Below are 72,089 nucleotides of genomic sequence, written 5' to 3'. Positions count from 1 at the left end.
TGATACAAGAACTCAACCTTATAAAAAACACAGACATAACATTTACAGCTACAGCCCTTAATGTAATAGTCTTACTTTATGAGGCAAGGATTGCACAATTGATACATCGGGCGCCAGTGTTGATCAAAAGGTTTCCTTTGGGTCTTTCGGTCAATCAGGTACTGTATGAAGTTGTGAAACGATGGGAAGACACCAGATGCGAGCTCAGCTGTTGTATTTGCTGAATGAGACTGGTTGCCATACTTCTCCAGGATGAGCTTATTTAACTTTTCATAGTACGGCTCCTTATTGTTCCGCATCTTGTCCCGATAGGCAGAGATGAGACGAACAAATGGATTACGGACAAACAAGAACTTTCTGTAGTGCTTCAATTTTGCCTGTAAAAAACAGATGTACATCAATCTTCTGTACCACAGTCATTCTTGTCTCACTGATTTTTTTTAAGTTGAGTGAATTTTAAACATCATGGAAAGAACTGACCTTGGCCTCCATTCTTGAGTTTCTGTCTAGGTATTTTAACATTGGGTTCCTATGGACTATTCGAAAAAACATGGCGTCTTGATATGGCTCACCCTGCATCAGGACAAGCATAAACCTCTTCCAGGTTGTACAAGCCACCTATAGAACAAATAATCCACAGTTTGAGATTGTAAATTCCAAAATTCTTGAGCATAATATAATAATAGATGGACAATAGTACTTTATTGATCCCAAACTGAGAAATTACAGCAATAGTAATTCAGTTCAAATCTAATCATCTGCACTGATCTACAGAAAATACCCTCACTGTGTAAATATTTGCAGTGAAAAATGTCACATAACATTTGATTTACTAATTTATTTTAAAGAATAAAATTATAATAATGAATCTAAAAAAATAATATATATTTTTTAGATTTTTAAAATCACATTTAATCATAGAATCCAAATTACAAGATAATTACATTGACACAAAATCCAAGAGAGTTTAACGCAAAAAGAAATTCACATCTCAAAAACAGGTGTTTCATTTCATTTCAGCATGGAGGAGGTAGCACTAGCGGTGGGTGATGTTATCGGGTACACTGGGCTAGCCATTCGCCACTTTGCCATAGGCGAAGTAAATTCCAGATTGGCTACAAGGTTTTTAGACTGTGTAGCCACAGTGGCGTTCTTATTTTTACGGAAAAAAAGCTGAAACTTACAACTTTTCGCTCGCTAGCACCGCTATTTCGGCTAGCACCGCTCTCTAGCGCCGCTATTTCTGCTAGCGCCATTTGCTAGCGCAGCTATTTCCGCTAGCACCGCTCTCTAGCGCCGCTATTTCTGCTAGCGCCATTTGCTAGCGCCGCTATTTCCGCTAGCTAGCGCCGCTATTTCCTCTAGCGCTGCTCGCTAGCGCCCCTATTTCCGCTGGCGCCGCTCGCTAGCGCCGCTATTTCTGCTGGCGCCGCTATTTCCGCATGCCGACGGAAATAGCCGAAGTGAACCGAACGCTCCCGATCGTTAAATATGCACTCGGGTCATGACCTCCTCTCGTCCAATGAAAAACAAATATTCTTTTTTACAAGCTAAACCCATGAATTGGTGTACGACAAGGCGTGGACGATCGATCTAAATAAATTAAGAATCCAGTGTCATACAGTAGAATTTGTTTAAAAATAGTAATCAGCAAATGGTGAATGCTGAGGGGGGCTAGGAGTGGAGACAGACCGATCAGAAGGTAAATGAAAGATATTATCAATACTTTTTTTTAGTCTTAGAGTTTTGATCCCTATGACTGGCAGGAATAACCAGCGATGCATGTAAATGTGTATCAAATCAAATCCACTTTTATTCGTCCACACAATGGGGAAATTATGTTTTCCACTCCAGTTTTTTTTGTACATGCATATACATTATATATATATATATATATATATATGTGTGTGTGTGTGTGTTAGTCAGAATACACACACACAAACATTGTATACAGGCCCCTGAACACAACACACACTAGGGGCCTGTAGGCATGCAGTTAATGACAACCAGTACAAGAGAGGTGGAGGGACGGGTCGCGACTTCGGGGGTGCGCCCAATGAGCAGCTTGTGGGGGGACGGCACCCTGCTCAAGGGCGCCTCGGCAGTGGCTGGGAGGTGAGCTGACACCTCCCACTGTCAGCTCACTCTCCGAAGATGTCTGGCTTGAGCGGGAATCGAAACACCGATGGCTGGGCGCTGTCTGGTCCCAAGACGTCCGCTCTACCGCTGAGCCACTGCCGCTTGCATCTCGCTTGCTATAATAGCAAGTAAAACTTACAAATAAACATTGAGTAATATTTTGTATGTCTGTATCTTCACATAGTGAAAGCAAGTTTTCAATTGTTGAATCTCACATTTATACCTGCATAAAGTAGGATAGAAATAAAGATAGTTCAGCTTGAACTGTTGACTTTAGTGTATTTTTGTAGGTAAACTGAACAGAAGATTTTGCCCTCAGAATGCACCAGAATGCAAGAAAACAATCACACTTTCTAAAAAATTTCCCGGGGGAGGCCCCCTGGACCCCCCCTGTGGCGGACTTTCCCCCCCCACACACTCCACGACGGGTGTGGTTTTACACCACCAAACAATTGAAAACTTGCATTCACTATGCAAAGACAGTCATACGAGATATTACTCAATGTTTACTTTTAAGTTTCACTTACTATTATAACAAGCTGCTGTCTTGGACACAGAATGTGGCTTTTTGTGGTTTTCTCAATTCTTTTACACTGAGCCCAATGGCTTAGTCATACTAGCTCCTGGTGCAAGCCCAGGTATAGTGCACTGAAGTCTGCCGGCCGAATGAACAGGGTAATCGTCATGTTCGTGGAGAAGATAGAACAGGTAAAGTTACTGGTGGAACAGGGGATAAACGTTAATGGACTGTTTGTTATGCCGCTGTCACAGCTGGTGTCTAAGATCACGCTGTCGAACGTCCTCTGTTTCATCAGTGATGACTTCCTGGTTAGAGAACTCTACCGACAGGTATCCATGATCTTGAAAAGCAAGGCAGACGAATTTAACTACCGTTTTGTTGTTAGAATGGACAACTATGACTACCCGTGGTACGCCACCTCCTCTCGGATGAAATGTTTTGGCTGTGGAGAGGAAGGACACATTGTTACCGCCTGTCCGAGGCGCATCAGTGATGCTCCGGGTCCTGGTGACATAGCGGTTCCCACCGCCGCTCCGAGGCGTCGCATTCTGGCTCCGCAGCGCCGGAGCATCGGGGAAGCGGAGCAGAGAGACGCTCCGAGGGGCGAGACTGAGAGTCACATGCAGGTAGCAGAGATAACCAGTAATATCGCGAGGGGGCGAAGTGAAGGTGGGACAAGTGAGGATGGTGACAGGGTGGCTGAGAGAGCAGGTGGAGTGATGGGTGAGAGTGAGGCGGCTCCCAGCGAGTTGGGTGACGTGACGGCTATGGTGGGTGAGAATGGTGGGCTGACAGGTGAACAGGGAGAGATTGGAGAGGTAGTGAGTGAAATGGGTGAGATTATGGAGGTGGTAGGTGAACTGGGTGAGAAAGGTACACTGGGTGAGACTAAGGTGGTGACAAGGGCAGTAGGTGAAAATAGGAAGGGGACTGGTGATAAAAACGAGAATGTTGAGACAGGAAACCAGACAGGTACTGAAGATATCACAGATGAGCGTGAGTCTGAATGGATTCCTGCTTCTACTAGGCGGCGCGGTAAGCGGAAGAATGTTTTAACTGTTTCTGCCAGACATAAAGCTGGTCGACTTGAGAGCACACCGAGAGTTCAAGACAGTAGTGACTGTGATGAATGTATGTCTGATTGCAGTGACCTATCTCATACTCCAGTCACTGCCAGTCAACAGCACGATTTGTACCCTGAAAAATGTTTAAATTGTTTTTACAACAAACTAAAGGCATGAAAGGTCTGAATCTGGAACAGTTTTTTCCTGATAAATTATTTTTTTATAATTCAGCAAAACCACTTATTAAAAACAGAGCCACATCAGAACTCAGTGACCAAGAGATATACCGACTCAAAAAGAAACTGTATAAAGTCCGTAAACAGTTTGATGGGGCTGTCTTTATTTAGTTACTTTAAGGTTCTTTTAACTTTTTTACTGTTTTAAACACCATTTCCCTGTTTTTAAAGACTGTAATATAATGCCAGCTGCTTTTACTGATCATTCTCCGGTTTTATGTCACGTTGTGATGAGAAATATTTTACCTAGGAGTGCATACTGACATTTTAATTCAACTTTAGCTCTAGACAGAGGCTTTAGAGAGATCTTAAGTTATTTTTGGAATACTTTTAGACTTAGAAAAGCTGATTTTACCTCTCTTAGGCAGTGTTGGGACTATGGCAAAACAGAGATAAAACTCCTGTGCCAGCAGTATACTCTGAACGTCACACGTGACACCTGCCAGTCTATGAAAGACCTGGAGGCTGAGATCGTGGAGTTAGAGACAAGCGCTTCCACAGGAAATCAGAGGTGTACTGAAATCCTCAAGTCCAAAAGAATGGCTTTAGCTGACCTGTTGGATACTAAAGTACAGGGTGCACTGGTCCGTTCCAGGGTACAAAACATCACCGAGATGGATGCTCCCTCTAGCTTGTTCTTCGGCCTGGAAAAGAAGCATGGACAGACCAACGTGATCCACTCCCTGCTGTCTGACACAGGACAGGAGCTGACAGAGCCCGGACAGATCAGAAGGCGAGCTGTGAGTTTTTATTCATCTTTGTATGACAGTGAATACCAAGAAAACCAGCCACTGTTGGAGGAGTTCTGTGCAGAGCTACCTCAGGGTTTCTAGCCCAAATCCAGACCAAACTTGTTAAATTTTTTCTGGGATGGGCTGCATTGGTTGCCTCAAGGAGTGTTGTTTTTATCAAGAGAGGAGGGGGGACAGGGCCTCATCCACCTGGCTAGTAGAACAGCTACGTTCAGATTACAGTTCATCCAGCGGTTTCTGACCGGACCAGCAGATCTGACGTGGAGAGGTGGCCAGCTGCATATTCAAACGTGTGAGTAACTTGGACCTGGATGCTGCACTGTTTTTAATGGATTCTAAGTTTCTAAAGTTAAATGGTTTGCCTCCGTTTTATCATTGTGTTTTTAAGTCATGGGCCCTATTTAAAAGCAGCCCAGGAAAAAGCTCTGACTCTCTGTTCTGGTTACTGAAGGAACCACTAGTGCATGGAGCCAGGCTGAATGTCTGCAGTGGAGCCACACTTGGGCTGTCTGCAGCGCTTTGCTGAACCAGGACCATGACCCTCAAGCAGCTGGTGGACAACGACGGGCCAGTGGATGCCCAGGCTGTGAGCTCCCTGCTGAACATCAAATCCACCAGGGTGGCTCAGAGGGTGCCACAACTGTGGAGGCAAAGACTCTCCGGGAAGGAGAGAAGCCTCCTCCTGGACTATACAGGGACTGTGCCAGACAGCAAAGATCCTTTCCCTGAGGTCCACATCAGTCCCCTGTTTGGAGTACTGGAGGGTCCTCACCCCGGAGATGAACGATAAATCAGCCTGCACACGACCAACAAAAAAATATTGTACAGACAATGTGTAAAAGTGATCAACAAGAAAAGCCTGTGTGACAGAGCACCCACTACCTGGACCAACAGGATGACGGGAAATGGACCTGACCCACAGTGGAGACTTCAGCACAAACCTCCCCTCAAGAAAAAAAACAGCCGACCTCCAGTGGAGAATTTCACATGGTGCCATCGGTTCCAATGCTTTTATCTCTGTTTCTAACCCTGCTGTGTCCAGCCAGTGTCCCTTCTGTCCCCTTCGTGAGGCAGTCTTTCATACTTTCAGTGAGTGTGGGAGACTTGCAGTGCTCTTCACTCTTCTAATGAATGTTTTTAATCTGTTCAGTGAAAATTTTAGTATCAGGAAATTCATCTACGGTGCTGGGTACAATAAATCAAATCAGAGAAAGTGGCAGCTTTTAAACTTTATCTCTGGAGAAGCAAAACTCGCAATTTATGTGACCAGGAAGAGGAGAATTGAAAACAATACTGTTCAAGAGGCAGCTACTGTTTTTTGCTGTAACATCAGATGTCGCTTAAAACTAGAATTTGGTTTCTATAGCATGACAAAAGACCTGAATAACTTTAGGAACATCTGGTGTTACAAAAATGTCCTATGCACTTTAGTTGATGACCACCTCACTTTTGCAAACTTCCTATTATAATGCACAAAGTTTTATATTGTATTTCCTTTTGTTTATTGGTGTTTAGTGTTTTTGAGTGTTTACTGTTTTTGAAGTTTCATCTAATGAAGAATTGTAAAATGTTCTAAATGTTCTGAATGTGATTGTTTTTTTGCAAAAAATCTTCTTCTGAAGCACTTTAGTGCTTTCATCTAATGTAAAATTGTAAAATGTTTGAATGTGATTAAAGTGTTTTTGCAAAAAACAAAACTTTTCTTTCTTTCTCATGTTTGCTTCTTTCTTTTACATTTCTTTGATATGTTTCATTACTATACAAGTTGATATATAAATGACATTATGAAATAACATATGTCAAAAAATGGGTAGTTTTCTGGAGTCTTGGAAAGGATTAAGAACATTTAGATTATTTGTAACGGGAAAAATGTATTTGGAATTTGAACAAATCTGTATTCGAACAGCCTTCCGGAATGAATTGTGGTTGGGAACTGAGGTTTTCCTATACCGTGTATTTCCTGAACAAAGAAAACATCTAACATTTTAATATTTATCAAACAAAAAAAAAGGTTTTTTAAAAAAGGCAGACAAAATAAAAAACAACAACTAACTGTTCTCCACAGTCATCCTTTTTACTTTTGCCATTAATTACTTCAATCTAAAAACCTCTTGGATCGTAAAAACTGGTTGGTCACGTCCATGCAACCTCTGCAACCACAGCAGCCTGCTGCATAGCGGCCTTGGCGGCTGACCCCCGTGCAGTCACAGCTACTTGCCCCATGGCAGCCGATGGCCAGCGCTCATCCTCTCCCTTCGGACAGTGACACATGAGGCCCTCCCATCCGCACCGGAAACATTTCATGCCCTCACTGGTGACATAAACCGTGTAATCACAGTAATCAATTTTCAATGTGAACGTGATATTCAGTTCTTCATTGATCCGATTAGGGATCATCATAACCTGTCTCTGGAAAGCGTATCATGCCTGAGTGGTATTGCCGACGGGGAACATATAGTATTTCTAGGACTCAGAAGCCGACCATTTTGCGACAACTCCCTGTCCAGGCCTCATCGCTGAGGTATGGCAATGCGTTCGATATGATCATCGTTTTAAGTGGGTTAGCCAGGGGGAGGACGGGGTTGAAGGTATTCTTAATCACCACCCTACACACAACTACCTGGTACACCTTTTTCACTTAATTGAGAAAAATTACTACCGCTTTGTTCAATTGGGAGGCTGATTTAACTCTGTCGTATCCGACCTGCTCTCCCGCCGCTAAACACACTTTCCCCACCGAGCAGCTGGGAGCTGGGGTCAGCTTGATACCATACTGGCAAGTGAGCTTTACCAGTGTGTCTTTTTTCTGCTGCGGTTGCCCATCTCGGGGCTACCATATTGCCTCCTAATCTCCGCAAAAACCCCACAAACTACTGAACGCAACTGCGATGTAACTGTCGCTGACAGAAAGGGATGTAGCATACAAAAAAGCAAAAAAACAGTGCATACGCACACAAAGACGTCACACTCTCGTCTATTCCTCTCACAAACTCCCAATGACTGCTGGTTGAGCCAATTTGAGCTCATTTTTCAACAGATAATTTTTCATTTCATACCAAGTAAACTCACATTTGGAACAAAAAAAATGTATTGAACAATATTGATATCGTAATATTAATATTTGAGAAGGTCTCCAGGAACAAGTGCAGAAAGAAAAAAAAAAGTGTGTGTGGATGTTAATTATCTGCTTCATCCACTTGTGGTACTTTGCATGCTTTCTAACTCTGTAATGTGTTTCCCGTCTCTTCTTTGTTTGTCCTACCCAAACAGTAAAAGAAGCCCAAAAATATAAGACAAGTAAGTAATGTACTGTATATCTAAAGTTTTATGAAAAAATATTACAAATGTTTTTTAGTTTTGTTTTATGTCAGGGGATAAAAATATGGAGGCATACCTGGAATGCAATGTAAAAGACTTCATAAATTAAAGACAGATGTTCAGCAACACCGGTGAATGACATTCTTTTGTGTGTTATTGTGTTGTGCATGTGTGGTGTCTCTGGATGTCTTCATCACCTTGGGAATGAAACAGTAGAGGACACCATGATTGTCATCCACAAGGAGCTGCTGCAGCTGCCCTTCACTAACAGCCTCCACACTGCGGTTTTTAGAGAAGTCCTCGACACTATCACATACTTCTCTTAGATGTTGCTTTCTTTGTTCCTGCAGCTGATGGATTTCTGTTTTCAAGAAATAAGTAGAATATGTTTAGTACCTATTTAGAATTACTTCTCTTATTCAGGCAGTTCTTCTTCAATTCAGCTGAAGAACACACCCAAGAAATGAACCCCCCCCCAAAAACAAAACAAAAACAAAAACAAACAAACATTAAATCCCAAACACTGAATGAATCCCATCAGTGGTGTGGTCACAGGTCCACTCTCAAATAATTCACTGTCCAATTTCTGAAATATGTCACAAAATACATTTTTTTTCAACAAAAGGAACTGCTAGGATTTGAGTTCACATACAAATGCACACATGCGCAAGGAGAGAAACATTTAAATTACCTGTATTCACTTGCAGCATGTTTAGGTGGTAGTGGGCCAGCATGATGAGAGATAAAAATCCCATAAATCCAAGGAAACAATGCTGAAATCTTGCACATACTGCCATGAATGCTGGAGTTAGACAATATCATCCATTGTCAGTGAATCAGAAACAGTAAAAGTGCTGTCAAACGAATATATGAAGATTTAAACAGACTGGAGTATTTGTGGTATTAGTAAAAAACTAAATACAGCATGCCAGAATGTGGATTCATGGAGTTCAAAATCCATGAAAACATCTTTTTAATCCTCTCCAAAAATTTTAAGCAGTCATAAATAAATAGTTTCTTCTTGGAGAATTAGTATGTATTATTAGACTTGATCTATTACTTTGCTTTTAATTATAAATCACCTCAACACTTACCTTCCTTAAATTTCTTTACTAGATGACCTTCGTGCAGAAAAGAATCAAACATATAGAACATTTGTGTTGTGAGGTTGTTGCACGTTAACAAAGAGGCGTTAACAGTGAGAATCCAATACAACCTGTTTGACATGTAAAACTGGAATTTGCTGCACATACAAATTGAAATGCAGATTGAATTCAAACTGGTTGGTTACATGTTAAAATAAAGTGTCTCAAGTTAAGCTAATTAGATTTGGGAAGATTCACATAAAGATTCAAACAATGCACCAAGGAGTTCACACACACACACGGGCAATTTGGAACAGATGAATTCACCTAAAGTTCATGTTTTTGCTGGTGCGTGGAAGTCAGAGAAGGTGGAGTGAACCCAAGCTCACACAGACAGAACACGCAAACTTTGTACAGGAAGAACTCAAACCTGAAAACTAATGTCTGTTAGGTGACATTCATACCCACGGCGCCACCATGATACTGTGCCATGCCATCCTACTCTACTTGACTCTATTATATTTATAGTTATTATCATTGCATAGTCAAAATAATAATCCTTTTTGTTAATTTTGGAGAAACTTTAAGAATTGTCATGTATGTGAATGGTTTTGTTGTTTCTTGACGTTATATGTGGACAGGCAAATGTCTCTCACATGACGTGTTTTGATTGGTCTCCCATCATAAACAGAAACAAAAAAGTGCAGTCCATATTTTACAGTGGTACCTGAGCATTCTTCCAAGAAATAAAGTCTGACTATTTACTATTTATCTACTATTATACTAAGCGGTATAATTCTTTGTCAACCACCTCCATGAAAGTTTCTTATATTTCTGTGAACATGACACTTAAGAGAGAAAATCCCATACAACCTGTTTGGCATGTACACAGCTTGTCATGATCTCATAAAAGCCACATGGCCATGTACAAGTGAGACAGGTTTGCTCTTATATCAGGTCTGTTCATGAGCAAAACAACACAAACTGACCTATAGTCTTGCTGTCACCTGTGACCATCTTCAATGTCCAGACTCCAATTGTGATGTACAGTATTTCACTGCTGTTCAGGACAGACCTCCACTGCCAAATCTCCCTTTAAATGCAGATAGAAAAATCCAATGTGGAAATCCAAAATCTGAGCTGCTGAAAGAAGAGGAAGATGAAAAAGAAGACATTTCCCTTGAGGAAAGAATGTAGACATGTTAAGTGATACTATATATTTCTACGGAAAAGTGGAATTTGGTCTGCATTGAAATAAAAAAGCAGATTTTTTAAATTGTCACTATCAAATTTCAATTAAAAATGTCTCACTTTAATCTGAAGGGAAATGTTGCAATTTGTTTGTAAGTAAGTGAAACTAGGTGATAGAGCAAATAGTAGTGTTTTGGTTCAAAATACTTGAAATGTTTGGCCAAACATTTTTGTTTTCTGCCTTTCGATGCTCATCAATAAAATTGATTAATTGGTTAGTTGCTTTGCTTAGGTGGTTGGTTGGTTGGTTGAGTGGACCTAAACAGCTGATAACTATCATCTGTTTAAGTGCTCATTTTTTTAATTGAGCAGCTAACCGCTGCTCCAACTGTTCTGAAGTATGAACTAACAATAACAATTTATCTTTTAAATGTCATTTCTCTGTACCATGGAATTTTCCTGACTGAAATCATGTGCAGCAATGAGTCATGCACATGATGTTTATGATATGTTACATATGTTTTAGTTTTAACAGAGGAGTAATAGTAAAGTTTGAAGTTCCCTTCCTGACTTTGGCAGAATTTAAGGCAAGATTTGGCATTTACCCAAATTAAAGAGTTCAGGGGTTCCTTGTGTTGTGGGAAAATTTGAATGATAGAGAATCAGATATAATTTTGAAAGATATTTTTACATTAAAATTAAGTCTCAAACCTTTGTCTCCACCTCTGTGTTGTGTCCCATAAAGCTTTTCAAAGCATGATAGACAAGTTCAACAGAGAGCAGTCAAAGACAATACAGGACATTTTCAGATTTTCAGTGATACCTCTACTTACGAATGTCTCTACTTACGAAATTTTCTACTTACGAAATTTCTCAGCAGGAAAGTATTACCTCTACTTATGAAAGAAATTTCGACTTACGTAATGTAAAAACACAGTATTTGCTGATACTTGAATCTCCCACAGGTTCCTGAACGCAACATTCTCATAGCTGCTCTGCCATTGGCTATTACCTATTACGTATCTTCCTGGCATCGCATTGGTTAAGAGGGATGCCACTCCACCTCTGTGTGGAGCTAACGGTGCTTATGGAGTGTCTCGGCATTCGGCACTCGATCCGTGAGGTAGTCTGATAGTTTTGCGCAAATATAATAACTTTTTGAGTACGTATTCGCTATGGACCCCAAGAAAGTGACGGAGAAAAGAGGAAAAAAAAGACGAAGAAAAGAGTTTTTTTGTCCGTACAAAGCAAGAGATAATAGAAAAGCATGAGAAAGGGATGCGTTTGGTTGATCTCGCCAAAGAATATGGCCGTAATGCATCGACAATCGCCACGTTATTTAAAAAAAAGGAAGTTTAAGGAGTTTAAGGCATCGTGTGGGTGGTTGGAGAAGTTCAAAAGGAGGACTGGAATCCACTCTGTTGTTCGGCATCGTGAGATAGGAGCGTATGAACCAAAGAGGGCAAAAAACAATGAGGACAGCAGTTAAAAGGTAAATGACCATCATAATTCTTTACTCTATTCTTTGTTTTTTACATTATGCACAACTCTCATTTATTGTGTGATAATCTAATTGTAACATGTATTTGTTACATGTTTTGATGCATTTTTATGCTTTATAAAACATTTATATTGGAATTTTTGTGGGCTTGGAACGGATTAGGGCATTCACATGGAAAACGTGTCTCTACTTACGTAATTTCTTCCGGAACCAATTAATTTCATAAGTAGAGGTACCACTGTATTGCCCATAGAAATCCATCAGGAAAATTATTTATTTATATGTATTATAAACTATATACTATGCTATACTACACTTATAGCTTGCACCACTACTTTTGACCTACACTGTAATAAGTAGTGTGTTGGTATTAGTATAAGGTTTCTTAAATATGCCCCACTGATGCCAGTAAAATTAGGGATTGTTTAAAATTGTCTGACCACAAACTGGTCATTACAAAACATGAAACAACATTTTGCTGTTAATAGTAGTCATTCTGTCATTAGTACTTGCTGTCAACTATACTTTATAGCTCTTTCCTCATCATCTGCTGTGAAAACAAGCTGCAACAAGTGCAGTGATGTTATATCAACTCGAAATTGTATGCTATTCCTGTTATGTGACAGTGAACACAAAGAATGTTGTTATAGCTACATGCCAATCATTTCTTCCTGTTCTCTGTGCGCTATCTCTGTTTTTATCTGCATCCCTCCCATTCTTAGGTGACAGCTCCTTATGCTTGTTGCGAGCTTTTTCTTTGTTTTCTGAATGTTAGCTTCTTCCTCTTTTCCTTTAGGGTTTTCCCTTTAGGGGTTGCCACAGCGAATTAATTGCCTCCAACTAACCCTGTCTTCTGCATCCTCTTCTCTCACACCAACTACCTTCATGTCCTCTCTCACTACATCCATAAACCTCCTCTTTGGTCTTCCTCCAGGCCTCCTGCCTGGTAGTTCAAAACTCAGCATCCTTCTACCAATATACTTGGCCCATTTCATGAAGGCAGGGTTAACCTGCCCTGAGGTAAACCTGTGGTTCTGGGTTACTTTACCCTGAAACGGGGGACCATCCAAGCTGTATACGGCAAGGATGGGTCACTGTTGACCTCAGCTGAGGAGGTTGTCGGTCAGTGGAAGGAACATTTTGAGGAACTCCTGAATCCAACTACCCCAACTGACCCATCCTCTGTTGCAGGGGCAGAGCTGGAGGATGATGGGGGATACAAGTCAATCTCTCGGGGCGGAGTCACCACAGTAGTTAAACAAGTTCACAGTGGCAAAGCCCCAAGTGTTGCTGAGATTCGCCTGGAAAATGCTGAAGGCTCTGGGTGTTGAGGGGTTGTCATGGATGACACGCCTCTTTAACTCATAGAGTGCCAAAGACGAAATATTTCGTCTTATAGAATCCAAACGTTGAGTGCCAAAGACGAAATATTTCGTCTTATAGAATCCAAACGTTGAGTGCCAAAGACGAGATATTTTGTCTTAGGCTTTTTTTATAGGGAACGTTAGATCAAAGCGTTTCGCACATTCTGTGTGATTTTCAGCCTTGTATTCTATTTATTCCGGTCGAGGGCAGTGTTTCACACCCTAGATCACCAGATAAAACGACGAAGAAGCGTCGGTGTTGGGGCAGTAGTGGAGAGCAAAATGGCGAAGCGCAAGGCGAAAGCATGTGGAGGAGGCAGATTCAAGCAGCTAACACTGGCACAGAGCTTGTCTGGCAGTGTAGCTGCTGTGAAAATGAGCGAGAGCGGTAAGGATCGGGGGGGGTGCAGGAGATGCACCCAAGGAGGCGAGGAAAACGTGGCAGGTTGTAGCGGGGGCCCCCCGCAGTTCGGCGGCGTCCCACGTGGGAGCGCCGCTGCGGAAAGTTCTCCGCTGCGTCTGTCCGGCGACAGTTCTGACTCAGAACCGGACCCGGATTCGTCATCTGAATGGATACCGTCAGAAAGCAGCAGGGAGTCCTCCCCAGATCCGTGGGAGCTCACGGAGGATCTGAGGAGCAAAGGTAACTATTTTGCTACTTTGTTGCATGATGTAAAAAACACGTGTCGGCCCTCCATCTCGCATAAGTTGTTCCCCATCCATGAATGTATTACTCTTTTGTGTAAAATGGTACTTATTTCATGCATGTGTGTGTATATATGTATAATATGTGTGTGTGTATGTTTTGTAGAATGGTACATATTTCAGGCATGTGTGTATATTATATATATATATATATATATATATATATATATATATATATATATATATATATATATATATATGTATATATATATGTTGTGTAAAATGATATCCTACTTATTTCAAGCATGCATATATATATAGTGTAAAATTGTGTATTTCTATATTTTAAAGTCCCTAAAACGAGTAGAGGACGTGCACCTGCAAGAGGGAGAGGTGCGAGGAGACGCCAATCACTGGAGGTGGATGCAGGTGTTTGGGGTCATGATGGCTGGAAACCAACTAAATTCCCATTCGTGGCAACCCCTGGTCCCCAGAATGCGGCTGCAGACCTGGATTCAGACCAGCCGGTTGACTTCATGGAGCTGTTTCTCACTGACGAGCTGCTGGGTCACATTGCGTCTCAGACCAACCTATATGCACGGCAGTTTATACAGGCACATCCTGAAGCTCTGCCACACTCCAGAGAGAGGGTGTGGAAACCGGTGACAGTTCCAGAGCTCAAAAAATACTTGGGTCTTACGTTCCTCACCGGCTACATAAAGAAGCCCAGCGTCAGCATGTACTGGAGTGAGGATCCAATGGAAGCCATTCCATACTTCAACAACACCATGCCACGCAACAGGTTCCAGCTAATTGGGAAGTTTCTCCACTTCAATGACAATGCCTCACAGGATGCTGGAGATAAACTTTATAAAGTGCGTCCTGTCCTTGATTCTATTATTTCTAAATTCAAAGAGCTGTATCAGCCCCATGAAAACATTTGCATAGATGAGGGGATGATGCAGTGGCGTGGCCGCCTGAACTTCAGGGTTTACAACGCTCAGAAGCCAGTCAAATATGGCATAAAATCTTATATTTTGTGTGACTCGCGGACTGGCTATTGTTATAATATGTTGCCTTATGTTGGCCAGCCGAGCACACTCCCAGACATTGTGTTCTCCCTCCTTGACCGCCTGACCGAGCAGGGGTACACAATATTCATGGACAATTTTTATAATTCCGTAAAACTGTGAGCAGTTGTGTAAAAAAAAGACTAATGTTTGTGGAACCCTCAGGAAAAACCGTGGCGAACCACAGATCATCAGAGAGCCGTCAAAGACAGACTTGGGTGAGGAGGGGAAGGTGGTGCGGCACAACGGCCGGGTACTGGTCTTGGCCTGGCAGGACAAGTGCCTGGTGAGGATGATAACAACCTGCCACAACGACAGGATGCAGAGGGTAGAGGTGTGGCAGAAGGGTCAGCGGGACAAAGTGGCACAGCTCAAACCGGAGTGTGTGGTACAGTACAATTCCTGCATGAATGGGGTGGACGAACTTGACCAGAACATTGCGTACTACCCCTTCATTAGGAAAACTCAAAACTGGACAAAAAAGTTTGTCGCCTATTTGTTCCAGATTTGTGTGTACAACGTCTATGTGTTGTTCAGGTCCAGGAACCCAGGGATCAAGAAATCACACCTTGATTTCATGAAGGGTATTGCAAGGTCCTGGACTGAAAAGGGGTACGTGTCACATGAGGAGGGCGAGGAGATGGAGGTCGAAGACGTGCTGCAAACTAGGTCACGCAGAAATAGAGACCCAGAAGGCAGACTCGATGGCCTGATGTCCAGGCACAAGCTGGAACGTTTGAGGGCCACCACCAGGAAAGCACATCCCTCAAGGAAATGTCGGGTGTGTGTTAGAAGGGGTGGGAGGAGTGAGACCAGGATGTGGTGCAAGGCATGTCGTATTCCCCTGCATGCAGGAGAATGCTTTACTGTGTATCACACGCAAAAAAAATATTATTGATTACACTCACACTCACCCACACATACACTCACCTGTAAATGGTTCTGACAGTTGAGAGTGAAATGAATGTACTTTGTTATGTTTTGTCTAATTTTCAAAATTGTTATAAAATCATTTGTTCATCAAAAATGTTTTTTCTAATGTTGTTTGCATTGTTTCAATAAGTAAAAGTATTTTCAGAAGTTTGACTTTGGAGTTTTGCTTGAATTTGCTTCTCTGCAGTAAAACGTCATTATCTCCGTTTTCTGGTCAAAATCAGCCGTTTTTGCTCACCCTGGACAGGATGATCAAAAACCTTTCTCAGCTCCTGTTCAAAAGTCATGTAATCATTGTGAATCTCAGGTTGGTTTTGCCATTTTGCAGCTTCCCACTCTAACGCCCTCCCATGGAGAAGTCCCATAATAAATGCAATTTTGGAATTGTCCCAGGTGTAAGTGTTTGGCTTTTGACTAAACACCAGTGAGCACTGCAGTAAAAAACCTTTTTTATTTATCTGCTATTTAATCGTTACCATTTCTTGTTCTAGTTGCTCTGCTGTGCTACAGAGGATGTCTCTGCTGTCTCTCTCTGTCCCGCAGCTCTTAGAAGGTAATATTGCCATAGATAGCACGGACACTGTAGCTAGCGTAAGAGACCTGGCTGTTATCATGCCCGTTAAGCCCAGTGATAGCTTATCCCCGTCGGCAGCGGCTCGGCAGCTTGTCACCATGGATCAGTGGCGGTCTGCGGTCCTGGCTGGCCCTGTTTGCTCGGCCCCGGCCTCCCCCTCTTCTGCGCACGTAGTTAATGATGTTATGCTCCGGCAGTCAAAAATCACAAAGAATAGCTTGGTTAGGGCTCTGGACAGCGCTAGGAAGATTTGTCGGCATTGAGTAATAATCTCTGGACTCTTGCCTGTGCGGGGGAATGATGAGACCTATAGTAGATTAACAGCTATGAAATGCTGTTACTGTAGGGAACAGGGTTTAGGCTTTGTCGATAACTGGCCTCCTTCTGGGGCCGCCCCGAGCTGCTGAGAGCTGGTGGCCTGCATCCTACTGGGTTAGGTGCAGCTCTTTTTTTCAGAAACAGACAAGCCTTACAGCGTGTTGAACACTAGCCATGCAGCACTCAGGCTGCAGGTTAGACAACCTGCTAGGGTAGTTGTTAGGGTGGGTGTGGAGTCTAGACTAGAAAACCATCAATATATTCACTATCTCTCCTCTGGACATGTCCAAACCATCTCAGTCTGGCCTCTCTGACTTTATCTCCAAAACCTCTAACATGTGCTGTCCCTCTGATGTACTCATTCCTGATCCTATCCTTCCGGAGGTCTGTACCATAAAACTTGATTAACCTAGCCAAGCTTCCTCCTACTTATCTGGCTTCACTTAACGAGACATCCGCCCTCCGGATTTTCGGTACCATAAAGTCGGCTATCAACTCACTAATTCAGTTCAGGCTTGTCCACTCTAGATCTGTGCGCGCTCACATAAAAAGGGCAGAGTTTGCTGCATGCGACCAATTGCTAGGGGTGGGCGGATCGATCCAAATATCGATATTATTGATACTATTGACCTGTGATTGATACTTTGCTCCTCCACCAATTTCCTCAAAGCGCCGGTTCTCTGTGCAAATAGCGCACCCCCCCCCTCTCACCCAGCGCCCCCTGCTACTCTCTGAGTCTCTGCCTGAGTGAGTGACTCAGGCACATCTTTAGCCCCTCCTCCTACCTGGCCACTGGCCTGCTGCATCCTCCGGACAGAGACAATGTACTCTGGCAGAGGCTTTTCAGCCAAAAAAATCAACTACTAACTTCTACATTTGGGAGCACTAGTGCTAACCAAGAAAAAAAGTTAATTTCGAGCCCTGCATAGAAATAACTGCTGTTCATTACTCATCTGTAGTCGGCTCGCTCGGCGACCATTTTGACTTAAAATATTAGTATTGTCATTTTTATATTGTTACCATTATTCTCCCCACCGTTTCTAAAGTGAGAGCCAATTCTCAAAAAACCTAACCTGGACCCTACTGTTCTAAATAATTATCGACCCATCGCAAATCTTCCGTTTTTATCTAAGATCTTGGAGAAAATAGTCGCTAATCAGTTATGTGATTTCCTTAAATCCAACAGTTTATTCGAGAATTTCCAGTCAGGTTTCAGGGAACATCATAGTACGGAAAAAGCACTTGTCAAGGTTAGCAACGACCTTCTAACCGCTTCAGACAGATGACTTGTTTCTATACTGGTTCTCTTGGACCTTAGTGCGGCGTTTGACACAATTGACCACAATATTCTTCTGGCACGACTGGACCAAACAATTGGTATTAAGGGATCAGCACTGATGTGGTTTAAGTCCTATTTAACTGACCGTTCCCAGTTTGTTCACGTTAATAACAACTCCTCTCAGTCAACTACAGTTAGTTATGGAGTTCCTCAAGGCTCGGTTCTTGGTCCAATACTGTTTATCTTGTACATGCTTCCTCTGGGTAATTTGATAAGGAAACACTCCATCAACTTCCATTGTTATGCCGATGATACGCAATTATATCTCTCGATTAAACCTGACGAAAACTGAGGTTGTGCTCGGCCAAAAAACTTTTAGGGATGTAGTGCCAAGTGATGTAATAACCTTGGATGGCATCACGTTTGAGGCCAAAGCCACTGCGAGGAACCTAAGTGTCATCTTTGATCAGGATCTCTCCTTTAACACACACATTAAGCAGGTTTCTAGAACGACCTTTTTCCATCTCCGAAACATTGCTAAAATCAGGCATATTTTAAAACGGAGTGATGCAGAGAAATTAATCCACGCTTTCATCACTTCCAGACCAGATTACTGTAACGCACTTTTTTCAGGCTTCCCCAAAAAGTCGCTGAAGACTCTTCAACTAATTCAGAATGCTGCTGCCCGTGTTCTGACCAGGACCAGTGCCAGAGATCATATTTCTCCTGTGCTGGATTCTCTGCACTGGCTTCCTGTGAAAGCAAGGATAGATTTTAAAATACTCCTCCTCACTTACAAAGCCCTTCGTGGCCAAGCACCGACCTATCTGAAGGAACGTTTAGTTCCTTATAATCCATCTGGAGCATTTCGCTCTCTGGCCTACTGGTGGTTCCTAGAATTTATAAAAGTAGGACGGGGGCTAGAGCCTTTTGCTATCAAGCCCCTCTATTGTGGACCCACCTCCCTACCTCAGTTCGGGGGGCAGACACCCTCTCACTATTTAAGACTGGACTTAAAACTTTTCTTTTTCATAAGTTTTACAATTAATGGCAACTTAGGTTACTACATTTATTTTCATATAGACCTACACTGCTGGAGACTCAACATCCAGACTCACTGAGTTCCTCTCTCCTCCCCCTTCTCTCCAACCATCTCTGTTACTCCTCCTCTTCGCTGATCTCACTCTCCAAGTCTCCAATCACACCCTACTAACTAAACTTCTTCCCTGGAGTCTCTGTGCTCTATGTTCTCACAGGTTTTTCTCAGGTTCTCACAGGTTTTCCTGCTCTTCCCATCCCACCAGTACCACCCCTAACCTAATTATCGGCTGGGGTCCGGCTTCCTTTTTCCTTCACGCCACCATACTGTTCCACCCCTCATCCACCCATCTGCTGCGGACCATCTGCTGTGGACCTACACCTCCCAAACAACAGTATCACCCCTCACCTAACCATCGACTGGGGTCCTGCTGCCTCTCTTCCTTCGTGTCATCTTACTGTTCCACCCCTCATCCGCCCGGCCGCCGTGGACCTTCCTCTGTGGACCTGTACCTCCGAGCCCACCAGTATCACCCCCATCTCTCCATGTGCTGTGGACCTTCTCCTCCAAGCCCATCAGTACCACCCCTCAACTATGCATCAGCTGGGGTCCTGCTTCCTTTCTTCCTCCGTGCCGCCAAACAGTCATCCACGCAGCTGTAATTGTGCCTTGACTTTAGCAACCTTAACCATATTGATACTGTCTCTATCTGGCCTATCTGTCACTCTCTCTCTGTCTCTCTCTCTCTGATGCTGTTCTTATCTTCCTTTGATTTCTTTTCCACCCAACCGGTCGAGGCGGATGGCCGCCCAAAAGAGTCTGGGTCCTGCCTGGAGTTTCTTCCTCATCGAGGGAGTTTTTCCCCGCCACTGTTGCTTCTGCTTACTCTGGAGGGTTCAGTTGGGTTTCTCTGTCTGTTAAAGCGCTTTGAAATGTCTGCTGCCATGATTAAGCGCTATATAAATAAAACTTGATTGATTGATTGATAGATCATTAGGCCCATTATTGCACAATCTATTCTGTGTTAACAGGAGCCTATATTATTAAACTTGATACCTATATGGCTATAAAGACTACGCCTTTCTTTTCTTTTTTTTTCATGTTTTGGGCATTGGGGTGCGTCAGCTAAGTCGGGAGGTAGAAGCGGGTGCGCAGACTGAAAAGTTTGGGAACTGCTGCTCTAGCTAGTGGACGGATAGCACAACTACAGCCACTACTTTTTAAAATCTATTTTCATTTTTTTAATTATATGCCTTATAGTCCGGTGCACCTTATATATGGAATAAATTCTAAAATAAACAATTCATTAAAGGTGCGCCTTATAATCCAGTGTGCCTTATAGTGCAGAAAATACTGTAGTTATTACTCGCCATATCGGCTCGTCAGCATTATCTAAACTGTTGGCTGCTTTCACTGTACCGACAAGATCAGTCGATAACTACACCAGTGAAGTAAACTCAGCTCTTTCTAGTCTGTGGACTCAGTTGCACCTCTAAAAACAAAAACCAGAGGGGTGTGTAGGTCTACACCAGTGGTTCTTAACCTGGGTTTGATTGAACCCTAGGGGTTCGGTGAGTTGGTCTCAGGGGTTCGGTGGAGTTGGAGGTCAAGACAAAACACCCGACACATTGTGTTGAGTGTTTTTGCTGAACATATAAGGATCACTGTGTTCAATTCGTGATGACACGCCTCCCTTAGCCATCATTGGCTGCAGGTGATCACGCTACATCGATTAGCTTACCTGTGCTAAGTGGGATTTTGCACTCAGTAGTTGATTTATACCTGTCATGATGGTTCGTCATCTGATTGCTTTCTTAATATTTTAATTCATAGTAACTATGTTGAGCAAAAAAAGAAGGTGGTTGGACGAATATGTGCAATGTGAATTTACATGTACTGTATAACAGAACGTGATGGGAGTCAACATTTGCATGATTTGCAATGTCAAGTTGAGCAACTCTGGTCTCGCACTGGCAAAAATAAAGGTGGAAAACAACAGAAAAAGACTTTGCTGTGAAAATGATATAAGAGTAGCACTTGCCAAGGTGAAGCCACGCATATCTGAACTGGTCTCTTAATAACAACGGCAGAAGTCACACTGATTTGCAGGTACAGTAGGTCATTTCATGTGAATTCATGCACTGTCTTGGTTTTGTTCTTTGAAAAAGGTGACATTAATGCAGTTTGTTAAATACACTGGTAAAACATATACTTGTGTCTTAAATAAAAAAATAAAAAATATATATAATTATGTTTTTACTAAAGAAAGGTTCGGTGAGTGAGGATATGAAAGCGGCAGGGTTCGGCACCTCCAACAAGGTTAATGACGAGACACACACTCTCAGACGGGCCTGCAGGAGTTTAGAACGCAGATGGCGAAAATCAAAATCTGAACTGAATTATATGTCTTGGCATGAGTGTGTCTTAAACTACAAGCGTACTGCCTATTTCTCCTGACCAATAAGTAAAAATAAGCACAATCCTAGATTTCCGTTTGACACCATTGCCAGACTGACCCAAAAACAGCCAACGGCAAGCAGCGTGCTATTTACAGCTCATGATTTCCTAGATTTCTTCTGCAGTAAAATTGATGACATCAGACATAACATTATGATCTACTGAATATGGACTCTAATTCCACTTCTGTTCTCTTACTATTGGATCTTATTGCCGTATTTGATACTATAGATCGCTGTATACTACAGTTTGGTGTCTCTGAGTTAGCTCTTATATGGTTAAAATCTTATCTTTCTGACAGGTCACAATATGTCTCTTAACATAATTAAACGTCCGCCTTCTCCGATGTTAAATATGGTTTACTTCGGGGCTCTGTACTTGGTCCTCCCTATATGTTGCTCCTCTTGGTCATATTATACACAGTTTTGGAATAAGTTTATACTATTATGCTGACGACACACAACTGTGCATGCCCAAAAAAGAAGATGATTGATCAGAATTAATTATCAACTTATCAACTTATAACTTATCAACCCCCCTCCTCCCTTTATTTATTACCCGTTCTGCACCATGAAATACTAATTATCATTTAATAATAGTTTAATTAATTAATTCTGAGCTTAAACAAAATAGTCCTTTTTATTCTCATGTACTATTGAGGGCTATTTGCATTTGTTTCACTACTCAGGTATGACTTCATTGGCCATTGAGAGACTCTTCAAAAAGAGGCTGAACAACTGCTGAAGATGTTGAAGCTGGAGAAGTTAAAGCTGGAATTCCCGCCTGCGTATCAAAATATGACTACTCAAGATTCTGTGTTTACCTGGTTCAAACCAGTACTCATAGAGCAAAAGACAAAGCTGTACCAATTGTATGAGATGGACTTCAAGCTTTTGGCTATCCAAAGCCTGTTGGATTGCTTGATGGTTGAGATAAAGTTGAGATTTTGATAATTTCACTCATGTATATGCAGCCAGTGAGTGGAAAGTCCATAACAACTGTCAGAATTACAGAATTGGTAACAGCAATAGCAAAGTCCAATTCTACTGATTTTTGCTAAATCACTCACTACTCTTTGCCTTTGAAAAATACAGTATATTGTACTATCAATGTACTATTTGTTTTGTAAAGATAAACCTAAAAGAATTGTTGTCATTCTATGACAGAGTTTGACTTCCTATAAAAATAGCAACCAATAGCCCGCTTAGGCTTCAACTGTGACATATTTGTAGATTCTTTACACATTGGCAGTGCAGAAAGTATCACAATGTGTAAAAGGAGAGACAGGACCCAGATGCAGATAATAAGGAAGATTGGTGTAATTTAAACAAAGTTAAACACAAAAACACTCTTCTGGAAAAATATAATATACGAGTAAGAACAGAAAACCCACAAGGGGAAAAGTAACAATTACACACAAAACCACCATGAAGGGAATACTTACAAAGTAGCAACTGAAATGCCAGGAAAAACTGATGAAGTTAACCACTAATGGTTCTAAGTTTTCATTCCTGTTTTATTCTTTATGCAGGACTGTTTTTTCATACATCAAAAATAAATAAATATGAGTTTTCAAAAGCAAGTTAGCAAAAACTCTTGTATGGTCATCTGATCCATTAACACAAATGTGTCAAACAACAAAGCCCGGGGGCCAAATGTGGCCCGCCACACCATTTTATGTGGCCCACGACAGCATAAAAGGTCAGAGTGTCTGAAAACAAATAAGTCAAAAGTGTGCTTTGTACAAAACTACATTTCCCACAATGCAGTAGTTTAAGCCAATTAAGCAACTGTGATGTTTGTAATTTGAACAAGTAATGAATTATTTGACATTAAGGAGTAGTGACATCTAATTAATATTTCATTGAGTTATTTGGTTACATTTATTAGTTTCATTTGGCCCTTTGAATACAGCCATTATGCTGATGTGGCCCTTGGTAAAAGTGAGTTTGACACCGCTGCATTAACACATTTTTCTATATAGAAACATTCTTATGTAGAATTTATGTAGTCACAGAAAGTCAAAATTGCTATTACAATGAATACATGAAGCACAGCTGAAAATTCCTGCATCCTTTAATTGTCTGTTACTTTGAAATTGCATAAACATAAAATCATTTTTATATTGACTGCTTGCTGTTGCTCTTGAAAGTTAGTCTACCTCACCCAACAGCCAGTCTTGCTCTCTTTCTTGCTCTCTATAAATTCACTTTAAACAAATCTTCTGAGCTAGGGTAGGGAAAAGTGCGGCCACTGTTTTTATTTGTAATAAATTTAAACTCTCACAAGCAAACTATAAGATCAGTGCATTGAAAACGTTTTACAATAATATTGCACACAATATCAATCATAAACTGTCAACCTATCATGTTTTTTGTGAGAAAAAGAATGTCGTCAGACTACTGTCATTGTTCATGCTGTCTGATGACATTAGTCTCACCCACCATACCTGTTAGAGAATTTTTTTTGCCTCCGGCAAGAGGAAACGTATGATTAAATGGTCTCTTTCTGTGCTTTATTAACTCTAACATCTACAGATTTGACTTTAAAGAGGGCAAAATAGAAGAGGGAGGGAATAGTGAATTGGATTCAACTACATTGAATTGAATTGAATCAAATTGAATTGAATTGAGTTATAAAAGTCAAATTGCCAAATTACATCAATAGTGGCTCTGGCTGGACACTCAAATATCCTTAAATAATCAAGGCTTTATGATCATGTGCTCAACAATTAATGCATTTCATTGGCATTTCATTGCATTTCATTTCATTGGCTGCCAAAGAAATGCTTGTGTGTCAAGCTCCCTCATGCAAAGCTTAAAATAACGAAACCGGTAATTAAACAATCTGCAAGTTGCGTTGTTCAGCCCAATGGGTTGAAATGTTCCCGAGGCTGCTGGGGTTGACCTGGATACTGCGATACCTTTGTGTCAGGGTGAAATGCTTGAGTAATGTGAGTCTTTAAGGATTACAACCACATATAACCCTAACCACTGCCTGATGGTATTTGATTAATAGAAGCTTACATTGGTCCAAATGATTTGGGCATCCCAATCCTAATGAGGTCACTCTCATTGTAAGAGATTAGATCCTTGTACAGGGTGTCTATAAATTTTGCTGCATGCACCTATAATACAAATATGTGTGAGCATATCTAATGATTAATGTTTGGATAGTGGTTCTCACAATATTTGGTTGCCGCTCCATTTGGCCAATAATTTAGAACATGGTCAACAATTGTGGACCAAATTCATCATTAACCAGCCTATGTGCTTGGGCTCTTCTTCTGATTTCTCATCCTATTCTTCCACCTTACATTCGTATGCCTGCTGGATTGTTGGCTGACTGTTGACTGTTGCTGATTATTCTCTAGATGTACTTCCATTTCTGTCAGAAACTAATCTGACAGAAATTGCTTTGTGAAAGCTTTATATTTTTCACCAATCAAAGCAATAATAACAATTTGCAGAACTAAGTTAGGCTCACTTCACATAGACTTTGTGTGATGAAGGGTTGCTTTATATTTGTTTTATATACAAAAAACTGGAGCAATACACCAGATCCTTGTTTGTCCCAGACCCCATCTCATCTCATTCCAATGTGTTTGGATTACCACTGGAGGTCACCCCTGCACCATGCAAGAGGTCCAATGCAGTCCTTGCTGTAAATATCATGTCTGTGTTATGTTATAATATTAGAACATTTTGTGACTCACTTCCCACAGTAAACCCGCTAGAATTCATCTTATAGACAGGCACGGAAAGGGGAGAAGAAAGTTTCCAAATTCGAGGCCTAATCACACACACATACACAAGCAACATTCATTCATTTATTTTCTTATCCGCTTCTTCCGCTTTTGCAGGTCATGGGGGTTGTTGGAGAATGTACCAGTTGATTAGGGCACAGTCAGTTATTTTGTAAAACAAAGAGAAGACAATAATAATTCAAATTTTATTGATCCCCAGAGGGAAATTCTCTTTACACTCTCAGTACATGCGTTTATGTTAGTTTTTTTAGTTGTGGAAAAGGCCCCTGAAACACAGCACACTAGGGGCCTGTAATCATCCAGTTAGTCCAGAGGAGGAAGAGTGACGGGTTGCGCTCGGAGGTTGCGCCCCAAATGAGCAGCTTGTGGTGGGGATGGCGCCTTGCTCAGGGGCGCCTCGGCAGTGGCTGGGAGGTGAGCTGACACCTCCCACTGTCAGCTCACACTCCAAGGGATGTCATGGTGGGAGCGGGAATCGATCCACCGATGGCCGGGCGATCCGTCTTCAAGACATCTGCTCTACCGCTGAGCCACTGCCACCCCCAAGTTTGTTTAGTTGGCTTTCACGGTCCTATATGAAAGTTAACTTTGCTGAACCAAAAACCTTTTAAACTTGTAGTTAAAATTTGAAGACACAAGATTTCGAGGCTTTCATATTGTACAGACTATAGGACTGTCTTTGGGTGAATTCATACACTGCTGTACATTGTAAAGTTGTTAGACTGCACCCTGAACATGATCATTGAGCACAGTCTTAAAATAAAACCATTCTTTTGCTGATTTTGGTTTATTTTACTACTCAGATATGATTTTACTAGCTATCATGAGACTCTCCAAGTGGGTGGTGAACATCAGAAAACCTAGAGAATGATATCAAGTTCCCTTCTGCCTATCAAGATGGGGCATTCAAACTTTTTTTGTGAAATTATTTCAAAACAGTGTTAGAGGAAAACATTGTACGATCTCTCTAAGATGGATATCAAGCTTTTTAGCTACCCAAAGCGTATTTGAAATGACTGCTCCACAGATACTCCTTGTTACATCAGCTGTTTGAGTGTGTGTGGGTGTGGTGAACAGAGTGATTTCTGGTGTCCGGGTGACTGAACAGAGCCCCACCAGAGTTAATCAGCCTACAGAAACTCAGCACTGCTGATCAGATTGTCAGATTATAACCACTGCATAGTAGTCAGTATCCAGTGCAACTGTAGCCTGATTACTAAGACCAAAAGTTCAAACATTTTAGTAATCAAGTTATTTCCTCGTGTTCTCAATTTTTCGACTATCTGCTCTGTTTTCCATCTCTGCCCTGCTCCTCCTGTCAGTACTTCAGCTTGCTCCCAACTCTATTTGCAGACTGATACCCAAGTCTAAATAAACTTTTTGGACTCCACAAACTGTCTCCTTCCTATTTGAATTTGAGTCCTAATATTATTGCACTTTAACAGGCCCATTGTCTCCTCTTCCCTATGTCAACTGTTTGTCTATATCTTGTTTAACTGCTCTTCATTGACAGCGTGAATTTATTTTTAATTTGTTTTTTTGTTCAAATGAAAGTCACTGCTGTTTTTTTTGTTTTTTTTAAATTCATTGACTGTCTCCTGTTTGTCTATATGTGGGTCCTGAATTCTGAACTGTAAAACATTTTAATCTCTATTTAATCTCTAATCTTAAACTTAATTTCTGTTTACAGGCTGACAGAACTTCACAGGTCTAGATCCTTTTTTCAACTGTCATTGGTAGAGATTGTATGTGCTTCCCTAATTATAAAATTCTATTTGTCAGAGACAAAATCGATCACCTCCTGTTTCACATGATATCAATTTCACTTCAAACACAGGAACTTTGGACACACACACAACACCATTGCTGGAGGAAAAGGGGAACACAGCCATCATATTCCTTGTACTTGCATTTATCCAGGTATCATATTAACTGTATTGTGTATGATCACTCTATATATACTGTAGTGTACATGTTTATTTCTGATAACTATTTTGCCTTTTAAAGCAGACAGCGATTATTTCTCAATTACATGGTTCAGAATGAATCAAAAGTATGGGTTATTTTTTGTCCTGATGCTTGAAGCAGATCTTTAAGCTTCGGCATTGGTCTTTCTTTTTTAATTACCAGTAAATCCTGTTTTGATTGATATTGTGGTTTTGAGACATTTTTAAACTGGAAAACAGTATATCTCCCATGTTAGACTTTCATTTGGAGCAACATTTCAGAATGAGTGAATGCATAAAAGGACTACAGCTGGCACTGTACAGCAATTGCAGCTCTCTATATAGAAGATCGGGCACAGGGGGATGCATGCCTATAGACAGCTGCAGCAAAGCAAAAGTGCTCACTATCACACATTTAGACAGCTTTGTGAACAATGTTTGAGAGAAATGGTAATATTGTGTATCTGGAATGAATTATAGATCTTTAAGTCCATCTCATGAAATCTCATGCTTTTGTCTTTAAATAACGATGAAAGAGTGCATCCTTTGACAGCATGGTGGTACAGTGGGTAGCGATGTTTCCTCACAGCAAGATAGTTTACAGCAAGTTTGTATGTTCTCTGCAAGTGATCTCTCCGGGTTCCCCCCGGCTTCCTCCTACCTCCAAAAACACGCAATGAATTGATTGCTCCAAATTGTCTGTATATGTGTGTGCATGAATGGTTTTCTGTCAATGGCCCTACAATGTAGTGGTTTCTTATCTGGTGTATACCCTATCTCTCACCATAGCCGGCTGAGATCCAGCAGATGCGTCTGTAGACTGGATGGACGGATGGATGGATGAACTAATTTGTATAATCTTTGATGCTGTAGAATAGTTCTATTAAGGAAATACGTTCAAGTAACAGAACTTTTAAGTCAGGTTGTTCTACCATCTAAAATGTGAGCTGGGAACAGAGGTTTTTCCATAAGAATGCAGTCTCACACATTTGAATCTTGAAGTAGTTTGGGAGAATTAAAAAGGTAGGCTGGGTTTGTATGTTGCCATTGTTTGACTTAAGAAAATATGTTTATATTGAGTGTCGCGTTTGCTCTTGCTGTCCTGTCTCCATCCTGTTCTTCCTACCACTCTATCATCCTCCATCTGTGTTTGTTCATAGAAAAGGCAAACATCAAGAACAATCACAGTATTAATAATATAAATTCAGAAATTTACAAATTTATAAAATTTAGAGAACAAGGAATAGTTCTGGCTGGCTCGTAGGCTACAACAAATCAGAGAGATATAGACAGGGTGGCTCTAAAAGTTAACAAAGGTTTATTAGACAGGTTACAAAATAAGTACTATGATGGGGTGTGGATGTCAGTATCAGTTACATAAAGACGTTTGACTAAGCTGTTGTCAGTAAACAAGTCTAGTGGTGTGACTGAATTTGTATTATAATATAAGGTACTGTGGTGTAACTGATGTTAGCGAGTGTTAAGCTTAGAAGGAAAAGACATTTTTTTACTTGCAATATTTGCTTTGCAAATAGCCAACACAAGCACAGATCTTGGTAGGATACGGTCTCTGTCAATTTTAGTTCAGGCTTTTTGAGAAGTAGTTTCCTGTTAGAATCAGTTCTTCCATCCAGGACTATTGCAAAAAAGTAAGTAATGTGGTAACTGACTCTGTATGATATTCAAGTTGCAGTGAAACCATTTTATTGGGGCTAATATAAGTGCTAACTGTTTTCCCACAAATGGATTTTAAAAAAAAATGTTGCTCTCGTTAACTTTCTAAAGAAAATCAACCAAGACATACTTTTAAAAAAATGAATTTTTCATTGTTCTGATATATTAGACTGTATATTTTGACCATGTGTTGCTGATGTTACCTAAATCTTTCAATCACTCACGGGGTATATTTACTCTTTCTGATTCATTGACAAAAGCTGACTCTTTGTGTAACTCCAAGTGTGATGGCATCATGGAAAAGATTCAGTGTGTTCCTTGGATTAGTGGTGATTCTGTTGTTCATCGTCTTATCCTTTTATCAAATGGTCATGCTGCAAATAATGAAAAAAAGGAAGACAAGTAAGACAGGTAAGTTTATGTGTTTACATACAAGTACTGTATATACAGATAAGGGCGGCAGTGGCGTAGTGGGTAGTGCTGTTGCCTTACAGCAAGGCGGTTTGAGTCTCGCTCTGTGCGGAGTTTGCATGCTCTCCCTTTGTCTGCATGAGTTCTCGCCACGTTCTCCGGCTTCCACTCAACTCCAAAGACATGCAACTTAAGCAAACTGATGATAAAAGATTGCCCGTAGATGTGGCTGTGTGCATGCATGGCTGTCTGTTTATGTGTTGCTCTGCGGTGCATGAAGAGGAGCAGGGAGGAGTTGTTGCCGGTGAGAGGCAGAGTTGTCATTGGAGAGGTTGCCACTACCACTATCATCACTTGCCTTATGCTTTTTGCCAGTACTACTAGCTCTAGCCTTTGCTTAATGAAAAACGGTGAAGTATCCAATGAGGGTACAAAGCTTGACGCTCTGAGATGCTCAGAGAAACAATTAGTAGAACAAGATAGGGGAGATGAGTGTTGGAGATGATGGCAGTGATGCCACTTGGCGAGGGTTGAGGCAGAAAGGGAGCTGTAGTAGTCAGTTACGGCAGCACAGTTATTATACAGGGTGTGATTTGTCAAAAACAGAGGGGGGATTCAACAGGCTTAATTTTTCTGTAAGTTAATGGTGAGCACAGTTCTCCTTAAATGTAATACAAACTTTAAAAGACACGAAAAAATGCTGGCCACAATGTGGAATATGGCCTAATTACACTTCAAGACAATGGTTAAGGGCAGATCACACAAACATTGCAAGAGGATTTAGCCTAATGCTAACAGTCTGTAAAACGTAACAATAACACAATAAGGGAAATTAAATAGAATAATCAAACATAAAGGGGTGTGTCAACTTTTGATGTCCAGGAAAAAGTGTGATAGAATAACTCAGTGGATTAAAGTTTAGTTTATCCTCAACACCCCTGAGAAATCCCCCCATACATGTATATATATGTGGATGTGTGTGTGTGTTTGTGTGTGTGTTTATGTGTGTGTGTGTTTTATCTCATCTTATGTCTTGTTTTCACAATTTTCATTGTTTGAATACATTCATTCATTCATCTTCCTAACCTGCTTCATCCGCTGTCGTGGGTTGTGGGATGCTGGAACCCATCCCACCCGAGTGAGGTTTGAGGCAAAGTACATTCCGGGCAAGACACCCGTGCACCACGGAGCCATACACATACACAGACAAACATGCACGCACACCTATGGTCAATTTGGAATTGACCTGACGCACCAATTAACATGAAGCGCATGTTTTTGGAGGTGGGAGGAAGCCAGAGTACCCTGAGAAAACCCACGCAGACAATGGGAGAATATGCAAACTCCGCATCAAAAGGGATACAAACCTGGAACCGCCTTGCCATGAGGCGACAGTGCTACCCACCATAGTGACCATATCGTCATATTCTCATCACAGTAGAGCCAATCCATCAAGTTCAGAAACTGAGACAGCAGCATCTAAGAAAAATGTGTGACACTATTAAAAAGGACGGGAGCTACAGTCTCGACGACTTGGGTGATGAGGACCTGGCAAACTTAATTTATGACGACAAGCATCGCATCATCTACTGTTACATTCCCAAGGTAATAAAGACAAAGACACACATTCACTATAGGACACACAGGACTATTATTGGCACACGCGCCATACACAAACAAAAGATTTTGTGTGTGTTTCGTGAACGTGAAACCTGCAATCATCTTGTCTACAGTGTGAAGATGTGAAGACTTGAGTATTTCGAAAGGCAAATATGAAATGTACATTGTAAAAATAATAATGTTTAGTATATTTACTGTTGTTGAATGAGATGGACCCAAGTGGAAGAGTGAGGTTACAGGGAGAAGAGATCAAGAAGGTGGAGGATTTTAAGTACTTCGGGTCAACAGTCCAGAGCAATGGAGAGTGTGGAAAAGAGGCAAAGAAGCGTGTACTGGCAGGATGGAACGGATGGAGAAAAGTGTCAGGTGTGATGTGTGGTAGAAGAGTTTCATATGAAAGGAAAGGTGTACAAAACTGTGGTGAGACCAGCGATGTTGTTTGGCCTAGAGACAGTGTCACTGAAGAAAAGACAGGAGACAGAGCTGGAGGTAGCAGAGATGAAGATGCTGAGGTTCTCTTTGGGAGTGACCAGGAAGGATAGGATCAGGAATGAGTACATCAGAGGGACAGAACATGTTAGAGAGGCCAGACTGAGAGAGATAGTGAATATATTGGTAGAAGGATGCTGAGTTTTGAACTGCCAGGCAGGAGGCCTAGAGGAAGACCAAAGAGGAGGTTTATGGATTTAGTGAAAGAGGACATGAAGGTAGCTGGTGTGAGAGAAGAGGATGCAGAGGACAGGGTTAGATGGGGGCAATTGATTCGCTGTGGCTACCCCTGAAGGGAAAAACCGAAAGGAGAAGATATTTACTGTTATCATTATGACTATTATTATCATTATCTACACACAACCCTGAAGTGTATATCATATTTTATGTAATAACAACGTGGAAATGCGAGCTTGTAAATTAAGATCAAGGTAAGCTAAAGAATATATAAATATGAAGAAAGTACAAGTAGCGCAGTAAATAATTAAATATACATCCATCCATCTATTTTCAACTGCTTAATCCGGAGCAATGTCGCAGAGGAAACAATCTCAGCAGGGGTGTCCATTCTTCCCTCCCCCCAGACACCTCATCTAGCTCTGCCGGGAAAACCCTGAGGTGTTCCCATGCCAGCTGAGAGACATAGTGTCTCCAGCATGTCCTAGGTCTTCCCAGATGTCTCCTCCCAGTAGGACATGCCCAGAATACCTAACCTGGGACGTTTTCGAGAGGCATCTGAAGGAGATGCCCGAGACACCTCAGCTGACTCCGCTTGATATGAAGGATCAGTTGCTCTACTCCGAGCTCCTCCCTGGTGAATGAGTTCCTCACCCTATCTCTAGGGGTGCACCCAGTCACTCTACGGAGGAAACTCATTTCAACTGCTTGTATCAGGGATATGGTCTGGATCTTGACTGTATCAGTTTCTGCACCGGTGCATCTGTCAATCTCACATTCCATTCTTCCCTCACTTGTGAACAAGACCTCAAGATACTTTAACTCTTCCACTTGGGGCAAAGACTTTGCACTGACCCAGAGAAGGCCGGCCATCATTTTCTGGTCAAGAACCATAGCTTTGGATTTCTAGGTGCTAATCCTCATCCCACTCGCGTCACACTCACTGGCAAACCGCCCCAGTGCATGATGAAGGTCAAGATTTGATGAGTCCAACAGGACAGCATCATCAGCAAAAATCAGAGATGAAATATTTTGGTCCCCAGACCAGACTCCTTCTGGCCCCCAGCTGCACCTAGAAATTGTGTCCATAAAGATTTGTAGGCACAGCCAGGGGTTGTATCTTTCAAAGCATGACAAGAAAACAATGAAAGTCTCATGCATACTGTCATAATCAATTCCATTGACACTTACAGACTACCTGGAGTCATTACACTGACTTTTCTTAAAATTTTATATACTGATTATAATCCCTCTTGTAATCAATCGCATGCATATACTGTATATTAGTGTGAACAGGCCCTGAACACACACACACACACACACACACACACACACACACACACACACACACACACACACACACACACACACACACACACACACACACACACACACACAAGGGCCTATAGGCAACAAAATGCATTGGGAGGTACAATGTCGAGCAGCTCCTTCCTGGTGCGCCCTAATTACCAATTTGTAAAGGGGGATGCTCAAGGGTGCCTTCAGCAGTGCTCGGGTGGTGAGCTGACACCTCCCACTGTCAGCTCAAACTCCAGGTTTATTTTTTGCTGAGGGAAATTAGGTAATGTGATCGCTTATGCTTGCTCTGGAGGGCACTGTTGGCTTTCTATCTGTTAAGCCCTTTGAAATATCTTCAGATGTGATATAGCACTATTTTAATAAAAGTTGATTGATTGATTGATTGATAATTGACTTGCTTGGTGATGTTTCTCATCTCTGAGAATTTTATCTGGCTTCTTCTTCTTCTCCTTTCAGCTTTTCCCTTCAGGGGTCGCCACAGCGAATCAGTTGCCTCCATCTAACCTTGTCATCTGCATCCTCTTCTCTCACACCAACTACCTCCATGTCCTCTTTCACTACATCCATAAACCTCCTCCTTGGTCTTCCTCTTGGCCTCCTGCCTGGCAGTTCAAAACTCAGCATCCTTCTACCAATATATTCACTAATTCTCCTCTGGACATGTCCAAACCATCTCAGTCTGGCCTCTCTGACTTTATCTCCAAAACCTCTAACATGTGCTGTCCCTCTGATGTACTCATTCCTGATCCTATCCATCCTGGCTATCCACTTTAAAAAAAATGAGGACAAACAACATTTTGTTAAGGATGGGTTAGGGTTAATTTTGTCAGGATGTCAGAATTAATTAATTTGTATGGGATGACCCTTTCACAGGTTGGTGTTAATTTTCATGTATATGAATACAGATGGTATATAGAGTTTGGGTGGCCTTTGTTGTTTCATGTTGAATATTTTTTAAATGACTACTTTTCACCCTTGCCCTTCTTACAGGTAGCATGTACAAACTGGAAAAGGCTTATGTATGCACTGAGATACGGTTTGTCAGTACATCAAGATCTAATGTCGATAGAGCATGAGGAGGTCCACAAGTTTGACGCCCTTCATTGCTTAACAAACATCTCAAAAAGAGAGATAAGCGTAAGTCAATTCACTTGAGGTTACCATAAAAAAACATTAAACATATCAGTTCTTTTAGCCGTTTGTTTTTGGAGAACTAATTAACTATCAGAATCAGTTAGTCACATTAATAGTATATTCATTAAACACATAATTTGCATAATTAACAGTTGATATATATTTATGTGCTGTTTGCAGTCAAAGCTGAAACATTACAAAAAGTTCCTGTTTGTGCGGGACCCATTTGTTCGTCTCATCTCTGCCTTTCGTGACAAGATCCTAAAATACGGAGATCCATTCTTGGATCACCATATTTTCCTCATTCTGAACCACTATGGCAACCTGTCTTATACAGTAGAGACAAAGGAACATGCCATTGCATCTGGAGTATCCCCTACATTTCACAACTTCATACAGTACCTGACTGATCCAAAGACAACAAAACCTTTTGATGAGCACTGGAGGCCAATGTACCAACTGTGCCATCCCTGCCTCATACAGTAAGTTCATGTTCGTTAGAATTGTACCTGTAAATGTCATAGCCTTCATCATGCTCTGATGAAGGCTCATAGCCGAAACACGTAAGCATTCATTTTTGGTGTGTGCCAAAATAAAAAAAGTGGAAATGTGAGTACTTTGTCCTCCCTTGATTAATTTTTTAGATGTGCTACCTTTTGGGAGTTTATCCCTATTTTTGACCTGTAAATGTCATGTCAGTGTATAGAAGCTTACTGACATGAGGACATGGTAAAAATTGCAAATTCTGCCACTGAACAAATTTTGGTAAAAATCTTTGTTTCTGATTAAATGGTTAAATGAAGTAGGGATGTTGCTGCGCAAAACATCAAACAAATTAATGCTAATTGAAACTGGTAGATGTTGTTTTGTTCCACATCAGCGGTGGTAGCATGGTCATATTTAGTTAAGGTGTGTCCTGCAGTGGAGAAACACTTCATGACTGATAATTTTAATTCTGGAATTAACACTTTCCCTGAAGCAGTTAGGTTGCTTTAGCACAATTTGTTGAACATATACATAACACATAAAAATTTTGTGCAATTTTTTACTTAAATTATTTAGCTTGATAATACAACATTTACCACAGCGCATATCTCGTCTCTGAAATGATGGATTTTGAAAACGCCGGCCAAAGTGAAGATTTTGAAAACTCGAGTAATAGTCTGCATATGGACGGCTGTAACCGGAGTTATGATAGGCCTTGCCTGCATGACATTCATATGTGTGTGACTCGTATTTACATCTAGAAACAGCATGGACGTTTTTAAAACAATGTTGGCAGTAACAATCGTCCAGGTGTTTTTTTCTAAAAATTTTTTGCAAGCCCAAGTGCTGCTGCTTCACATTGAGCACAGACGAAGGTTGGCTATTTTCCGACTGATAAACGGTCCACGTCGCAGACATGTTCCTAACCAAATACGCCAACGCAAATTTTGGGTCAGACCGGGAAGCACTGCCAGCTGGTGGGAGAACTTTGAGACAGAAGTCATCCTCCAGCAGGAATGGTGTAAGAATTTCCACATGTCCCAGGCCTCACTCCTGTCGTTTGAGTTGTTACAGAGTTGTTATGCATATAAACACATTTATTAATGCACTTGTAATTGCAATTATTAATGCAATGTAATTACATGTGGATAGAATGTAGCCGCAAGAGGACACAAGCCAGTGTCTTATTGTGCCAGTCCCAAGCCCGGATAAATACAGAGGGTTGCGTCAGGAAGGGCATCCGGCGTAAAACTTTTGCCAAATCAAACATGCGAATCAAACATATGACTTCCATACCGGATCGGTCGAGGCCCGGGTTAACAACGACCGCCATCGGCGCTGTTGACCTACAGGGCGCCGGTGGAAATTGGATTACTGTTGGTCGAAGAAGGAGAGGAGGAAAGTGCGTTCGCTCGAAGAAAGAGAAGAGGAACACCAAGAGTATAGGACTAAGAGTAGGGACGTTGAATGTTGGAACTATGACAGGAAAAGGTAGAGAGTTGGTTGACATGATGCAGAGAGGGAAGGTAGACATACTATGTGTACAGGAGACCAGGTGGAAAGGTAGCAAGGCTAGAAGTTTAGGAGCAGGGTTCAAGTTGTTCTATCATGGTGTAGATGGGAAGAGAAATGGAGTAGGAGTTATCTTGAAGGAGGAGTTTGTGAGGAATGTCCTGGAGGTAAAAAGAGTGTCGGATAGAGTGATGAGTCTTAAGCTAGAAATAGAAGGTGTGATGTTCAATGTTGTTAGCGGGTATGCTCCACAGGTAGGATGTGAGCTGGAGGAGAAGGAGAAATTCTGGTCGGACTTTGATGAAGTGATGCAGAACATGTCTAGAAGTGAGAGAGTTGTCATTGGAGCAGACTTCAATGGACATGTTGGTGCAGGAAACAGAGGTGATGAGGAGGTGATGGGCAGGTTTGGTATCCAGGAGAGGAACGCAGAAGGACAGATGGTAGTTGACTTTGCAAAAAGGATGGAAATGGCTGTAGTGAATACTTTCTTCCAGAACAGGCAGGAACATAGAGTGACCTATAAGAGTGGCGGTAGGAGCACACAGGTAGACTACATCTTGTGTAGACGGTGTAACCTGAAAGAGATCAGCGACTGCAAAGTAGTGGTAGGTGAGAGTGTAGCCAAACAGCATAGGATGGTGCTGTGTAGGATGACTCTGGTGGGGAGGAAGATCAAGAGGGCAAAGGCAGAGCAGAAGACGAAATGGTGGAAGCTGAAAAAGGAAGAGTGTTGCATGACTTTTAGGAAGGAGTTAAGACAGGCTCTGGTTGGTCAGGAGGTGCTTCCAGATGACTGGACAACTACTGCTAATGTGATCAGGGAGACAGTTAAGAGAGTACTTGGTGTGTCATCTGGAAGGAAAGTAGATAAGGAGACTTGGTGGTGGAATGAGGAGGTACAGGAGTGTATACAGAGAAAGAGGTTAGCCAAGAGGAAGTGGGACACTGAGAGGACTGAGGAGAGTAGACAGGAGTACAGGGAGATGCAGCGTAAGGTGAAGGTAGAGGTAGCAAAGGCCTAACAAGAAGCTTATGATGACTTGTATGCTAGGTTGGACAGTAAGGAGGGAGAGACTGATCTATACCGGTTGGCAAGACAGAGAGATAGAGATGGGAAGGACGTGCAGCAGGTTAGGGTGATTAAGGATAGGGATGGAAGTCTATTGACAGGTGCTAGTAGTGTGATGGGAAGATGGAAAGAGTACTTTGAAGAGTTGATGAACGTGGAAAATGAGAGAGAACAAAGACTAGAAGAGGTGACTGTTGTGGACCAGGATCTAGCAAAGATTAGTCAGGATGAAGTGAGGAGGATATTGAAAAGGATGAAGAGTGGAAAGGCAGTCGGTCCTGATGATATACCTGTAGAGGTTTGGAAGTGTCTAGGAGAGGTGGCAGTAGAGTTTCTGACTGGGTTGTTCAACAGGATCTTAGATAGTGAGAAGATGCCTGAGGAATGGAGGAGAAGTGTGCTGGTGCCCATTTTTAAGAACAAGGGAGATGTGCAGAGTTGTGGCAACTACAGAGGAATAAAGCTGATGAGCCATACAATGAAGTTATGGGAGAGAGTAATGGAAGCTATACTAAGGGCAGAAGTGAACATTTGTGAGCAGCAGTATGGTTTCATGCCAAAAAAGAGTACTACAGATGCAGTATTTGCTTTGAGGATGTTGATAGAGAAGTACAGAGAAGGCCAGAGGGAGCTGCATTGTGTTTTTGTAGATCTGGAGAAAGCTTATGACAGAGTGCCCAGAGAAGAACTTTGGTATTGTATGAGGAAGTCTGGAGTGGCAGAGAAGTATGTTAGAGCAGTGCAGGACATGTATGAGGACTGTAAGACAGTGGTGAGGTGTGCTGTAGGTGTGACAGAGGAGTTCAAGGTGGAGGTGGGACTGCATCAGGGATCAGCTCTGAGCCCCTTCTTGTTCGCTATGGTGATGGACAGGCTGACAGACGAGGTTAGACAGGAATCTCCATGGACCATGATGTTTGCAGATGATATTGTGATCTGTAGTGAGAGCAGGGAACAGGTGGAGGAGAAGCTAGAGAGGTGGAGGTTTGTCCTGGAAAGGAGAGGAATGAAGGTTAGCCGCAGTAAGACAGAGTACATGTGTGTGAATGAGAGGGACCCAAGTGGAAGAGTGAGGTTACAGGGAGAAGAGCTCAAGAAGGTGGAGGATTTTAAGTACCTAGGGTCAACAGTCCAGAGCAATGGAGAGTGTGGAAAAGAGGTGAAGAAGCGTGTACAGGCAGGATGGAACGGGTGGAGGAAAGTGTCAGGTGCGATGTGTGATAGAAGAGTTTCAGCTAAAATGAAGGGAAAGGTGTACAAAACTGTGCTGAGACCAGCGATGTTGTTTGGCCTAGAGACAGTGCCACTGAAGAAAAGACAGGAGACAGAGCTGGAGGTAGCAGAGATGAAGATGCTGAGGTTCTCTCTGGGAGTGACCAGGAAGGATAGGATCAGGAATGACTACATCAGAGGGACAGCACATGTTAGAGGTTTTGGAGATAAAGTCAGAGAGGCCAGACTAAGATGGTTTGGACATTTCCAGAGGAGAGATAGTGGATATATTGGTAGAAGGATGCTGAGTTTTGAACTGCCCGGCAGGAGGCCTAGAGGAAGACCAAAGAGGAGGTTTATGGATGTAATGAGGGAAGACATGAAGGTAGTTGGTGTGAGAGAAGAGGATTCAAAGGACAGGGCTAGATGGAGGAAATTGATTCGCTGTGGCGACCCCTGAAGGGAAAAGCCGAAAGGAAAAGAAGAAGAAGAATTACATGTGGATAGAATTTTTTTTAAAATGAGGTTGTGTGGATTCAATTATTAATTATTATTATTAATATTTGGTTTTAAAAATACCACCCAAAACCACCCAAAACAAATGCCAAAACAGTCATTACTATTCATATGGGAGTTGTCCCATATAAACACCCCCCGCCCCGCCCCCCACCCCCCACACACAATTTTTTTGGAAATTGTTAGACTGCACCATGAATTATCAATTACTCATGATCATATTATCATTTAATAATGATTTAATTAATTCTGTGCTAAAACATTTTTTTTTTTTGTCATTTACTATTGTGGGCTGCTTCTGTTTGTTTTACTACTCAGGTATGACTTTATTGGCCATCAAGAGACTCTTCAAGAAGATGCTGAACAACTGCTGAAGCTGCTGAAGCTAGAGAAGTTGAAGTTCCCTCCTGCATATGAAAATATGACTACTCAAAATTCTGTGTTTAACTGGTTCAAACCAGTACCCAGAGAGGAAAGGATAAAACTGTACCAGTTGTATGAGATGGACTTCAAGCTGTTTGGCTATCCAAAGCCTGTTGGATTTTTTTGATTTGTTGAGATAAAGTCAGGATTTTATTAATTTCACTCAACTATTGGAAGCCAGTGAGTGTGAAGTCCGTAATGACTGTCAATGAGAAAATAATAACTTCGTTACAAAGTACAGAATTGGTAACATCAGCAGAGGTCATTTTACCTCAAAAAAGTATTGTGTCCCTGGGATGTGCTTCAAGAAAAATTTGCGCATCCCAACATGATGTTTTTGCATCCCTAAAGTAATAACAGAATATACGGTAGAAACCGTATGCAAGGACTGAGTTTTGCCAATAGTACAATATAAAAACTAAACAAACTTGTTAATTTAAATTTTTTTATTAGTAATGATGTCATAACTGTTTAAGTAAAAAGAAAAAAGAGTAAAATTATATATTAGTTTTATCAAAATGTTAAAGCTTGGTAGTCATTCTTAAAAAAACAGTTTTAGAAATAAAAGAAGATGCAATACAGTTTTTTTTCCCACTTTTGCTTTTTAACTCAATACTTTTCTTTGCCTTTAATTCATATATTCTCCTGTGGACACTGCACCAAGCTGAGAGAGCCATCTTCACACAAATTTCAGTGCCATCCGTTGGTAATATCTGTCGCTTTTTCTTCAATAACTTTTGATTGTTTTTTATGCAAGAAAGCACTCAAATTAGTGGATTAAGATAGATGGATGGATGGATGGATGGATGGATCCAGAAGTTATCTTTTGATTATGAAACGTAACAGGTGAAACAGTTCATGACTGATATTGTGTGTCATACTATTGTAAAAAAAAAATCAGTGCACAGATCTTAGAATTTGCTGGTGACAGTTTGCATTTATTACAAACAGAAAATGTGGGCATATTTTGAAAAATATTATTCAAGAAAATATCGTCTTACTTGGCAGATTTGTTTGAATTGAATTCATAGAGCGCAAGACAGAAAGTGTTAATTAACTCTCCAAGAATTTTCAGCTGTGTTTCTTGTCTTCATTGCATTGTTTTCTCGATTATTTCCATCTCAATATTAATTGCAGTACAGTAGTAATTATGATTATCTGTGACTTAATGTGTATTTTAATTCTACATAAGCATGTTACAAAGATGTGTGCATGTCTAAGATAGGAATACAAGAGTTGTTGCTAGCCTAATTTTGAAAAAGCTATTATCTATTTCTGATGTATGAGTAAACAGGCCTGCATAAGAATAAAAGACAAATAAAAAGTTAAAACCATGATAATAAACACAATTCTAATTTCTCTGTGACCAAAAATGTTCCTATCATGAGTTTTGCCTAAATTGAAGCGTCAACACAGGAATGGTGAATGGGCTTGTTTTATTCCAGTCCCATTATACGCTATTGCTGAAGAACAGGCTATACTCATGAAGTATATGAACTTTCTTTTACATCAAATTCAGGTATGTTTTTCCTTTTTGCAGCTGTAGCAATTATCAGTTATTGTATCTTTCACAATTATTGGACTACTGTATATGTCACTACACAAACTGTCTCACTTTTTTTTTACAAAGTGCACATTCATGTTGTACCTGTGTATTCTGATAAAGGAGCTACATATCTTCTACAAGGACCCTTTTTATTTCCTTCGTATGTACCGTAGCACAAATGGGCCTCCTGCTGGCATGATAGTTACAATCCAGAGTGGTAAAATAAAGCATAGGGCAGAAATGTAAAATATATAAATTATATATTTAAAATTTTTATGTAATATCTGTATGTACAGTATGATGGGTATTTTTGGGTTTCCCTAATTGTTCTTACGATTAATGTTTGGATAATTGAAGATAAAGTAGTTCTTGTAAAATTTGGTTGCCCACTCCATGTGGCCCATCATTTAGAACATGATCAACAATTTTGGCCCTAAATTCATCAGGAACCAGCCTATGTGCTTGGGCTCTTCTTCCTCTTTCCGATTTATCATCCTATTCTTCCAGCTTACATTCTTATGCCTCCTCATCTGGACTGTTGACCTAATAATTCTCTACATGTCTCTGTCAGAAATGGAAACTTCTCCGTGAAAGCTTTATATTTTTCACCAATTAAAAGTTTATAAAGAACTGGAACGCCATTAGTTGACCTAATGCTAAACACATTTCCTCTTATTAATGAAAATATAGATTTGGATTTATATGGTTTTGGACTTGCATGGTCAGTGATTCTGAGATTTGATATTGTACAGACTATAGGACTGACTTTATGTGAACTCATTCAGCTATAAATTATAATGAATTGTTTTTGGGATGATTTTGAGTCATTTTACTTCTCAGGTATGATTTTATTGGTCATAAAGAGACTCTCCAAAATAATAGTGAGAAAGAAATCAACTTCCCTTCTTCCTAAGAAAACTTGGGCTATTCATTACATTTTTTTATAAGATTGGTTCACAGCAATGTCCCTAAAAGAGAGAGCATTGTATGAGATCTATAAGATGGACTTCAAGGTTTTTGGCTGCCCAGAGCCTATTGAACTACTTGGTGATTCAAATGACTGCTCCTTATGTACTCCCATTGCATCTCCTTCCTTTTATCACCTGCTTGTGTGCCTCGTCAAACTGTCTGCTCTTCATTGTTACTGTGCAATTATTTTGCATGTTTTAAGATGTCACTTAAATCTTTTCAATAATTCTTTGACTGTCTCAGATTTACAAATCCTCCCACTTCCAAAAACATGCACTTTAGGTCAAGCTGGTCCCAAATTGTCTATAGGTCTGTGTGTGAATGGTTATTTATCTTTCGTGTAGCTCTGCAATGCACTGGCGTCACATCTCAAGTGTCTCCTTGCCTCTCACTTGTAGTCCACTGGGATAGGCTTCAGTAACCCTCGTGACCCACAAAAGCTGAAGAAGCTTCTCAGAAAATGAATGAATGATGATAATGATTCCTAGTTAATGCTCCATGAAAGGATAGGGAAGCTGTCTTTAAATGAAGACAAAAGAGTGAATCCTCTGGCAGCATGGTGGTGCAATGGATAGTGATGTTGGCTCACAGCAAGATGGTTCCGGGTATGCTTCCTTTCTATGTGTGGAGTTTGTATGTACTCTGCGAGGGATCTATCCGAGTTCCCCTGGCTTCTTCCCACCTCAAAAACATGTAATGAATTGATCACACAAAGTTCTTGTAGGTATGAGTATGTGTATGAGTGGCTGTCTGTCATTGTACGGCACTGCAATGAGCTGTCTTATCTGGAGTGTACCTGACTCTTGCTCTGAGCTGGATGAGATAGGCTCCAGCAGGACTGTGACCGCCAAGGTGGACAAGCTGACGAGATGATTGTGATCTTTGTCTTCAAGATCGACCATCTAATATGTGACCTGGAAATAACAGGCAGGTTGCTGGGTGAGAATCTCTGGCTCCTCATTAATTGGTAAGATTACAGGCATAAATCAGGTCATAAGAATCTTGTGTTACTTGCTTTACCTCAGTAATAATTAAGCATGCTTAATTTTTCACTAGTGACTTCAGTATTACTCCCAGCTCTGACATATACAATAGTTCATACACAATTAAACGCCCAAGTAACAGAAACAGGTGAAAAACGAAAGAAGATGCAATGGGAGTAGATAAGGAACAGTAATTTGAATCATCAAGTAATTCAACCAGCTTTGGGCAGCCAAAAAGCTTGAACTCTTTCTGATAGATCGCATACAATATTCTCTCTTTTAGGGACACTGTTTTGAACAAAGAACAATAGAAAAAAATGTATAGTCTCGCTTTGATAGGCAGAAGGGACTTTGATATCATTCTCCAGGTTTTCAGGAGATGTTCACCATCCTGTTGAAGAGTCTCGTGATGGCCTATAAAATCATACCTGCAAAGAAAAATGAATTGAAATCAGCCTAAGAACCGTTTTATTTTAAGACTTCAATGATAATGTTAATCAATGATAATCTCAACACTGGCCTGGGAACGCTTTTGCGATCCCCCAGTCAGAGCTGGTTTATGTGGCCGGGGAAAGGAAAGTTTGGGGCTCCCTGTTGAAGCTGCTGCCCCCGCGACCCGACTACGGATAAGCAGTGGAAGATGGATGGATGGATGGATGATAATGTTCATGGTGCAGTCCAACAATTCATTATATTTTATAGTTGACAGAGGTCACCCAAAGTCAGTCCTACATTCTGTAAAATATAAAAGCCTCCAAATCACTGGTCTCCAAATTAAAAATACAAGTAAAAAGGTTATACATTGTTGAATTAATTTAATTGTGAGTTGTGATACAATGACAAGACTCAGAAGGTCATCTCCAAGATTTGCATGCATGCATTCACAGGTCAATGGAACATGGAATGTTGGTGGTGGTGTTGGTGTTGGTGGTGGCGGGGGTTATCCTACAAAACTATTTATGTTAATGACATTATTAAAATTAAAGGGATATTAAAATTGGAGACTGTTACCGAGAGGTATTGCAATAAAAATGAAGTTCCATACTTTTTTATTGTGATGTTGTGCTAGTTTATATTCAATATAGTACATGCCTGTAGAAAAATGTATTAGCATGAAGTGCTTTTACTCCTCCCTAAGATGTCACAGCATTTCATTGTATGAAAAAATGAGCATTTTATTGTCATGTCAAAATGTTGGCCAAGTAGATTCATATGATACAAATAAAATTAGTTTGAAAAAGTCAACAGTAGGCTGGATTTGTAAGATGATATTGTTTGATTTATGACAAAATGTTTACTTTGTGTCCTGTTTTCTGTCCTTATCCTCCTCCTTCCATATTTGTTCATTGAAAAGGCAAACAAAGTATTTGTAATACATTTAGAGAAAAGGGAATTGTTACGGACGACTTGTAGGCCACGACAAAGGAGGGATATGTAGACAGGGTGGCTCTAAAAGTTAACAAAAGTTTATTAGGCAAGTTAAACAATACATACTGTGATGGGTTGTGAATGTTAGGCCACGTTCAGACTACAGGCATATCAGATTTATATGTGATTTTTAGGGATGACTATTCACAGTGTTTTTAGCAAGTGTCATGCAATCTGGCTCTATTCAGACTGGGCCACATTATCAGCCGATCTGACAGGTTGCCATAGCAACAATGTCGGGGTGGTAGGCGGGGTTGGAGTGGGGGTAGGCAGAGGGGGTTATTCAGTACACCGATTTGTCCCGGGGCGAGTATGCAACCCTGCCCTGACTTTTGGTGGGGGCCACGGTGGGCAGGGGTGTCCTGTCCGGATCTCGCCGCCGCTGACCACCCACCTCCTTGCCCTGTGCCCTTTGGGCCTGTCCCGTGCTCCCTGGCAGTGGCGGCTGCTGCTTCCTCTGGGTCTCTGGGTCTACATGGTTCTCGGTGCCCCTGGTGGCTCTTCGGCTGATGGCTTCTGGATGCTCCTGGCTGACAGGGTTGGGGGCACTCGGCTAGCGTGGCCCTCTTGGGTTCTAGTAGCCTATCTGGATGTTGGTTTCCACCACACATGCATGGTGGTTCAGGGCTTACCAGCTACTGTTGAGTCCAATTATTGAGAACCAGTGGGTCCCGTCAGAACGTGATGAGTCTCACTTTAAACATCACAATCGTATGCCCTCGATCTTTCTCCTACACTGTTTTCTTCTAGTGGCCTATTTTGTACTGTCAGGACCTCCACTAATCTGGTGTTTTATAACATTGGCATTAAGGTATCAGTTCTAAGATATAATAAAACACCCTAAACCTTTTTCAGTCCAACAGCACAGCCTGTCTATCCATTACCTTGTTTGTGTTTTCTCTCCCGGTCTCCTTTTGCTTTCCCCCTTAACTCACAAGGGTGCAGCACTTCCCTCTATGGCTCACAATAGGAAATTCTAATAACGACTAACAATTTTGTGCACGCATTAAAATATATAAGACTAAAATATAAAAGACTAAAATAAGCATTGATCTCTTAAAAGATTGACCCCCTTTTATGGGGTTAAACTGAGAATACATGCAGACAAGACGAAAAGAAAAAAAAATTGCACAAGCGATGGTCCAATAATGGGCAGAGACAAGGATCTCCCCCCAAGACCAAAAACTTTATTGAAAGGGAAATAAAAACACAACACAAACACCAACAGACCTATCAGGTCTCAATTACCTGCATGAGCACTGCAGGACGGCTGGGATGACTGCAATCGGGGAGCCAATCGAGGCCGGAGCACTCACCAAGCTCTGTGCCCGACACACACACTCACACAGCAAACAAACCAAATAGACAAGGGATAAAAGTATAACATGTGAAGGCTGTGCGAAACCACTAAACACACAAATTAAGGGGAGTATGGAGCTGAAGTGAGGGACCCCGACCAGCAATGGCTCCACCGTCTGAACAGTTCCACTGTCACCGGCCCCGCAGCACTCATGCAAGGGAAAGAACAATTAAAAATACGTTAAAAGTTAGCGGGACTGCCGCCACAGTCCAGTATGCTGTTTTGGGGGAAAATGCAAGCCTAAAATAAATACAAGGAGTATAAAAGGGCACAACAATCTTCTCCAGGAATTCACCTGTGTGGGCATGAGGGAAGCCACTGAACAAAACCTAACATGTGACAAAAAAATCTAGGAACACATACAAAGCACATAAACATAAAAACAGAAGACAAATTACAGCAGCATGTGTAGCAGTCAACTCCTACCCAGAAAGGAAGCATGGTAACACCTTATACCAATTCCTGGCTGATTGGTAGGAGGAGCTGACTGCTACCCAACTCTGGTGGCTCTGGAGGTACATTTTCTACCAGTCATATATAAAATGAATGAATGAATGAATGCTTTATTTTGAACATGTGTGCAGAATAACAACAATAATCAAGAGAACAATAATATTACTAATACACAAAACATGCCCGAAAAGGAGTAGGATGAAACATAAGCTTATTTAATCCTACCCCTTCAAAATAATAAATAAAGTATATAAAAGATTTTGCTGCAAGACTAAAATAAGCATTGAAATCATAAAAAAGTTGACCCCCTTTTATGGGGTTAACTATGAGAATACATGCAGACAACACAAAAAAAAAAAAAAAAAAACAATGTTGGGGAGGAATTGTTGTCCGGTGCGTGTAATGTCTAATTCCATATAATTGTAACGGCACTAACAACAACAACAACAACAACTAGCGTGAAGTTTTGTTACCTTAGCGTATTGGCAGTATCATTGTCTGGTAGAGGTGGAGAAAACACACACACCAGACATCGTCAATTTCTTCTTCCGTGTTTTACCGCTCCGTAATACGTACCTTTCTTCCTTCTGGCGCCCTGCTCTCGCATCGCAAATGTGACGTCGCGGTCTGCCGGATCCGCTCAGAGTGTTTGGAGCTGTTTAGATTGCACATGCCTCTGTCCCTATCCGACCTCCCGAATGTGGATGGTCTAAAAATCTCCTGGACGGGCAAAAAATCAGATATAGGTGACTTGTCTGAACAAGGCCTTAGTATCAGGGGTGTGGGAGGCTGCATGAATGTGTAAGATAACGGAAAAAACCAAATGGCAGCATGGCTTTACAAAAGGGACTCACAAAAATGCAGTAGCTGTCATGTCTGCATCCATAGCTTCTGCTATTGGAAGTGCCGTGACCCGCCCAGACTTCCCATTCCTGAGGCCCCTCAACTAACACAAATAAAACACCTCGCACACAAATATACATATCTTTATATATACAGTGATACCTCTGTACTTGACCGCCTCTATACTCAACCGAATCGGTGCTCGACCAAAAAATTCGAGTAGAAAATGTATCGGATCCCGAACAGATTTTCGGTACTCGACTAGCCGAGTCGACCCGAACGCGCTCCTCGGCCAGCGGGTAAGCGTCAGTTCGACTCAGACCGCCAGCGGAGTAACACGTACGCAAATTACGTACGCAAAGACGTACGGAAATTATAGCAAAATATGAAAGTGGTGTACGAGTGTCCAACCTCGCGTCGCAGTACGAAATGGCAAAGTCAACCATTTCCACTATCTTGAAGCAGAAGCAACTGACAATGGACAGGTTCCTTCTTAAAGAAAAGAGGAAGGCTACTGCCCAGCCAGATTCACCTCCACGGAAGAGAGAGAGAAGGGAGAAAACCCCTGGAGGCGCGTTACCTAGCGTCATCATGGAAGGGATTCCCCTTCCATGATGATGCTAGTGCCATCAACCACTCTCCAAAACGTAAGTAAATTATACAAAATGGTTTATAATGCTTTATCTTTATCATGTACTGCTTGTGCACATTTACGTATTCATTGTTGTTTAGATACACGTTCTTATAATATTTTAGGTATTTTTCTAAATGGTAAGAACAGATTAAAATACTTTCCATTATTTCTTATGGGAAAATTGGTTTCGGTGGTCGAACAAATCGGTGCTCAACCACCACCTCAGAACGAATTATGGTCGAGTACAGAGGTATTACTGTATATATATATAACTGGTCCCTCAATAACAACAGCAGAAGTCACTGATTTGCAGGTAGGTAATTTCATGTGAGTTCATGCACTGTCTTGGTTTTGTTCTTTGAAAAAGGTGACATTAATGCACAGTTCATTAAATACACCAGTAAAATATATACTTATGTCTTAAATTTGAAAAAAAAAACGTTTCTTTACTAAAGAAGGGTTCGGTGAGTGAGCATATGAAACCAGCTGGGTTCGGTACCTCCAACAAGGTTAAGAACCATTGCTGTAGAGGTTTGGAAGTGTCTAGGAGAGGTGGCAGTAGAGATTCTGACTGGGTTGTTCAACAGGATCTTAGATAGTGAGAAAATGCCTGAGGAATGGAGGAGAAGTGTGCTGGTGCCCATTTTTAAGAACAAGGGAGATGTGCATAGTTTGGCTACTACAGAGGAATAAAGCTGATGAGCCATACAATGAAGTTATGGGAAAGAGTAGTGGAAGCTATACTAAGGGCAAAAGTGAGCATTTGTGAGCATAGTATGGTTTCATGCCAAAAAAGAGTACTACAGATGCAGTATTTGCTTTGAGGATGTTGATAGAGAAGTACAGAGAAGGATGGACAGGCTGACAGACTAGGTTACACAGGAATCTCCATGGACTATGATGTTTTCAGATGACATTGTGATCTGCAGTGAGAGCAGGGAACAGGTGGAGGAGAAGCTAGAGAGGTGGAGGTTTGTCCTGGAAAGGAAAGGAATGAAGGGTAGCTGCTGTAAGACAGAATACATGTGTGTGAATGAGAGGGACCCAAGTGGAAGAGTGAGGTTACAGGGAGAAGAGATCAAGAAGGTGGATGATTTCAAGTACTTAGGGTCAACAGTCCAGAGCAATAGAGAGTCTGGAAAAGAGGTGAAGAAGCGTGTACAGGCAGGATGGAATGGGTGGAGAAAAGTGTCAGTTGTGATGTGTGATAGAAGAGTTTCAGCTAAAATGAGAGGGAAGGTGTACAAAGCTATGGTGAGACCATTGATGTTGTTTGGTCTTGAGACAGTGTCACTGAGAAAAAGATGGGAGGCAGAGCTGGAGGTAGCAGAGATGAAGATGCTGAGGTTCTCTTTGGAAGTGACCAGAGGCCTGTACCATAAAGCTGGATTTTGGCTTAGCGAGATAACTTCAGGTTTAACCCTGGCTTTTCGGTACCATAAAGGTGGCTTACTTTGTTGTGGTAACCTATGCTGAACACCTAACCTGCTCCGCAGCAGGATACGTTCAGGAAAAGAGTTAAGCAGGTATAAAAGCCCCACCTACTGACCAATCAGTTCTCTTGGAAAATGCCCTGACAGGAATCCCCATGGACTATGATGTTTGCAGATGACATTGTGATTTGCAGTGAGAGCAGGGGACAGGTGGAGGAGAAGCTAGAGAGGTGGAGGTTTGTCCTGGAAAGGAGAGGAATGAAGGTTAGCCGCAGTAAAACAGAGTACATCTGTGTGAATGAGAGGGACCCAAGTGGAAGAGTGAGGTTACAGGGAGAAGAGATCTAGAAGGTGGAGGATTTCAAGTACTTAGGGTCAATAATCCAGAGCAATGGAGAGTGTAGAAAAGAGGTGAAGAAGTGTGTACAGGCAGTGTGAAAAATCCCCCAAGCCCTCTCTCTATCTACTTTTACCTGGACGGAAAATCCCCAACCACTCCTAGCTGCCTTCCCCAACGGATGGGCGGAGCCCAGAGGCTATATAGGAGCCAGGCCACGTGCAGCCACTCCTTTACCTCTGGAGAACAAAGGAGCATGTGAATGCCTCAGCCTTCCTTGGCAATGTTTGAATTGAGTACATGACATGTGAGTGGTAAAGTTACTTTAGTTGACTATGATTTAGTTTTCAGTGATGATTCATTTCTTGATTAGGTTTATAGTGTTTATATTTGAAGTGAAATGACTGTTAGAATAATGTATATAATTTATCTCATATTTACTCTTTTTATTTTCCTTTATTCTTTGTAGCATGGCCATGTTTATGTTTATATCTGTATGAAGTGTATTACTATGTTTTAAGTTCTTTTCTAGGCAGACGAAACCAGCAGGGGGACCACCAGAGTGTTGGTGGGAGCCATTTGAGCAGGATGCGACCTCTGAATAACAATAAGAGTGACACTGGTTGTTATCTTCAAAGGAGAGGATGCCCTAAAACAGATTAGAATGACTGTGTCACTTTTTTATTGCATCATGCCAGATGTTGTTTTACTGTTGTCTTTCTGCCCCCCATCCCTTAGAAAAATTAATGTAAACAGGGACTGCCCTAAATAAAAAGAGGGTTCGGCAGAGAAATCCTTAGAGCGGATAGACGTTTGTATCGAGCACATCTCTGTCCGTTCTCCTCGCGAGTAAGAAATATAAACTGTTGTCTTCTCCTTTTTGAGTGTGTTTGAATGTTTTAGGTTGCCTGAACCTGACATTAAATTGGTCCTTCGAGCCGGATGCCAACACACCTAAGGATTCCAGCGGGTGACGAGGACACCGGAAAGACCGTGGCCACGGCAGGCTAGCCTAGGAGCAGCCTAACAGATCCTTTCCAGGACCGGCCTCCTAGTCACCAGCTGGGATCTACGGGTTGACGGCATTCCGAGAGGGAAGACAACAGTGGTGAGTACAAGCTTGTTTAAAAAGAAATGAATGAATGTGGGCCGATGCGCAAAGTAAACTAAATTTGGACGACGGAGTCCGGAATATCCGTGTAAATTGGCTGAAGAGTACAAACCCTGATAATACTAGTCACTAGCAGGTAAACGAGGGACGACGGAGTCCGATAAATTCCGTGATAATTGATGGACGACGGAGTCCGACAAATTCCGTGTAACAAATTTGGACGACGGAGTCCGGAAGATCCGTGTAAATTGGCTGACTAAATCAAAGGATGGCGGAGTCCTGCAAGATAGGTGCTTAAATTCCGTGGACAAACGTTTGTGTGAGAAAGTGAGAGTGTGAATGGAAATAAAACACCACTAGGTGTTATTATTTCGTACCAAAGCAGTAGGATCGTAAGCAGCAGACTGGTGTGGATGCAAAGGCAAGAATTCTCCACTCGAAAGAGTTGAAGTGAGAATTACCACAACAGGAAATTTGAATTGCTGCCCTACTGACAGAAAACCAGTCTTTAGAACACCCTAGGTGTTGACAGACTGGACTAAATTTTTAAAATGGGGAAAGGAATAAGTAAAATAAAGGCCAAAGATACACTGCAGTGTTAAGATTGGAAACTTATTGAAAAACAGGATCCTAAAAAAAGTTTAAAATTTAAGACAGATGATAATAGAGGATAGTATAAATTGGAGGTCAATTAAACACATAAAAATAGCAGCGCTTCATGAAATAATAATAATAATAATAATAATAATAATAATAATAATAATAATAATAATAAAGGGTAGCTACAACATAATGGGGAAAAAATAAAAATAGAAAAAAAAAGAAATACCAAAAGAAAAGTATAAACACAAAGTAAGAAAAGGAAAGAATTAGCACATACTGTATATTCCATTGAAATAAAATGGGCATATGAATGTATAAATTATATAAGTGATATAAACTTTGTGGTGAGTCTTTCAGTTTCTGGTATATATTCTCTGTATACTATAGGGGAGAGCTGCTCAGCCACCTGGCTGAAATAAAGTCACCCAAGTTAGTGCGTGTTTGATAAGATCCAACCATATACGTATGGGAAGATCAGTGTGAGTGTGCATTGTGTGATTGATAAGCCATTGAAAGTATAAGTATTAAATTTATATTACCCATTGAGTCAATTCAAATTATGGGGTAAATATGAGGTTATAAATGTTTTATTTTGGCACCGAATCATAAAAAGGGGTTTACATTAATGGGAATATTGAACGGGAATTCTTTAGAAAGTTTAAGCACGTTGATAAGAGAAAGTAAAGATAAGTGAAAGAAAAGAAACAGGAAGTCAGCAGGAGCCTTTAATCAGAAAGAAGAAGAAATATTCTATCAGGGAAGTTTTAGAGGCAGCTTTGGAGGTAGGAGACATGGAGGAGGAGATGGAAGAGGTGGAGCTACATAGAACATGTCAGAATGTTAATGTTGTGGGAAGGAAGGACATATACAGTAGCCAGAGATTGTCCTGATAAGGAAAGAGTAGATTAAGATTGACGAAGAGAATGTGATTCGTTGACAGAAAATAAGTAAATAAATAAAATAAATAAATAAATAAATAGAGAAAGACTTTAAAGTGGAATGTGAGACAAAGGAAGTTCTTAATTATAAACTTAAAAGATTTGTTCTTGATGGATGGAGTAAAACCAGAAACATTGCTAATGGTAAATGGAAAACCTATGACTTTCTTCTGTGACACTGGTGCGTGAAGAATGATACGTAAGGAGTCTATTCCAGGCTCCAGGCAGAGTAACCACAGTGTGATAGTGAGATCTGCTAATGACAAAATGTCCACAGTACCACAATCAGAACCTGTTTGGTTGAGAGATCCCCAAGGACAGTCCTGTCAGATGTCCATATTAATGTTTTCTGATTGTCCTGTAAACCTACTACGCCATGATGGTCTGCTATTGCTAGGATTAGCATTAATGCTAAGTTTTGAGGGAAACATTGTACTCAAGAGAAAAGCAGAGCTGCAAAAAGGAGACATTTTTGTTCACCAGGGAACAGGTGAACTGTTTTATTATTACTCCCTTGATGTTCCAAATAAAACACCTCATGAGAACCACAGCTCTGATGACAGAGGGAGAAAAGATGATATCTAAATTACAGGACAAAATGTCAGAGGAGGATCGGCACATCACACTCTGGTGCAAAGCTACACCAGGCCCTGATGAAAATTATGAAAATAGGTTAACTAAAGTCACACCAGCAAAAGTCACAGTAACTTATGTCTATTCAGACGGAGAGACTAATGCAGCTGCAGCAGTTAAATTGTTATCACCAGAGACCGTAAGACTTTTCAAAATGTGGACGGTACCCTTTATTGCTTTGTATAAAAGTAATACAGAAAAATGGAGAGATTTGAGTAAAATGGTGGTAAAAGGTGAAAATGCAGTTGTTAGGAAACACATCTCTGATACTATGGTTATAAGTGCTGCCACTAGACTGACCAGAAAATCATTGTTCTGGACAATCCAAGTGCAAAAAGGTGTTTACATGCATGCTGAAAATCTCCTCACTAGGCAGTGACTGTTTGTGCTTACAGAAGAAGAAGAACTGTTAAAAGATGTACCAGAGAAATTATGGTCGAGAGGTTCCACTGATGTTGGTTTAATAAAAGGAACCCTACCTGTACAAATTAGACCTAAAACTGAACATAGACCTTGTGTGCGACAATATCCATTAAAACAGGATGCATATGAAGGCATAAAACCAGTAATTAATGACTTAATAGCTGCCGGTGTAATAATAAAATGTAATGATTCACCATGTAATACTCCAATATTCCCAGTAAAAAAGCAAGCACCATCTGTAGGATGGCGTATGGTCCAAGATTTACAGGCCGTAAATAATGCTGTCATTCAAAGAGCACCATGTGTCCCAGACCCTTACACTTTGCTAAATTCACTCAGACCAGATGCTAAAGTTTTCACTGTTGTAGACATCAGTAATGCATTTTTCTCTATACCTGTTGATAAGAACAGTCAATTTTGGTTTGCATTTACCTTTGGTGGCCAGAGATATACTTATACCCGATTACCCCAAGGGTATTGTGAGAGTCCAACTATTTACTCTCAGGCAATGAATGCTAGCATGACAAAATTCCAACCTCCAGGAAATAGCCAAATTTTGATTTATGTGGATGATGTTTTACTAGCATCACCTGACAAAGAAACATGCAAAAAGATACAGTGGCCCTATTGAAACATTTGGCTGAGGAGGGACATAAAGTGAGCAAAAATAAGTTACAGATGTGCAAACAACAGGTGAAATACTTGGGACATAATCTGAGTGCAGGAGGAAGAACAATACTAGAAAACAAGAAAACTGCAATTCTTCTATCGCCTAAACCACAAACTAAAAAGCAGATGATGTAATTTTTAGACTTGATAAATTATTGCAGAAATTGGATGCAAAACTATGCGGTAATAACCTCAATTTTGATTAAAATAATGTATGATGAAGACCTTAAAATGACCTCACCTTTGAAATGGACAGTAGAGGCTGAAAATGCCTTTTGTGAAATAAAGCAAACTCTGGTATCTAGCACTGCATTAGCCTTGCCAAATTATAGTAAACCTTTTATTCAGATGGTAGATTGTAAAGGTCATTTTATGACCTCAGTTTTGGTTCAGCAATGGGGAGATAAAATGAAGCCAATAGCATATTTGTCGTCTAAATTAGACAGTGTTGCATGTGCATTGCCACACTGTGTTAAATCAGTCATTGCAGCATCCATGGCTGTTGAAAAAAGCGCTACAATTGTATTATTTCATCCTTTAATATTGAGAGTCCCACATGCTGTCTCTGCTCTGCTCCTACAGACTAATATGACATTTTTATCACCTGCAAGACACTTGTCTTGCATGGCAACATTGTTATCCCAACCACATTTGACTATAGAGAGGTGCACAACGTTAAATCCAGCTACATTGTTACCACTACCTGATGATGGCATTAAACATGATTGTCAAGAAATAGCAGAAAAGACATCTAAAAGCAGAAATAATTTAAAAGATCAACCACTCGAAACAGGAGAAGTGCTATTTGTAGATGGTTCCTCTAAGAAAAATGATTTAGGTAAAACGCAAACAGGATATGCAGTAGTAACGCAAAAAACTGTAGTGAAGGCCGAATGCTTACCGTCAAATTATTCAGCTCAAGCCGCTAAATTAGTAGCATTAACCGAAGCATGCAAATTGAAGATAGGGATGTGACAATTTATATAGATAGTCAGTATGCATTTGCTACAATTCACACCTTTGCTCAATACTGGAAAAACCAAGGCATGATAACATCTACAGGCAAACCAGTGACACATGCAGAACTTTTATCTGATCTTTTAAAAGCAGTACAACTGCCAAAAACCTTAGCCATTTGTAAGTGTGCAGCACACTATTTTGAGCCATGGTGTTACACATGTCTCAACAGGAGGGATGGTAGGACAGATGCATCAAAATTATACCACATTGTAAAAAGGTCATTTCAGCTGAAAGGCCCTATAAGAGAGGTGAGCTAAAGCCTGATAATAGGGTGGATCCAGACGTATAGAGACTGGTGAGATCCGAAAGTCAGTGAAGATCTTGCAAGACACCAATCCTGGTAGAGGGTTTCGCATTTCAGCCAAAATGACCCCTAAATGTTTAAAACAGGCTAGAGATGTTGGGTATTGATTTTCTTTTTATTGTTAACTTTTCTATTCGTGTGGTCACGCAACAAGCTGGCGTTAGAGCCGTCAGTGTATCTTTTCACAATTTCGATGGTTGGCTACAAGTTAAAACCTGTGTTAGTCGAATAAATAACAATTGGCTGCTTATAGTTGAACAGTGACTGCGTTGTATGCATGGGACCAAGACCGATTTTACAAGTGGTTCCAGCAGTCATCCCTAAACGATGTGTAATAGAAGTCATGAACAATACTAACCCTAACGCAGAGTGTGACAAGTGGGATTATGTCTTTCCAGTTACCACTACTGACAAAGAAAAACCATTGTTCTCTAAAAATGTTGCACCTGGTAATTTTTCTTGCATCAATATAACTGGACTTGGGAAACAATTAGGAAATCTTACTCGAAACTTATGTGACAAAATCATTAGAGTACCAAAAAATTTCAAACCAGTAGCTAGAGCAGATATTTGGTGGTGGTGTGGGGACGACAGACTCTTTGACGAACTGCCACACAATTATACAGGAACCTGTGCTCTGGTTACATTGATGCTGCCGGTGTCAATTCACAAAATGTCTGTTGATAGAGTCGCCGCGTTAGCCGATAGAGACGATTTCCCAATGATACGCAAACAAAAACGTTCACTTCATGATAATGACCCCACTTATATCGATGCCATTGGTGTGCCGCGTGGGGTTCCTGACGAATACAAATTAGTCAATCAGGTAGCAGGAGGATTTGAGTCCTTGTTTTGTTGGTGGTGTACGATTAACAAAAATGTAGACAGAATCAACTACATCCATTACAATGTCCAAAAACTGGGGAACTGGACACAGAGTGGATTTGAAGCAGTTCACAATCAATTATCAGCAACCTCCCTCATGGCGTTCCAGAACAGAATAGCCGTGGACATGCTGTTGGCAGAGAAGAGAGGGGTTTGTTCCATGTTTGGGGAAGGGTGTTGTACTTTTATCCCCAATAACACAGCTGCTGATGGAAGCCTCACCAAAGCCATAGAGGGACTTAGAACTCTCAATGGCAAGATGAAGGAACACTCTGGTGTCGACACGTCCATGTGGGATTCCTGGATGAATACCTTTGGCAGGTATAGAGGCTTAGTAACTTCATTTTTGGTGTCAATTGCAGTTTTCTCTGCAATTATGAGTTTGTGTGGATGTTGTTGTATACCCTGTCTGCGTTCTCTTGTTAATCGTCTGATCACCACAGCAATCTCACCTTTGGAGGAAAACATGGCTCAAATGCATCCTTTGCTTGCTCCTGACGACTACACTGACGACGACAGTGACAATTTTGACCTAGACATATAGACATGATCTCCAAGTGTAAACATATTTGTGCTCATAAGAATGAACTGACAACTAAAAATCAATATGAAGAAGTTGATACAGCGATATGAGATTTTGAGCAAATATGTGATAAACAGGAGGGAAATGTTAGAATAATGTATATAATTTATCTCATATTTACTCTTTTTATTTTCCTTTATTCTTTGTAGCATGGCCATGTTTATGTTTATATCTGTATGAAGTGTATTACTATGTTTTAAGTTCTTTTCTAGGCAGACGAAACCAGCAGGGGGACCACCAGAGTGTTGGTGGGAGCCATTTGAGCAGGATGCGACCTCTGAATAACAATAAGAGTGACACTGGTTGTTATCTTCAAAGGAGAGGATGCCCTAAAACAGATTAGAATGACTGTGTCACTTTTTTATTGCATCATGCCAGATGTTGTTTTACTGTTGTCTTTCTGCCCCCCATCCCTTAGAAAAATTAATGTAAACAGGGACTGCCCTAAATAAAAAGAGGGTTCGGCAGAGAAATCCTTAGAGCGGATAGACGTTTGTATCGAGCACATCTCTGTCCGTTCTCCTCGCGAGTAAGAAATATAAACTGTTGTCTTCTCCTTTTTGAGTGTGTTTGAATGTTTTAGGTTGCCTGAACCTGACAATGACCTTTTTGATTATTAATGGTGTAAATTAATTATGGAATTAGGAATTAAGTCGAGTTAATATTCTTTATCTTTTTTTGTCTGACCATTCCCTTGTCAGATGAAACCAGTTCAAACAACCTTGAAAATAAAAGTGGAACCTCCTGCGTGTGCTCATCTGTCCCTAACCGACACACCACTGAGTTGTATTGACTCCTTAAACCAGATCATCCTAAAACCTAAAGATTCTACATGCAGGATGGTACGCGTGTAAGAATGTGTCAGGTGTGATGTGTGATAGAAGAGTTTCAGCTAAAATGAAAGGAAAGGCATATAAATCTGTGTTGAGACCAGCAATGTTGTTTGGTCTAGAGACTGTGTCATTGAGGAAAGACAGGAGACATAATGGAGGTAGCAGAGATGAAGATGCTGAGGTTCTCTTTGGAAGTGACCAGGAAGGATAGGATCAGAAATGAGTGCATCAGAGAGACAGCACATGTTAGAAGTTTTGGAGATAAAGTCAGAGAGGCCAGACTGAGATGGTTTGGACATGTCCAGAGGATGTCCTGTATATACAGTAGTTACTATTGTGATCAATAGCATTGAAACTCAATTTTGAGGCCGTTATGTAAATATTCATTCATTCATTTTCTTCCACTTCTCCGCCGCAGCGAGTCACAGGGAGCTGGAGCCTATCCCAGCTGGCATAGGGTGTGAGGCAGGGGAAACTCCGGGCATGACGCCAGTGTGCCGCGGAGCCATGCACAAAGACAGACAACCACGAACACAAACACTCATACATTAAAAAAAAACACTTAAGAATATTCATGTTCTGAGTTCATAAAAAACTTATTCTGTAAATAGTTCTCTTACTTTTATGATCAAAAATGATTTGAATCTCAATTTTGAGGCAGTTCTGTAAATAGTTTTAAATAAACAATAAATATAGCAACTTCTGATCAATCTATATCAATTTCAGACTTAAAATAATGTACTGATTTAAGCCCCACCCATTTCCGGTCAAACTACACTCACTTCCGGTTTAAGCCACACCCATTCAGAGTACAAATGCGGCTGCAGAAGATTTAGATGGTTGAACAGATACAGATATTGATGTACTCGCTCATCCCTAATATAAAAAAAATAAATGTCGCTCTCACCCTTGTGGGGTTGTATCTGTGTGTCATCCTCAAGCTCGGGTCCTCTACCAGAGGCCTGGGAGTCTGAGGGTTCTGCACAGTATCTTAGCTGTTCCTAGGACTGCACTCTTCTGGACTGAGGCTTCAGATGTTGTTCCAGGAATCTGCTGGACTCTTCCAGTTTGGGGGTCACCGCCCGAAATGCTCCTACTACCACGGGGACCACATTAACCTTGATCTTCCACATATGTTCCAGCTGTTCTTTCAACCCTTGATACTTCTGAATCTTTTCATGCTCCTTCTTCCTGATGTTGGCGTCAGCTGGAATCTCCACATCTATCACCACTGCTCTCTTCTGCTCTTTGTCCACCACCACTATGTCTGGTTGGTTGGCCAGCAGCTGTTTGTCAGTCTGGAAGCTGAAGCCCCACAGGGCTTCAGCTTCAATGTACTGTTCAATGTACTGTAATGTACTGTAATGCAATTGTTTTATATGTTGGTCTTTCAATTGTAATAATATAGTGAAACAATAAATGTTTATGGAAAATGAGTGAATTATCCTAATTTAACCTTTTCCTTTCAGCTTTTCCCTTCAGGGGTCGCCACAGCGAATCAGTTGCCTCCATCTAACCCTGTCTTCGGCATCCTCTTCTCTCACACCAACTACTTTCATGTCCTCTTTCACTACATCTATAAACCTCTTTGGTCTTCTTCTAGGCCTCCTGCCTGGCAGTTCAAAACTCAGCATCCTTCTACCAATATATCCACTATCTCTCCTCTGGACATGTCCAAACCATCTCAGTCTGGCCTCTCTGACTTTATCTTCAAAACCTCTCTAACATGTGCTGTCCCTCTGATGTACTCATTCCTGATCCTATCCATCCTGGTCACTCCCATAGAGAACTTCAGCATCTTCATCTCTGCTACCTCCAGCTCTGTCTCCTGTCTTTTCCTCAGTGACACAGTCTCTAGACCAACACAGTTTTGTACACCTTTCCTTTCATTTTAGCTGAAACTCTCCTGACACTTTTCTCCACCCGTTCCATCCTGCCGGTACACATTTCTTCACCTCTTTTCCACACTTTCCATTGCTCTGGACTGTGGATCCTAGGTATTTAAAATCCTCCACTTTCTTGAGATCTTCTCCTTGTAACCTCACTCTTCCAATTGGGTCCCTCTCATTCACACACATGTAGTCTGTCTTACTGCAGCTAACCTTTATTCCTCTCATTTCCAGGACAAACCTTCACCTCTCTAGCTTCTCCTCCACCTGTTCCCTGATCTCACTACAGATCACAATGTCATCTGCAAACATCATAGTCCATGGAGATTCCTGTGACCTCGTCTATCAGCCTGTCCATCACAATAGCAAACAAGAAGGGGCTCAGAGCTGATCCCTGATGATACCTAAAAAAAGTTAAGGAACAACATTGCACTAAATATTGATAGAATAGTTAGTAATGGAGTTAGTATTGACATATAAACAATACTTGTAGGAATTTGTTTGTGGTGTTGGACAACGTTTGGGTATATAAACATGCACTGGATCAAACTGACTCACAACATCAGTGTTGTTTGTGACAGATGAACAAAGAACTTGACTTTGACTTTATTTAATTCAAGCTTGCAGTGGAGCTGAGGCCCCACTGAAAAAAACAGCTGAGCTTTACAGTACACAATAGATTGAATAAATAAATAAGAAAAAGTAGACCATATTTTAAGTTAAGAGCATTTTCAGGGCAGCAAAGCATGGAAACTGTAGCAGTTTTGGTGGCGATCCTATATTGCTTATTCAAAAAGTGTCATTGTATAGCCTAACAGCAGTATGCGGGGTCGAGTTTTTAGGTCTATTTGTCTTGGCCTTGGGCTCGGGTTCAGCCAGCTTATATTGGTTCCTCAATGTTCTAGCTGTGCGGCTGCCTCGTGTTGGAGGTAGCAGGTCATGCAGAGGGTGTTGCTTGTCATGCATGTCCCTGATCAGCTTCACTGGAGCCTCCTCCCTCCTGGTCTGGAGTGATGGTAAGGGCTCTGAGATGTTTCCAGCTCTCCTCATGATGATTTTGCAGGCACGTTTCTGGACTCGCTCTAGCTCTGCCTGTTGTTTTTCGGAGCAGCCCACCAAATGCACTGAGCTGTATTCCAGACACGGCCTGATGAGGGTGGTGTAGATGGTAACAAGGTCATCTGCAGGTAGTCCGTGTCTTGCCATGACTGTGAGGTAGTGCAGCCGCTTGGAGGCAGTTTTTATTGCCATCTCGATGTGCACATCTCCAGTCAGATTTTGGTCAAGGTGGTATCCCAGGTACTTTGTGGTTTTCACAGCAGGTACCTCCTGTTGCCCCAGCATCAGTTGGGGAGGTTGTGGCTTATTTCGGCAAAAACATATCCAGAGTTCTACTGACTTCTTTCCGTTTAGTTTCATTTTCTTATTTGCTGCCCATTCGTCCAGCCTTTGTGCCTCCCGGCACATCGACATGTCTGACATGATGCTGGATATTGGGATCGCTCTCGGTAGCCAAATGTCATCTGCATATCCAACATCAAGGGTGTCCTCAAACACAGTATCCCGGGTGGCCATGTAAAGGAGGAAAACATATTGGGAGACGACACCCCCTTGTGGTACCCCAGATGTGACTTCAATCCAGGGGCTGTGAGCTCCATTTGCCACCACTCTCTGTCTCCTCCCTGAGATGTAACTATGTAGCCAGCCTGTCAGAGATGGGCACAGTCCGAGGTCCAGTATGTTTTGCATCAGGGTCCCATGGTCAACTACATCAAAGGCTTTCGACATATCTGCCAAAAGAACTCTCACCATCGTTGGTTTTGAGTCTGTTTCAGTGAGCCAGGTGTGCATTGCCCTGACTAGAGCCGTTGTGGTACTGTGCTTAGGCAGATGTGCATATTGATTTTTACATACGTCAAGCACGGTGGGCATAAGCTTCTGTAACACAAAACGTTCTATCGTTTTCCCCACACAAGAAGTTAGTGAGATGGGACGCCAGTCTGAGATTGAACCAGGGTCTTGGCCTTTGGGTACTGGACAGATGTTTGATTCTTTCCATACATCGGGGAAACACCCCTGTTGGAAGGAGCTGTTGGCCAGATGTGTGATGGTGCCAGGTCCTCTGCATGTTTTTTAAGCAGCCAGGTTGGAATGCAATCTGGCCCACTTGCTTTCTGGGGGTCCAGCCGAGTTAGGGCTAGCTTCATTTCACCTATGCTGCAGATGTCACTTTGTGTTGCTCTTGGTAGGGGATAGACACAATAGGGCGTTGTTTTAGTCCATGATTCCACAAAGAAGTTGTTCAGGGCTTCTGCAGCTCTGTCTTCTTCAACTCCTTGTATTTTTATTGTTCCAGATGATGATTTAGCACATCCTAGTCCTTTATTTATGAAGTCCCACCACTCCTTGGGTTTCTTTTTCTTTAGGTTTTACATTTCATTTTTATAATATCTTGTTTTTGACTTGCGTATAAGTCTTTGGACGGAGTTTCTGATTTCTCTCCATTTTCCCATTTTTCCCCCATTTATTGTGGGCTTTTTGTCTTTTCTTCATAGCCTGTTTTATTTTCTCCGTCATCCATAGTTTGTCCGCATTGGTTGTTATTTTCCATCTCACAGACATGCATATGTCCATTGCTGTCTGGATATAGTTGTTAAAACTTGCTTCTTTGGTGGTGATGTCCACAGCCTCATAGACAGCAGACCAGTCAGTCATAGTGATGCATGTTGACAGAGCTTCTTTTCTTTCTGTAGTCACTAGTCGAGCCCTCCTTCAGTTGATCTGTTGTTTCTGCCCTGTTGCGTTCACTGGGTTCAGCACCAAGCACTTGTGGTCGCTGGCACCCAGGGGGGCAAGAGTAGTTGGGGGGGCTGTAGAATTTAGTCATGTTTGTAAAAATCAGGTCTAGGGTGGCTTGTCCTCGTGTATGACATGTAACTATCTGACGGATATCGGTGTGGTTAACATTTTTGTGGGCAATTTGTTAAAATCCCCACATAAATATAATCCCATATGGGGGGAAGATTCTCTCTCTATATATACTGATTATACTGATTATAATCCCCGTAGGGAAATTAGTAGCACACTCTAGTTAGTTCAAATCAAATCATGCATATATATACTGTATATGTGTACAGGCCCTGAACACAAACACACACATGGGGCCTGTATGCATGCAGAGGAGGTAGAGTGGCGGGCAGCTCCTTTATTGGTGCGCCCCAAATGAGCAACTTGTAAGGGGGACAGCGCCTTACTCAAGGGCGCCTCGGCAGTGCTCCAGAGGTGAGCTGACACCGAGGGAAGATGAGCTGAAGATGCTTTAATTGTGTCTACAGTTGTTATTAAATACTCAAGAACTCTGTCCTGGCACGGTTTTTTGTCTGCCCAGGGTGGATTATAGAGATTTGCTACAAATATGGTTGAGACACTACTGGGGGCCCGATGCGGTTGTATTTGAACCCATGCACATTCAAAAGTCATCACTCTCTAGGTCCCCTCTTCTTTTTGCCTGCAGCCTCTCGTGACAGTACACAGCCACACCCCCTCCGCTTTTTCCATTTCTGTCTCTCCTAAATAGTTCATAGTCTTTGACTGACAGCGATTCATCCGGAATATTATTGTGAGCCCACGTTTCAGTAACGCACCCGATGTCTGCATCTAAGGTTTTCCGCAACAGTTCATATTCGTCAGTCTTATTTGTCAATGACCTCGCGTTGCAGAGAGTTAACTTCGGCATCCGTGGCTGCTCTCGATCAGGTTTAACACACTGTATTTCAGCCAGGACACTCACCCTTTTCCTTTTATGTTTGGGGCTCGGTCTGTGTCCTTCCGTGATTGTAATTTTCTGCCGTCTGTTTTTACAGGCTTTAGATCCTCTTGCGAGGCTTCTTTTGCGGGTTATCCCGATGCTTTTCTGTTTAATATTCCCATTCAGCTGGGCTGCGTGTCTCTTCAAACTCATTAGGAAATGTGGAGAGTGGACAATGTCCGATCTGGCGGATCCCTGACTAAAGTCACACAAAAAACATTTTTACAAATTTTTGAACTCAGTGTACATATAAGACGCTTAATGTTTAAAGTCGCAGCATTAATTTTTGAGAAATCTTAAGGCTTGTAAGACGCTTAAGTGCGTCTTATGGTGCGCAAAATATGGCACCTACATATTTATATTTACAAGGAACGTTATTAACCGGTTCAGGAACTTAATTTCTTTGTTCTAACCGGTTCAGGAACGTCAGTTCATGGGTGGAATGCAAAACCGGAAATGTTATAATTCCGTTTCTGTTCAGGACGAACCGATTGGCAAAAAATTATGGTTCAAAACCCTGGTTAAAAATCGCTGAAATCTTACATGTAATTGGAAATAGCACAAAAGCACATTGAAAATGTTGGTACACGAAAACATTTTGAAAATTCCATGCACATTTATAATTTGATGCCAGGAACACATTACATAGAGTTTAGGACATTGTCATATTGACTACTGCGTTACCCAACCCACCAGTGGATTTCTACATTCCCCTGAAAACAGTACATCTTCTCTCCTTTGGATGTAAAACGAACATTCAACAAGTGGAGTATCCAAAGCCCACTAAACAAGAGTCAGAATCCTCCTGGTGTTCTTCAGTAGATGAAGATTCAATGAGTGCTTCTCTGTAGAGAGGACCAAATGCAGAAGCTAAACAGGATGCAAAACAATGAACCCAAACAGCACTGGCACTTAACTCACTTAACATTTGTTTATTGCACCGCAGACAGCTCAGGATATGAATGGAAGGGAACCTAAATCAATGTTTGTACTTATTTGTAATTGATATTCACATTGCAATGTTTACTTTTATAACATCTAGCTCTTCATATTACATTTGTAAAGTTCATAACTTAGTAGGATGGAAATTGTATCCATTGTACTGAGGTACAGGTCAGTAGTTTTTTATTCAGACACAGATCATCTATTAAAGAAATCTAAAGCAAGGTAAGTGTTAAAGTACTGGGGGCTAATAGTGCATGCTAATTCTCCAAGAGCAGATAATTTATGTATAACTGGTTAACATTTTTGGAGTGCATTGAAAGTAACCTTTTCATGTCAGTTGAAATTTCATTGCGGATTCTGGACTTCATGAATCCACATTCTACTATGTAAAGTAAATTTTTGGCTGAGGCCAGAGATCCAAAAAGTTTCTTAAACCTTTCAGATATTCAGACGGTACTTTTACTGTTTTTGATTCATTGACAATGGCTGATATTCTATAACTCCAGCTTTCATGGCAGTATGTGCAAGATTACAGCTTTGTTTCCTTGGATTTATGGGACTCTTCTCTGTCATCATGTTGGCCCTCTACCACCTGGACATGTTACAACTAAATACAGGTAAAATGTGTGCATTTCATGTAAACCGAAATACCAACGGTTCCTTTTGTTAGGAAAACATATTTTGTGATATTGTTCAGGAATTATATGGTGGATAATTTGAGAGTGGAGCTGTGACCACAACAATTAAACGTTTGTTTGTTTTTTCATTTCTTAGGTGTATTATTTTGTCGTATATTAACTTTTTTGTCATAATATCAACTAAATTGAAAGAGGACTGCCTGAATAAAATAATAAATTCTAAATGGGTACTAAACATATCCTGCTTATTTCATTATTTCAGAAAAAATCCATCAGCTGCAAGAACAGAGAAAGGAACATCTAAGAAAAATGTGTGATAGTGTCGACTTTCCTAAAAACTACAGTGTGGAAGCTGTTGAAGAAAGGCAGCTGCACCACATCCTTGTGGATGACAATCATGGCATCCTCTACTGTTATATTCCCAAGGTGATGAAGACATCAAAAGACACCACACATGCTCAACACAATGTGACACTAAAGAATGTCATTCACCAGTGTTAACAAACATCTGTCATTAATTTATGGTCTCTCTCTCTCTCTCGCTATCTCTGTCTTAACTATTTCAGAGCCATGAATGATTTAGACACTTTTACGAACCAATGGTGTGTCAAAGATGTCTTATGTTCCATGTTAAGTGAGGAACTTGTGTTTAGTCAGTGTTTGGATTAATTCACATATCCATTGCTTATACAGTACATTTCATATAATGTGTTTTTGAAGTGTGAATTCCTCTTTGCGTGAATCTCTCTTGGTTTCTGTGTCAATGTGACTATCTCGTAATATCGACTTTATTCATGAACTAGATTTTAAAAATCAAATCAATCTCTCCTTTTCTCACCCTTTCTCTATCTCTCTCTCTCTCTCTCTCTCTCTCTCTCTCTAATCAGAATCAATTTTAACTATTTTAGAGCTATGAATGATTTAGACACAAGACAGAGAAAAAGAGAGATTTTGATTTTTAACATAAGTTTATTCATAAGTCAAATTACAAAATAATCACATTGACACAAAATTCAAAAGAGGAGAGAGAGAGAGAGAGAGAGAGAGAGAGAGAGAGAGAGAGAGAGAGAGAGAGAGAGAAAGAGAGAGATTTTTAACATGTTTTTTCATAAAAGTCAAATTACAAAATAATCATTTTGACACAAAAATATTATTGAAAATCCTTTTTATGTGAATCTCTTGGATTTTGTGTCAGCGTGACTGTCTTGTAATATCAACTTCATGAACAGGCGTGATTTTAAAAATCAAATCAATCTCTTTCTCTCTAATCAGAATCAATTTTAGGTACTTTAGAGCTATGAATGATTTAGACACCTTTATGAACCTAGGATTTATCAGAGGTGTCTTATGTTCCGTTTTAATTGAGGAACTTGTGTTCAGTCAGTGTTGGTTCAATTCACATATATATTTAGCTCATGTTCCAACATTTCACATAGTGTTTTTGAAGTTTTACTTTCTCTTTGCGTGAATTTCATGGATTTTGTGTCAACGTGACTATCTTGCAATATCGACTTTATGAATAAATGTGATTTTAAAAATTAGAAAGCCTGTCACTCTCTCTCTCTTGATTTTTAATGTCACATCTATTCATGAAGTCGGTATTACAAGATGGTTACATTCTTCTTCTTTTCCTTTCGGCTTTTCCCTTCAGGGATCGCCACAGCGACTATCTTGTTAATGTAACAAGATAATTACATTAACAACATCAAAGAGAACACAAACACACACTTCAAGAAAATCTCTATGAAATGTACGCAAAATATACTTGAATTAAACCAAACTGACTGAACATGAGTTCCTCATTTAATACAGAACATAAGACACTTTGACACACCATAGGTTCGTAAAAGTGTCTAAATCATTCAAATCAAATCTCTCTCTCTCTTTCTCTCTCTGTCTTTCAAGACGTATGGAAATTACAATCTCAAACTGCTGATTCTGTGCTTAATAGGTAGCTTGTACAACCTGGAAGAGATTCATGCTTATCCTCAGACATGGTGAGCCATATCGAGACCCCATGTCTTTTAAAAGGGTCCATGTGGACCCAAAGTTAAAATTCCTGGGAGGAAACTCGAGAAATGAGTTCAAGGTCAGTTTTTTCCATGATGTTTAAAATTCACTCAGCTTGGAAAATTCAGTGAGACAAGAATTAGTGTGGTGCAGAAGATTGATGTACATCTGTTGTTTACAGGCAAAGCTGAAGCACTACAGAAAGTTCGTTTTTGTCCGTGATCCATTTGTTCGTCTCATCTCAGCCTATCGAAATAAGTTGCAAGGGTATGAGGAGTCATTCTATGAACAATATGGTCGGCTCCTCCTGAAGAAGTATGCGAACCAGTCAAATCCAGCAGAGACAGAGGATGAGGTGCTCGCATCTGGTGTCTTCCCATCATTTCACAACTTCATACAGTACCTGATTGACCCAGAAACAAGGAAACCATTTGATGAACACTGGCGCCCGATGTACCAACTGTGCTATCCTTGCCTCATAAAGTAAGGCTATTACATTAAGGGCTGTAGATGTAGATATAATTTCTGTCTTTCTTAAAGACTGTATTCATGTATGAATATTGTAGAAGACAAATTATTACTGTGAATATTGATTACTGTCTGGATTTTTTTCACTGATTATTTAATTTTCAAATATTTGCTACCACAGTGAAGCAATGGGTGACCCTAACCAAAAAATTGTTAGGTACTTCTTAAGTACTGTACTTTCATAAATATTGTATCTTCATATACTGTAGTCTATGCAGTTTTACAGTAAGGCTTGAATCTGAAACTGAACTGCATGTTCAGTAAATTTGAACTGGATATCCATTTGCCTGGATCAAACTCTTCTTTCTAAAAGTTCTACCGTTTAGGTTTCTCATTCTAAGATGTCTGTGTAGGTTTTCAGTTATCCAGGTTATCCAAAGCTGTTTAAATGAATCCAGTGGACTTTAATAAAGTTTTTTGAAGACCTTGTTCAATGGAGCAACACCGAGCCACTGGCTCTGTTACATGGACGACACATGGGTCAAGATCAAAATCCACCAGCTGCAACCTTTCATCCAACACATGAACTCGGTGAACAGCAACATCAAGTTTACCAGGGAGGATGTAAAGGACAACATTTGGCCTGTTTGGTTTGTGAGGTCTGCATAGGAGATGACAAAAGTCTGAGCGTTGGGGCATACCGGAAACCCTCACACACGGACCAGTACCAACTTTTTGACTCTCAGCAGCTACTGGAGCACAAGCTTGGAGTCATCATGACCCCAAAAAACAGAGCCAACAAGTTACCCAACAGTACTAAAGACCAGACATAAAACGCAAACACCTGAAAGGGGCACTGAAAACTTGTGGATATCTTGACTGGACCTTTGTGAAAGCTCACACAAGATCCAAAAAAGAGAACAACCCAGTGAGGATGGAGAAAGAAAACTGGTGTAGTAACATAGTGATTCCATATGTGTCTGGAGTGTCTGAAAAATTGAGGAGGATTTTTAACAAACACCAGATTCCTGTTTATTTTAAGCCAAGCAACACCCTGAGACAAAATCTGGTCCACCCAAAAGACTCTACATCACAACTTGGTTTATGCAGTTAAATGTAACAAGAAATGCTCAGATGTCTACATAAACAACTAAACAACCACTCCACAAGTGCATGGCTCAACACAGAAGAGCCAATTCATCAGGACAGGACTCAGCAGTCTTTCTTCACCTCAAGGAATAGGAACACTCATTTCAAGATGACAATGTTCAGATTTTGGACACGGAGGACAGATGGTTTGAGAAAGGAGGAAAAGAAGCCATTTATGTCAAAGTGGAGAAGCAATCTCTGAACGGGGGTGGTCTGCGACTCACCTTTCGCCTATTTATAATCAGGTTCTTTCGAAACTCCCTATAAGAACAACTCAGCAGATTAACCCAGATGAAGTGTCTCATACTAATGACACCCATTACAGTGTTCTCGTTAGTGTTCGTCTTTGCATCTTTGACACACACAATCATCAGACAACGTACATCCCTGGGACACAAGCTTTAAACACTTTAAAAAACCGATGCTACCTTTTTTCGCAATATATTATTGGGAAAAAATGGACTTCCATTCAACAAAAATATTCGCAAGTTATCCATTTTTCCACTTAAATTTTGAATCCGGAAATTGCCATTATGTTTTGATCTCGCTCAAATTTCTTTCACTTGTGTCATTCAGTCTTATTAAAATTGACCAAATGCCAACACAACATCTGTTTGTTTTACACTGCAGTGAGAGAGTGAGGAGTTAGTCTTACATTATCACCATGTCTGCGAAAAAGATACAAAAATTGAAAAAAAAAACAAAAAAACACTGATGAGTGCTTTCTTCAATATAATCAAAAGTTAATGAAGAAAAATACATAGATATTTTTTAAATTTTTTAAATTTTATATACTGGTTTGTTCCCCGACGGGAAATTAAGAACGCAAACTCTAGCTAATGATTCAAACGCATGCATACATATATATTGGTGAGTACAAGCCCCTGTATCACACACACACACACACACACACACACACACACACACACAAGGGGGCCTGTAGGCATGTAGGGGAGGTAGAGTGGCAGGCAGCTCCTTCTAGGTGCGCCTCAAATGAGCAATTTGTAAAGGGGATGGCACCTTGCTTAAGGGTGCCTCGGCAGTGCTCCAGAGATGAGCTGACACCTCCCACTGTCAGCTCACTTCCGGGTATTTTTTTTGGGATGGGAGTGGGAATCTTAAATCATAGGATTACCCACTCTACTGTCCGCTTTACCGCTGAGCCACTGCCGCCCCTATTACTGTGGATTGTATCGATAACGATGCAGAAGAAGCAAAACAAAAACCAGCAGAAATCTGAAAATTTGTACTGTAATTGACGAGATTGTTTCCATGGGTGAGGCATGGTTTAATGTCAGCACCGGAGACAAAAGAATGAGGGTGCATCTTAAAAAAAATTCTGTGGAGAAGGCTCTTTCAGCTTGATCCAGTGTCCAAAGGAGAACATATCAATTAAAGGCAAAAAAACTATTGAGTGAAAACCAAAAGTGAAAAAAACAAACAAACTGTATTACATCTTTATTTCTAAAACTCTTTTTCTTAAGTATGACCACCAGGCTCTAACATTTTGCTAAAAATAATATGTAATAGTAAGCTTTTTATGTTTTTACTCAGTTATCACGTCTATATTAATAAAATCCTTTAAATTAATAGTTTGTAGTTTTTATATTATACCATAGACAAAACTAAATCCTTGTATACGACTTCTGCCACATATTCTGTTATTACTTTGGAGATGCGTAAACGTCATGTTGGGATGCACAAGTTTTTTGAAGCACATCCCAGGCATGCACTACTTTATTGAGGTAAAATGAACTCTGCCCGGAGTAAACAAAGGCTCGGTGAAAATTGCATTTCAATGACCCCTGTTGACACCCCCTGGCACCCCCTTCAACCATTGTTGAGGAGCCAGACAAGTTTTGACAATGGTCATTGGAACATGAATAGCACTGACGACACCTCACAGTTTTAGTAAGCAAGAAACTCTCTTTAAATCCAGTGGATTGATTTGAAACAGCTTTGGATTCTCATTGTAGGCTAATTCTTCGTTCTTTATTAGTCTCCCTTTCTGATAATATTTAAGTCCAGTGGGCTTTCATATAGTATAGGCTGAATTAATTCAGGACATTGACTGTAAACTGCAAATTTTTTGGACTGTGCAATGAACAGACACAAAGTACAGGGAATTCAATGCTAAAACAACTCAATCCTTTTGTCCTTGTTGAACCTGTTGGCTAATTTTGGTTTGTTTTCATTCTCAGGTATGATTTTATTGGTCATCAGGAGACTCTTTCAGAGGATGCTGAACATTTCCTGAGGATATTAAAGCTGGACAATGACATTAAGCTTCCTCCTGCCTATATAAATGTGACTACCAAAGATGTTGTATCAGCCTGGTTCAAACCAGTGCCCATTGAGGACAGGAGAAAGCTGTACCAAATATATGAGATGGACTTCAAACTTTTTGGCTACCCAAAGCCTGTTGAATTGCTTGAAAGTTAAGATGTAGATGATATTTGGACATAGACAGTGAGGGTGGAAAACACAATTTGTGACACTGGGCTTACAGCACTTACTGAGGCTAGGATCGAAATAGAAGAGTCTTCAATTCTAAAACATTGTTTTCAGATTATCACAAGAATAATGAGAATATCCCCCATGCCATCTTAAACATGTACACATGAAAATAAAATAATGTATTCTCCAGCAATAAGTGTGGGTGACATAACAGTGGTTTGTCTGATCTGTCGTATGCTAGGTTTACTGATCTAAATCATGATCAGAATTGTCTCAGTCATTCTCTAATGTGGTCAGGTTTGAAAAGCACTGACATTCATTCATTCATTTTTTGAGCCCCTTCCTCTATCCCAGCGGACTTAAAGGCAAGAGTCGGATAAACGCTCCGGATGTGCTGCCATTTCATCACGGAAGTACTGACATAATACATTTCTTCTTGTATAAAATATCTGAAAATTATTGGGGCTCTCAAAATTGTAGACAGATGTGACGAAAGATTTGATTGTTTTTTGGAGTCTATTGTCTACTCTGCATAAAAATAACCAAAAATTCAACAAACAGGTAATAAAGACATTACGAGAAGAAGGTGAACATAAAACTCAAGGACCTCATTTAATATAAAGGCTCAACAGTTAAGAATTCGGGTGACGCTGACGCTGCCGGGCCGCGTTTCTGACCGGGACTCGAACCAATTTGACGTTTCCCGTACAGACCGCCAGATCGCCGTCGGAACGCTGCCCCTCCGCAGCCTGCTGACAATGACAGCTCTCGGGACAGGAGCCACAGGAGGTGCGCAGAAGCCGCAGGACCAGTCCGAGGTCAACACCAGGCTCCACCCGATCTAAAATCAGCTTCCCGGCTGCTAGAGCAAACAAGATGCCACCAAAATCAAGGAATAATGCAGCCTTGGAGGAGGAGATTGAGGAGATAAAGAAATCACTGAACTTTATGTCTGGTAAAATAACAACTATCTCAAAACACCAAAAACTGATTCTGAAGATGATGGGTGGAATTAAAGAACTCAGGAAAAAATGTACCGAGAAGGATAAGATAATGATAATAATAATAAACCTTTATTGTCCCACAGTGGGGAAATTTGTGCGATCGTGGCAGCAGGGGGGTGGGGGCGGGGTTAACATAAATACTTAAATAATATACATACATATTAACATCTGCAACATATGAAATCTACATATTCACATATTGTAAACATATTAATCATATTATCAGAATGTACAGTTATATTCACACATCAAAAATATACACTACAGACTGAAGATTACATTGTTCATCCAGAATTACAATGTTTTGTTCTTTGAGTTTTGTGAGTTCTTTGAGTTCTTTGAGTGGTCTGCTGGGAGGACTGCTGGTTATACAGTCTGACAGCCGTGGGCAGGAAGGACCTGCGATAGCTTTCCTTCACGCATCTTGGGTGAAGCAACCTATCGCTGAAGGTGCTCTCCAGTGATCTCAGTGTGCCCTGTAGAGGGTGGG

The 72,089-nt window shown here is 41.0% G+C and overlaps 3 protein-coding genes across 3 annotated transcripts in view; 2 read left to right on the top strand and 1 right to left on the bottom strand.

The window, feature by feature from the left end:
• The window catches only part of LOC137590978 (carbohydrate sulfotransferase 12-like), a 9,538-nt gene extending 775 nt beyond the window's left edge, over window positions 1-8,763 (bottom strand). Inside the window, exons 1-4 of the mRNA XM_068308836.1 lie at window positions 8,721-8,763; window positions 8,227-8,390; window positions 481-618; window positions 76-377 (exon numbers count right to left, since the gene is read on the bottom strand). Coding sequence (XP_068164937.1) covers window positions 76-377; window positions 481-618; window positions 8,227-8,390; window positions 8,721-8,763 — 647 coding nt within the window. The remainder of the gene's footprint in view (window positions 1-75; window positions 378-480; window positions 619-8,226; window positions 8,391-8,720) is intronic.
• Window positions 8,764-29,217: 20,454 nt separating this feature from the next.
• Window positions 29,218-39,370, top strand: LOC137590977 (carbohydrate sulfotransferase 12-like). The gene is made up of 5 exons (XM_068308835.1): window positions 29,218-29,282; window positions 30,721-30,887; window positions 33,879-34,025; window positions 34,203-34,504; window positions 39,139-39,370. The coding sequence occupies exons 1-5, from the start codon at window positions 29,237-29,239 to the stop codon at window positions 39,368-39,370; spliced, it is 894 nt and encodes a 297-aa protein (XP_068164936.1). The 5' UTR covers window positions 29,218-29,236.
• Window positions 39,371-64,382: 25,012 nt separating this feature from the next.
• LOC137590753 (carbohydrate sulfotransferase 12-like) lies at window positions 64,383-70,580 on the top strand. Its single transcript, XM_068308483.1, has 5 exons — window positions 64,383-64,490; window positions 64,774-64,937; window positions 66,463-66,600; window positions 66,703-67,004; window positions 70,340-70,580. The coding sequence occupies exons 1-5, from the start codon at window positions 64,385-64,387 to the stop codon at window positions 70,578-70,580; spliced, it is 951 nt and encodes a 316-aa protein (XP_068164584.1). The 5' UTR covers window positions 64,383-64,384.
• Window positions 70,581-72,089: the final 1,509 nt, after the last annotated feature.

Source organism: Antennarius striatus, chromosome 23 (genome assembly GCF_040054535.1).
Source record: "Antennarius striatus isolate MH-2024 chromosome 23, ASM4005453v1, whole genome shotgun sequence".
Classification (NCBI taxonomy): Eukaryota; Metazoa; Chordata; class Actinopteri; order Lophiiformes; family Antennariidae; genus Antennarius; species Antennarius striatus.
This window is presented reverse-complemented; position numbering and strand designations above follow the sequence as displayed.

What these genes read in the sequence shown, in the direction of transcription:
- LOC137590977 (XM_068308835.1), top strand. Translation starts at nt 29,237, where the DNA reads ATGGTCATGCTGCAAATAATGAAAAAAAGGAAGACAAGTAAGACAG. An exon ending in TCTACTGTTACATTCCCAAG is followed by an intron (nt 30,888 to 33,878) that starts GTAATAAAGACA and finishes CCCTTCTTACAG; the next exon opens with GTAGCATGTACAAACTGGAA. An exon ending in TCTCAAAAAGAGAGATAAGC is followed by an intron (nt 34,026 to 34,202) that starts GTAAGTCAATTC and finishes TGCTGTTTGCAG; the next exon opens with TCAAAGCTGAAACATTACAA.
- LOC137590753 (XM_068308483.1), top strand. Translation starts at nt 64,385, where the DNA reads ATGGCAGTATGTGCAAGATTACAGCTTTGTTTCCTTGGATTTATGGGA. An exon ending in TCTACTGTTATATTCCCAAG is followed by an intron (nt 64,938 to 66,462) that starts GTGATGAAGACA and finishes TGTGCTTAATAG; the next exon opens with GTAGCTTGTACAACCTGGAA. An exon ending in ACTCGAGAAATGAGTTCAAG is followed by an intron (nt 66,601 to 66,702) that starts GTCAGTTTTTTC and finishes TGTTGTTTACAG; the next exon opens with GCAAAGCTGAAGCACTACAG.